Source organism: Anastrepha ludens, chromosome 5 (assembly GCF_028408465.1).
Source record: "Anastrepha ludens isolate Willacy chromosome 5, idAnaLude1.1, whole genome shotgun sequence".
Lineage (NCBI taxonomy): Eukaryota > Metazoa > Arthropoda > Insecta > Diptera > Tephritidae > Anastrepha > Anastrepha ludens.
Window position 1 is genome coordinate 30,546,625 of NC_071501.1, and position 72,089 is coordinate 30,618,713.

A 72,089-nucleotide genomic window follows, 5' to 3' on the forward strand; every position below is an offset into this window, starting at 1 on the left:
CATATTTGTTTGCGGTGCGCTACTATGTGTGTACATACACATACAAACATACATGCCTATGTGTACATATGACACATTTATATCACCTCTACTTTATTCGTACTTGAAGTATTTTATTTTATAATATTTCACCTTTTTTAGTTTTATTAATTTGACAACCAACAGCTTTTAGTGTTTTCCTTTTTATTTTTGTAAAATATGTACGAGTATATAGGCCCTTCGTATTGGTATGTGGTGTGACAGCACCATTTTCAGCACCCCACGGCGGCCGCCTAACCAATTTCGTTTGAGAATCATAAAATTTTCATAAACTTGGCTGCCCATTTCGCGGTCGAGCGGTGCACGCACGCGCTCACTTATATTTGCTATGAATTTTAATGAGTAGCACAAAGCCACAGACAAGCTAGTCAACAGACCTCCACTTCACCGCTATTCCTGCAGTCTTCTTGCTTTATTCATTGCATAAAAATAAGCATGATTCCCAACAGTACTTTTGTTGACTATCAGCGCCAGTGGCAGCGGCAGCGCGTTGTTGTCGCTGAGTGGCTGTAAAATACTGTACGCAAATATTCAATCAAAATTTTATGTTATTACCAATAAGTATGTGGTAAAAATTTATAAAAAACAAAAACAAATTAAACTTATTTATGTGTAAAAATTTACTACTCATACATACATACATACATATGTTTGCCTCGATTACGAGCGAACGTAGGTGGCTCTCTGGCCGATCTAATGGGTGCATAAATGAATGAATGAATGAAGTGCCTGCGAGTGTACGCCACTCGTCTACGTCTACGTGTTGGTGTTATAATCAAATCACTGTCATTGTCTCGCCATAAAAGCTGCTCATTCAAATTTACTCATCACTACTGTTTGCCGTAAAACGTTTAAATATGTTTTTACCGGCAACGATACTGTTTAAGAGCGCGATTTAATAATTTTTAATTGTTATTAATTTTTCTACTCCAGTCTTGCATATTTGGGAAAATAAGCAATTGCGGTGGCGCAAAAGTAACCTTGCGATATTTTTTGGCTGTAATTAAAAAAAATGAAAAACTTTGATTATTCTTGTGGATTGTTTTTATTTGGTCTTTTAATTTTTTTTACATCAAGTCGAGAATATGATGACATGTAAATGGCCGCCGCCACAGTTGATTGCCATTTGAGCCCTTTTTATGGCATTTTCCATCACTTTGATCAAAACTTCCGGCGATAGGTCCACACATTCTTGACGGATATTGTCTTTAAGAGCTGCAAGAGTCTGAGGCTTGTTGACATAAACCCGCGACTTCAAAAAGCCCCACAAAAAGAAGTCTGGAGCGGTCATAATCAGGCGATCTTGCTGGCCAGTGCAAATCGCCAAAACGGGAGATTAGGCGCCCGGGAAATACATCCTTCAGCATATCGGTTGTGGCACGTGCAGTGTGTGCCGTTGTACCGTCCTGTTGGAACCACATGTTTTCCAATCCCAATTCATCAAGTTGCGGCAAAAAGAACTCGTTGATCATTGCTCTGTAGCGCTCACCATTCACAGTAGCCGTTTGGCCCCCGACGTCTTCGAAGAAAAAAGGTCCGATGACTCCTCCAGCGAAAACAGCACACCATACAGTGACTTTGAGCGGGTGTAATGGCTCCTCGTGGGTTACACGCGGATTTTCAGTGCCCCAGAAGCGTATATTTTGCTTATTTACGTACCCGCTAAGATAGAAATGGGCCTCATCACTCATGATTATTTTTGATGAAAAATCATCTTCCCCTTGGTGGTGATTAAGGATGACTTGAGCGTTAGACGCGATTGGCAGTCAGCAGCTAACAGCTGATGCACCGTCTGGACTTTGTACGGCAACATCTTTAAATCTTGTACGAAAATTCGCTGTAAAGACCGTCGACTGATACCCATTTGCGTGGCACGTCGTCTGGTCGATGTCGATGGCGCTTCCATGCCATCCTCGGCTACAGCAGCAATATTCTCTGCAGAACGGCTACTCCGTTGTCTGCCACGCCTGGCAGCATCTCGTGTTGTGCCAGTCTCTTCGAGGCGAGCAGCTAAACGTCGCAGTGTTTCACCAGTAGGCGTTGGACGGCGAGGAAATCTGCGACGAAATTCACGTTGTGCCAAAGTCACCGACCGATTATTGGTCAAATAAATAGTCAGCAATATTCTGCGTTCTGGAGCAGCGTAGCGTAACATTGTTTATTAACGTGTATTTCGCATGTGTTTACTACACAAATGTGAAAACAGAACTGACATTAGGGGCCAATCGCAAAATTTATAGCATTTTCTGATAGGAGGATAACTTTAGCGCCACCTGTTAAAAAAAATTAGATTTGTTGGAACTTCACTTGCATAATTCTCCTCATATAAAATTCATCTAAAGCTTATCAATTTTTCACTCTTAGGTTAGGTTAACCAGGTTGCTTGTCTAAGACAAGACACTCGGCCCTAATGTCCATTGTGGTACCTGTATTTGATTTCCATCAACTAACTAAGTTACCTAATTTGAAAATTTCCCAGACCCACAAAGAAATAATCGTCAATCAATTTCGTCTTCATCTCCACAACTAACGCAGCAGTCATTGTAAGGTACATCCATTCCACTGGCTAGGATAGCATTAGTGCAGTGACACGTTATAACACCAGTGAGACGCTGGTAGTTGATCTGTTCCAGGCGTTTCGTGCTTTTGAGATTCAGTTTTGGCCAGAGCGCTTTGGAAATCCCACAGTTAATAGTCAGCGATCACCTTCTATTGGTTTCCGCGATTAGGCTCAAGTCAATCGCAGTGTACAGTTCGTTTAGAGGAATGCCTATGCCCTCTACGACTCGCTGAAGGTCAAGTTCAGAGCCTGTCTTTGCACACCCATCCGCTCTTTCATTTCCCTCTACCCCAGAGTAGCCGTGATTCCAATAAAATGAAGAGTTTTGTTGTTTTATAAGCGAGCGCGAGCTCCTGCATTCTTTAACACATCTTGAATTGAAGGCCAGTGGCTTGACCGCTACTTGATTGTCAACCAAAATGGTAAGGTTTGCCGGAGGTAAGTCCATCAGTCTCATCATTTTTGCTGCTCTGTTTATAACGTAGATCTTGGCTTGGAAAACGCTACACCGGTCTGGGCGTCTAAAGGAACAATTTAAGGATAATTGTTACAAGTGCACTCCCGATCCAGTGGCATTGTTCATCTTTGAGCCGTCAGTATAAATACCATCCACCATACCACCATCATCTGTTAGGACTCGGGTCTGCAAATACTTTTTGTCGGGTATTCTTATTTTATAGTCTTTTTTCAGATCTATCTTAAGAACCAGACAGTTTGTTTTCGATGTGTATTGCAAGTGTTCTACAGAGAGTAGCCCCTGTGTGTTCCTTGTGTGTGACCATGTGTGTTTTCTTTCAGCATATCTGCTATCCCTTTAACATGTGTATCAATGGATGGAATATGTGGGATCAATTCCAGCACCGCCTGAGTCGTCGATCGAAGCGCACCTTTTATGGGATTCTTTAGGTAGGATTGTGTCCGCACCGCCACCCACCACTCGAAAGCTCCATAAGTCGAAACGGGTCTGATGATCGTATTGTACGTCCAGTGGATTGATAGGATTGATAGGTTGCATTTTATACCTACTGTCAAGTCTGAATAAAACAGCCGCCCCACTGGGATGAGACGCAGACTGAGAGTTGCTCATTATGAGACACACGCTTCTGGATTTACCAACGTTGGAAATCTACCTGGAAGTTGCTCAGGAAGTGAGGTAAAGCTTCTAATTTAAAACACGGACGGACTTGTACTACTGTGGGCAAAAAGTAAGGTGAGTTTATTTGTCAAACAAACGAAATTTCGGCTGCGGAAACGTTTAGCATGTTGCAGAAGGCATTTGGTGATTCGACCATGTCGCAGAAAAATGTTTATAAGTGGTACAAAGACTTCAAAGAGGGTCGAGAACGTGTTGATGACTTGGAGCGCTCCGGACGACCATCGACGTCAACAGATGACCAACACGTCAATAAAGTGAAGGAGTTAGTGCTCAAAAATCGTCGATTGACTGTTAAAGACCTTACTGATATGATCGGAATATCAGAAGGATCTGTGAAAACCATTTTGAAAGACCATTTGGGCCTACGAAAAGTCAAATCTCGTTTGGTACCGAAAACTCTCAATTTCTTGGAAAAAAGTCGTTTATGCTTACGACCCTGAAACAACCGACCAATCAAGCGAATATCGTGCTAAAGGCGAGGCCAGACCGAAAAGAGCACGTCAAAGTCGTTCACAAATAAAGGTCATGATGACATTTTTTTTCGATTTTCGTGGTGTGGTGCACTATGAACTCCTTCCACCTGGCCAAACTGTTAATAAGGAATATTATTTGAGCGTTATGCGTCGTTTACGTGAAGCAATTCGTCTAAAAAGACCAGAATTATGGGCTAACAACTCTTGGTTTTTGCATCACGATAATGCACCGTCTCACACTGCACTCGTTCTTCGTGACCATTTCGCCAAAAATTCCACGCATATCGTTCCGCAACCACCGTATTCGCCTGATTTGGCTCCGTGTGACTTCTGGCTATTCCCAAAACTCAAGAGACCACTCCGGGGAACGCGTTTCGGGTCGATTGAGGAGATAAAAGCTGAATCGAAGAAGGTGCTGATGGCTATACCGGAAATGGAATATTTGGCATGTTTCAGCGATTGGAAAAATCGTTGGCATAAGTGTATTTCATCGGGGATGAAATTGATTTACAAGAATAAATAAAGATTTTTCATTTTACAACCAAATTCACCGTTTTGTCTTATATCCCCAGGTTGTCCACTGCAACAGAGGTGACCTTTGTGGAGTACCTAAACTCTCTGTTAGCACCACACAGCCTTTCACAGATGCACGCAAGCCCATTTGTAGAAAAATGTATATAAACTACTTCAGCTGCTTCGATTACTTCTTCTGAAAATATCCATTGCGAACGAAGGGCACTCCACAGAGAGAGGTAGGTCCTCTCCCTCATACTCGGAAGGCATACTGTAAGTATTCTACCCATAAATTTGTAAGATCCTTGCTTCAATGGCACTGTTTCTGCGGACTGCATTGCATTAACAGCATCAATAAATGACCTCCGAGTTGTGTGCAAACTGTTCTCTACATTGTGGATAGCTGCTCTAGAGAGGGTGTACCATAAACAATCGATTGACTTACGATTAAAAAAAAAACTTTCACAAAAAATTTAAATTTTTGAACATCTATTCTTTGGCAACGAAGTTTTTATCAACTTCTAATCAAACTGCTTCACAAGCTGGGGATTTTCGATGCCAAAAGGAAAACTTCGAAAGAAGCTCTGGAGCTGGAGACAGAATTAGAAACCGACTGGAATAAACTTCGGAACATGGACGTTGATTTTAAAGACTATGTGACATGTGATGAACGCCTCACGACTATTGCAATGACCAAAGCAGCTATCAACGCACCACGAACCTACGTTGAAAAATGGGAGCCTCGATGGCCGAATGAGTTGGTGCGTGACAAGACAACGTCGGTTTGAATTTCGGTAAAAGCTCAAAATTAAGAAAAAGTTTTTTCTAATAGCGGTCGCCCATCGGCAGGCAATGCCAAACCTCCTCATAAAAAAATCTGTCGGAGTCGGCTTGAAACTGTAGGTCCCTCCATTTATGGAACAACATCAAGACGCACACCACAAATAGGAGGAGGAGCTCGGCCAAACACCCAAAGAGGGTGTATGCGCCAATTATGTATATGTATATATATATATATATATATATATATCGAGGCTCAGTTTGCAATCATGTATGCAGTCTGAACTTGAAAAAAAATTCTTTATCAAAGTTTGTATCTCGAAATTTCGGCAGCCGATGGCAAACCTTCGGGTGTATTTCTGCCGTGAAAAAGATCCCCAAAAAACACCGCTCGGAGTCGGCTTATAACGGCAGGTCCTTCCATTTGTGGAACAACATCAAGACGCTCACCACAAAGAGAAGAAGGAACTCGGCCAAATACCTAACAGAAGTGTACGCGCCAATAATTTATTTCTATTTTTATCTCAAAACTACTATAAATTCTAAAACACGTAACTCGAAATTTTTAGCATATCTCTTAAAATTCGAGTTATCGAATTTCCACTGTATGCATATAAACCTCTTTTGATAAAATTACATTTTTTTAAGCAAAAAATATTTTTTAATAAAATTCATCTAAATGCCCTTTATCATCTGGCAAAGCACGTACGAAATAAATTGAAAAGTAAATCTGAGTTTCGTCCTGAAAATACTTTATACAAAATATATTACTATACACCCTCACATATACAAATTGATGTATGCAAATTGAATATTAATATAAAAGCAATTTTATTGGGCAAGGGCTGAAGAGAAAGCGGATTAAAAATGCCATCTAAAAATCCTCTCCCTCAGCTGCAGCCAAATAATTGCGATGGAGCTGCTGATCTCCAGAGTATACGACTGACGAGCTTAACCACAAAACTCGATTTTAAATGGACGTAAGGATACCGCAAGGCTATTTTATTTACAGTTAGTTATATCGAATCGGATGTATGTATATATTTACACACACACATGCATACATACACATGCATATTGATTTTACTTAGTTGGCAGTTTTTAACAATTTGCCACATTTTATCAGCAAGAAAATGCAAGTAATTTGTGCATCAGCAGAAAAGCAGGTGGCAACATGCAACACTACAAGACGATGTTGCAATACACTTTTGCAGCAAATGTTATCTGCAACTTAGGTGTATACGTATGTGTGACAGCTGGATGTGTGCGTGTGCAGATGCTAATTTTGTGAACTTTGTAAGGTTGTTGATATGTAACGACATTTGAAAGGGTAGACTGACGAAGGTTTGCCTAATCGGAAAGGTCGGTAAAATTTCCAAAAGCAATTACTAATGGCGGCCGCCGTAACCGAATGGGTTGGTGCGAGACTCCCATTCGGAATTCAGAGAGAGAACGTCGGTTCGAATCTCTGTAAAAGATTGAAATTAAGAAAAAGTGTTTTCTAATAGCGGCCGCCCCTCGGCAGGCAATAGAAAACCTCCGAGTGTATTTCTGCCATGAAAAAGCTCCTCATAAGAAAATATCTGCTGTTCGGAGTCGGCTTGAAACTGCAGTAGCCGCCATTTGTGGAACAACATCAAGACGCAAACCACAAATAGGAGGGGGCCAAACACCCAAAGAGGGTGCACGCGCCAATTATGTATTTATATATGTCTATCTAAAGGTCAGGACAAAATTTCTATGTGAGCTGTATGATAATTTTTACTAAAAATGGTGTTTAAAAAAATCGTCCAAATCCGTAAATCAGTCCAGAAATGGTTGACCAATTAATGATTACAGAGCACAGTGGGTCTGATACTCTTGCTTTCTCTTGCGTTCTCTTCAATTTACACTACATTTTTGGGAGATGGGAACTTTCTTAGCAGAGAACCCACAAAGAGTTCGACATAAGAAGGCTGGGTTAGGTTAGGTTATGATGGTTGCCACTCCCCTAGAAGATGTAGAGGAGCCCTTTCACGCCTGCAGGCCCATTGTGATAAAATTAATATGAACTGAAGTTCTCTCTCTAATTCCCTATGAAGTGCAATCACCTCGGCTCTCGAATAAACGACAAAGGATGCCGATTCCAAGTCTGCTAGACATCCACAAAAGTATGTAAGTTTGCTAGGAGGAGTTAGAAAAAGTAAGATATGGCTGTCTATATCCCGTTCTGCTTAGAGCGGCGCAATGGCAGAAGAAGTGTTCAAAGCTTTCCACCTCCTCTTCGTTTCTGCAGTTGCGACAAAAGCCATTTGAGGAAAACCTCACCTGACCGTAATGGGATGATGCTACCAACCATCGCCCTAGTGGAAGGACATTGTATATTATTTTGATGAGAGGCCTAGTTCTGCGCTTATTTCTGTCGGGCCAAACCTGTCTAGTTATCTCGTAAATGGACTCAATGGTCCAATTACTATTGGCTTGCGCGATGTAGACCGGTCTGATCCAGAGCTAGCTTGAGGATAAAGAATAGGCAATGTGTGAATAATCTGTAGACCAAATTATCAAGCAGATATAAGCAATTTCTTTTTATGGAAATGCCTGAAAAAAGTGAACTTTGTACGACTAAAGAGTGATAATCCAAGTTTTAAGTGAGGAAAGGAAGTCTTCGGTTGAGATTGCTAATTTGGTGGGATGTTCGCGGTGCGCAGTCGAATGTGTTTTTTAGCGATTTGCAGAGACAAAATCCTACCATAATAAACCAAAGGGTGGAAGAAAATGCCTCACTAGTGTACGGAGAGACCGAAAACGTATACGCGAGTCTCTCAATGATCGTAAAAAATCCTCTTCTGCCCTTGCAGCTGCCCTGTCGAATGAAATTGGAACACCCATTAGTGCTTGAAGAGCTAGAAGCATTCTTCTGGAACAGTTATGAAAGGTTGCAAAGCCCGAAAGAAGATGTGGCTTTCAGAAAAAAATCAGAAAAAGCGTTTAGAATGGGCTATCCGATACCCACATTTTACGAAGGAAGTTGGTTGAAAATTCAATAGTCTGGTGAATCGAGCTTCGAGAAAAGTTTCGTTTACATCATTTTAAAACAACCATAGCTTCTTAACCTAGTCCGATTTCGAAGAAATAACAGAAATCTGATAAAACTATTGTACATTAAACTGGGTCCAATTTTCACTTATAATATGCCTTCGAGAGTTTTTTCTGTATGAATTTTAGCAAAACAGAGTAAAAACAAACATTTAATGAATTTTAAAGTACTCGAGATTGATGAAACGAAAGAGATGTCTTAGGTAGGTAAGGCTCTAGGTAACTGACCCAATTTTGTGAAAACGACTTCGGAGCCCAAAAGCAAAGCGCATCTCAGAACAAAAATAATAACATCTTACTTCTGACAAATCTGATCGGATAACAAATAACTAAGTTATAAAAAAACGCCGCATATTTCAGTGGATGGGCCTGATAGTCTATAACTGAAAAGCTGTCCGTAAAAAGTAATAACTTCCCAGCCTATGGGGAATGCATGGGCGTATTGACTAGTTGGAGGACCCAACACTTGCCAATCCACAAACGGGATTGATTATTCTTTCACGAGGTTCAACAAGACTGTGAAGGTTATAATGCTAACTAATAGTTTGATCTTCGGTTGCTAAGTAGAGCACAATTTGATTAATATCAAAAAGAAGCAAATATAATTTCTTTACATATTTTTACTTATTGCAGCTTGTTTGGATCTCGATGAAGTTTCGCGGTTTTTCAGTGCATGGAATGGTGCCTCTTTTTCGAATTAGAAGTAAAAAATGACGATTTACCAAATGTCATTATTCTTTCCAATCTGTTTGATTTGATTTTTTTTTTGTGCTTACTACCAGCAAACTTCAGCCAAACGCAGCATTTCAGAAGAATATTCGACATGAATGAAACAGTTTTCAGCGCAAATCTTGCGGAAAGTCATGAAAAATGTGATCAAATGGGTACAGATGTGTAGGAATACTGGCGGCAGCCACTTGACGGATATCATTTTTTCCACTTAGCAAGCGAGCAACTTCAACCCTCAAGAGACCTTGGCAGGCCGAGAGAGGCTGCAGATGAACAAAACTGATGTTACCTGTCTTGCCCGACCGACTGTCGCTGATCCTCCTGTCATTAAGCAGACGGGACTGTAGGTATCTCGTTGGCCACTTTCTATGGGCGAAGCAAATGGAAAAGGTAAGCATCTCAGGCAGTGCTCTCTGTCCAGCATGTGGAGATGAGGGTGAGACGGCGAACCACTTCCTGTGCGTCTGCCGGGCCTTCGCTCGGATCAGGTTTGTGGTCTTTGGCACTGATGTGTTAAGAAGCGACCCCCTTGGCTCCTTGGTACCACAAGACCTAGTCAGATTTTTTTTTTCGGAGGTCGGGTAGATTTAAAGAAAATTAAAAAGGGAACCCGAGTGCAGTACAGTGGACTTATGTGTGTCTGAGTGCTGTACTTGCTAGTACGTCCCGAGAAAGGCAAAACAACCACACAAAAAAATTGATTCGTCAAAATTTGAAATGCAATTTTTAGTTTTTTTTTTGTTCAAGAGGAAAGTTTCAAATAAATTCTTCTCAGACAAGACAAAAAGGACTTCTTTGAGAAATTCACAATTTTTAAGGAATGTTCGAATTTTAAGTACTTTTGTTTTTGAAAAATCTATGCTGTTCCTAGGAATAACATAAAAGATTCGTTTTTAATTATTAAAAAAATAAGTTAACAAATAAATAAAAAAATGTAAGTCAACCTAATTAAGGAAAAAAAAACAATTTTAATAATATAGAAATTTTATATTTTTCTTAAAATTTTGTATAAATAATTTTCTCTACTAAGACCAATACCTTTCGGAATAAAAATTCTTAAAAACAACATTTCTTTAAAGTTTCAATTTTATATTTTCAATAGCGAATATCTTCCAAAAAAAAATTCTAAATTAGCATAGCTATTTAGCACCCCAAGTACTAAAAACCACAAAGTTTAAGAAAAATCTGTGGTCCACTAGTTCCCGCTCCTACGGAACTGTCCTACTACAAGCGAGAAAATAGTCCAAATATAAGGATTAAACCAAACATTTCTGTCTACAACAAAACTGTGGGCGAAAAGTAAGGTGAATTGGGTTGTAAAATGAAAAATCTTTATTTATTCTTGTAAATCAATTTCAGCCCCTTCAAAATAATCCTCTCTCGATGAAATACACTTATGCCAACGATTTTTCCAATCCCCGAAACATGCCAAATAGTCCATTTCCGGTATAGCCATCAGCACCTTCTTCGATTCAGCTTTTATCTCCTCAATCGACTCGAAACGCGTTCCCCGGAGTGGTCTCTTGAGTTTTGGGAATAGCCAGAAGTCACACGGAGCCAAATCAGGCGAATACGGTGGTTGCGGAACGATATGCGTGGAATTTTTGGCGAAATGGTCACGAAGAACGAGTGCAGTGTGAGACGGTGCATTATCGTGATGCAAAAACCAAGAGTTGTTGGTCCGTAATTCTGGTCTTTTTAGACGAATTGCTTCACGTAAACGACGCATAACGCTCAAATAATATTCCTTATTAACAGTTTGGCCAGGTGGAAGGAATTCATAGTGCACCACACCACGAAAATCGAAAAAAACTGTCATCATGACCTTTATTTTTGAACGACTTTGACGTGCTCTTTTAGGTCTGGCCTCGCCTTTAGTACGATATTCGCTTGATTGGTCGGTTGTTTCAGGGTCGTAAGCATAAATCCAAGTCCCATCTCCCGTAATGATACATTTGAGCTTGTCCTGATAGTCTGAGAGCATTGTTTCGCACACATCAACGCGACGACTTTTTTCCATAAAATTGAGAGTTTTCGGTACCAAACGAGATTTGACTTTTCGTAGGCCCAACTGGTCTTTCAAAATGGTTTTCACAGATCCTTCTGATATTCCGATCATATCAGTAAGGTCTTTAACAGTCAACCGACGATTTTTGAGCACTAACTCCTTTACTTTATTGGCGTGTTGGTCATCTATTGACGTCGATGGTCGTCCGGAGCGCTCCAAGTCATCAACACGTTCTCGACCCTCTTTGAAGTCTTTGTACCACTTATAAACATTTTTCTGCAACATAGTCGAATCACCAAATGCCTTCTGCAACATGCTAAACGTTTCCGCAGCCGAAATTTCATTCCGTAAACAAAATTTTATGGTACTTCTCTGCTCAATCAAATCAGACATTGCAAAAATCGAAAAATGCACTCTTGGTCGTTATAACGGTAAACACAAGCGTAAATATATTACTGATAATGACATTCACTTGAAAGTTGGCCCAGATGTTATTAACAGTGCTGCCAACCCATGAAAAAAATAACTAGAGTGAAATTTTAATCCCGCGAAGTTTGACAAATAAATTCACCTTACTTTTTGCCCACAGAGTTATTCGGACTCTTCACAAATAAGTTTAAAAACGTGCATATAACATTTATTAACAGGTTCTCGCTTATCAAACCTATCATTTTTTGTCGAAAACATTCAATTTAGTAGCAGCTAAGCTGACTAACTAAGTTTTTCTCTGTTTGTTTGATCAGCTTTGTAGAATATTTGTGAGTCCCTCCGCGAGTGTTGTTGCACTCAAGTCAATTTGTCTTACTACGCATTTTTATTGTTTTCTCCATCTCTTATCTCTTTCTCTCCAACTCTATTGCAAATTGTCAGTGCAGGCAAAATTCGTTGCTGTTCTCTCCTCTTTACTTTTGTATAGGTGAAATTGTTTTTTTGATTGTGTGCAGCAAATGCATGTTGCATGTCAAATTTTTTTTTTCTTTTCTTTTACATTTGTTTTGTTTTTGTACTCTAAATGCCGCAAATATGTAAATGCAAACATTTCCTCCGAAGCTACCGAAGGCTGGCGGGTGAAAAAGTATTTAGAGTTAAAAATTGTAAGTTCGAAGGAAAGTACGTCACAAGAGTGTGTGTGTATGTGTAAGTGTTAGTGTGTCTCAGCCCGTGTTTAGGTGAAGATAAAATACGAAAATTGACAAATAAGTTTTGCTATGACATTTAATCAACTTACATCCGCTCCGTTGGCGATGATTTTCTCTACCTCAATGCGGAATGAAATTTATTTACAAATTGTTGTTATGTAGCAAAATAAATTGAAGTTGAATGTATGACCGATGGATTTGTAACAGACACACATGCAGGCATACACTTGCACGTAACCCTGCAGGGAAGGACACTAGTAACGTACTGGTTCACTTCTTGTCAATTTAGAGCCAATTAGGTTGGGTTCACTTGGCTGTTCTACAATATTGTCACATGAACCGGAATACTCGAACTGGTCCCTAGTGTTACCTAGAAAGTGTACTTGGAGGTGTAGATTTCAGTTCCCAGTCGCGATTTACACTTTCGTCGTAGGCTTTAAAGGCTCGCGGCCTCTCTGATTCGTAATATCCCTCAATGAGGTAATTAACACTGAACGAATGTAGCTGGAGATATTCCTCAACATTAGCTTAGATATAAGCCGGTTAAGCATCGCTCTGTGCCAACCTGCCAATTCTTTTTTGTCACGTGAGATGGTATAACACACTGCCCCATTATTACCTGAATCACAAATCTACAGCCTATCTTTTTTTAAATTATATATGAGGTGTAAAAGCAATCATCAGTGTGGGGCTTGAATGCCACCAAAAGCACCTCAAGACCGACGGTTCATCCTACAGGGATACCGATATTTGGTAATTACGTCTGTAGGCCGTCGTGAGCAATCGTCAGTTACATTCATCTGCTATTCGGCTTGCAACATTTTATCAATGCTGCAGTTGTTCTTGCTGCTGCGTACGTCTAGCAACATTTCCTCGCCTCCTATCAATGTTGCCAAGTTCCACGATAAGTTGTCTTGCAAAAGCTTGCACCGCCCTCCAGTTCTCATCCGAATCAAGCATTTGTGGGCCTATATTATTGGGTGGGAGAAACACAGCAGTTTTGTTTACTAGGTCATTGCGCTCCTTAGCGAACCTGCTGTAATAAGAGCCCACATGCTCGGCGGTCTCCTCTTCATCCAAGCATTCTGGACAGCCAAGTCTAGGCGATGCAGACATTTTTGAAAGTATCCGTCTCCGCTTAAAAGCCGCGTCAGGAAAAAAATCTACCCTTGGGACAGTTAACTGAAAGTTGGTTGTTTTTATGTTGTATGCCCAGGGCTTGAATTTGACGGAAGTTAATCCATTTCATGAGATATTTGTCTTCAACATTGTTGCCATTATTAGTTCAGTTTTAAAATAGCAAAGTGGAGCGAACGTGTGCCATGTTGGCTGATGATACGTCAGCATTGGTTTTGGCCAGTATGTGATCCTGCTCATTCAGTTCAACTCGTATTGCTCTGTGGCTAGGCACTCATTCGTTAGTGGTTCCTCTCTTAATCATCTGTCATGAAATCATATATGATGAAACAGTTTGTCTCTCATCGTCGTGTTTGACTGTCATCCAAGGATCGCGGCTGACCCCTAATGTTTTTATGCGTACCTTGGACAGTAGAAAAGTACGTGCGTCTTCAAACTTCTCTGGGCAGGTAGCGCAGTGCGGTGAAATGGAAAGACCTAACCTATGTAGATAATACTGGAAGCAGCCGTGTCCTCGCAGCATCTGAGAGAGGAAGTAATCCACTTCTCCGTGTCTTCATCGTAACCACGTGGCAAGGTTAGGGATGAGTTCCTGTGTCCAGTGGGCTTAAGAAAAAAGATCCCATCTTCGCAGGCATTCGTTAAGTGACGCAATTCGCTATTCCAACTTTCGGTCCCTTGGGGGCTTGACACCCTGCCTTGGATAGCGACGATGTAGTTCACGTGCTTGGATATCAAGTGGAGTTTTCCCCGCAATCACGCAAATTACATCATCCGATACTGTCCGGTAAACACCGACTACTCGCAAAGCACTCACCCTATAAACCTGCCTGGCCTCTCGTATGTGTGTTTCTCGGTCTTGGGACCAAATGAGAGCGGCATATAACAGGGTGGCGTCTGTTACAGTAGCTAGGAGCCTGCTCCTTGTGCCTTAGACTCTCCGAATGCTCCGCAGCAACCGTGTTCGGCATTTGTAACTATGGCTCTTTTCGTATTGACTTTCACCGCGTGCTCTCTGAAGGTCATGCGCGAGTCAATTATTGCCCCTAAGTACTGTATAGTCAGCTTAGACTGGATGTTGAGATCTCCGACACTTACCGTCAAACTGTCCTTCTTCTTCCTTTTACTCAACAGCACTGCTTCTGTTTTTTGCGCTGCTAACTGGAGTTTGGCATTGCATAACCAGTTTCAGGTGAGTTCCCCCCCCTAAGTACTGTATAGTCAGCTTAGACTGGATGTTGAGATCTCCGACACTTACCGTCAAACTGTCCTTCTTCTTCCTTTTACTCAACAGCACTGCTTCTGTTTTTTGCGCTGCTAACTGGAGTTTGGCATTGCATAACCAGTTTCAGGTGAGTTCCACATCAATAACATGTTTCCCTGTTACAACCAGCGCAATATCGTCTGTGTATTCCACCAGTGACGCATTCAGGGGCAGCTCCATTTTGAGGATGCCTTCGTACATTGAGTTCTACAAAGTACGGCCAAGAACCGAGCCTTGCGGTAGAGGGCTAAGGTTGTGGTTCACTACTATTCCAGTACATAGTGCGCCAACTGTAGATAGACTTTCCTGCTTCCTGGTATACGTTGTTAACCTACCTTCGTTCGCCTTACTAACTAGGAAACCATATACCTCATAGATCTTACTCCAGCGGTGTAGATCAAATGTAAACGTCAATGGAATAAGCTCCGCCTTTTCCTACAGAATTATAAGGCATTGGAGGCTTTCTTTACCTTTTTCCGTACATTCGATCCCCATATCAGCTTACTGTCTAGACAACACAGAGTCCCCGCGACGTGAACAACACGTCACTGCTTTCAACCGCAAATTTGAAGTGATGAAGGAACAACGTCAGCCTAAAGATCAAACAAAGGATAACTCTTGCAAACAATTGAGAAGTATAGCCCTCTCTTGGAAAACGAAAACAAACCTGTCCAAATGCCTAATCATTCCTGTTCTTTTATATAGCGCAAAATTTTGCACGAAGATTGATGAGAGAGCACTGGGAGGGTTTGAGAAAAAAATTCTCCGAAAAATCTTTGGTCCTCTTCGCGTAGGCATAAGAGGCGTAGAATGAGATGCAATCCGATGGAACAGCGAGCTTTATGAGCTATACCGAGATGTGGACATAGTGAAGGTACATCGGCTGTGTTGGCTTGGCCATGTCTCGGGTATGAACGAAAGTGCTCCGGCATGGCAGTCCTTCGAGAGGAAACCTACTGGTGATGACGAGGAAGAGGGAGGCTTAATATACGTTGGGTAGATCAAGTGAGGTATAACCTGGCAGCACTTGGTGTCACCAACTGGCGACAGCAAGCAGCGACCCGCAGCAACATTTCAGATTCGGCCAAAACCGACATACGGTTGTAGTGCCATCTAAGTAAGTAAGTAAGTAAGAATGATAGAATACAAGATTTGGTTATCCGAAGAAAAATTGTGAGAGCTTCTTTGGCTACTACATCAGAAGTGAACTCACAGAGAGAATCGCGACATTTCATACGTATTCTTACGCGCTTCCAATCAGTCGTTGCTCAGGTGGCAACGAAGTAAGATGGACACTAGTCACGTTGATTTTTCCGCAAGTGACCAACACAATCTCAGTTTTTCCCAGCCTGACTTGTAAACAAACTACCGTCATCTCCGTTACAACGTCAGCAAATCAGCTGATTCCAAAAAAAAGTTTGGTGAAAGTCGATTAGCAATTGCATTCTGTGTATCATGGCTCTCAACGAATCTTAAATTACTCATATTTGTACCGGAATAAAATCCATATTCTAGCTCACCCACCCGCCGTAGTTACAATAGCCGATGGAGCAAAGTATTCGTATACCATTCACAAGGTCGCGACTTCGATTCTTGGCAGCGAAGGGGTTGGCAGTTGATGAATTTGTATTGCCTTTGCACCAGAAATTTCTTTCACCATTTGCTTCAATTCTTCCCTGCAGGGCATTTCCAATGTTGAAATTGTGTTCGTCTGTGAAAGTATATTTGTATTTGTATTTGAATTTACAGTAAATAAATACAAATATTGTAGACCGCAGCTGACAGTGGAATTTGTTTAATTTGCTCACATCTGTCTCTACGTATTTATGTCTGTCTATCCAGCTACTCGATTGGGTTCATTGTCTGACGCTAGATGGAAGGCTCGAAGAAAAGTGCAAGAAGCCCATACAGCAATTATTGATTGAATGAAGTAGCAACTATTTGATGTGACTGACCACAGTTTATGTTGCACTTCCTCGTATGGCTGTGCCTAATTGCATCTGCATAAATATACCCAGTAGTAAAAATTGAAATAGTGAGAAAAATTTACAAATATATATGAATACTGCATTATGAAAATAGAAATGCACTGTTTAACTTTATCGGAACTGTTAATATAGGGGTAAGAAAAATGTTGAAGACATCTATTACTAGGCATTAAGGACTATCCATGGAATGCCGTAGGTTTTATGTGCTGTCGCACTTTGGCAGAAAATTGGTATGGAATAAACAAGAAGCTCTAGGAGTCATTTAGTATGTAGCCTGTTCCTTTGTAATGTTTGATTTTTTTGCCAAAGTTAAGACTTTTCCACTTATTTCGAAGTCAGATTTACAGAAATAGGGAGGTGGATCATTCAAACGTACGATCGCAAAAAGATTGGTTTCCACGATAGTCGGTTCTATGTAACCGGACTGACTCGGACTTATGTTCGGCCAAGGACAGTCGCTTCAGCAGCATTCCTGTATATGTTTGGGGAATGTTTATCCTGCTACAACAACAACATCGCAAAAAGAGTCATCTGCTAACACCATAATTCACCAGCACCACCACCGACTGCCTATTACCAAGCCTTCACTTCATTAACGATTGCTCTATGGTATGCTCATCTAGAGCAGATTAGGTAAGGAGATTAATGTTAAGGGATTTTAATGTGAAAATCTACGCCGACGGGTCCTAGATGGACTGTGACATCGGGTCGGGTTTCCCTCTACCAAAAATCCCTCCAACTAATATATCTAAACCGGAATTACGGCAATCCAACCAAAATTGTTAGCAATCAAGGGAGCCTGCGCTACCATCTCCGAGGTCATGTAAGTTAGCTATCTGCATGGATAATCAGCCTGCTTTAAATGTCGTACACTCAAGCAACATAACCTCTAAATTTGTAATGAAATGTATAGCGCAACTCAACTCACTCAGTAAATCTTTCAATATCACTGCAGTATGGGCTGCATGCCACAGAAATATCGAATATATCGTGAAGGCGGGATGAACTTTATCCATCCTTAAACTCGATCGAAGCGAAATCAGTCGGATTAAGGTGAAACTAGAATCTCACTATTACAGCGCTACAACTAGACGCTGGAAGTGACTACCACCGCCTGCATGTCCAGGAAGACGCAGCGTCACTATAACGTATGAAAAATTAAACAACTGCTGGAATCCAGACAACTCAACATTTCAAGACTAACCGGCATTTTCACAGGACAGTGAAAGGTACGCGAGCACACAGCGCGATTAAACATATCACACAATACTATACGCCGCAGTTGCTGAGAGGCTAGGAAAGCCTGTTCACAATCTTTCCAATTATCTGGGCTTAGCAAGACCGAGATTACGAGCTCTTAGCGAACCATTCCTTTCCATTTCCATTCGAAAATTCAAGCTTGGAGTGGTTATCTCTTTTTCGAAGTGATCGATAAGAACGAACTATCTGTAAGAAATTACACTGTTAGAAGCTTAAACATCAGAACAACAGAGGATTGTGGTATTAAAACGGCTAAATGTGTCATATGCCAATTCACGAAACACAGTCACTCAAAGAATAGCAACAGCAGTTCTATTTGCCCGACGCGTCCTCAGAACTCCAAAATTCTGTATCGAAGCCCAATAGGGAAAGCCAAGGAAAGTTAAGTTATCTACCTCACACGCAGTACAGATTAAAAGCTACGCGTGACAATCGGTTAGCTCAGTGTTTGGTGCACAATGTGGGCGTCAGACGTCAAATGCTAGAATTTTTTTCATTAAGTGGTCCACGCTTAACATGAAATGGCGAGCTTTCTAGTATACTTCTGAAATTATTGCGTCTAAAGCGTCAGTATATTTGTCTCATCAAAAGTGAGTTGCGAACAAAGAGCTGATATCAAATTTAATTTCAAAATCGGTGAAAGGTTTACCGAAACATTTCCATTGATGAAAAAAATGTATGGCTACGACTGTCTATCTCTTGCCAGAGCTCGTGAGTGATTTACACGTTTCAGAGATGGTTGTGAGGACATAAATGACAATGAACACATGGGCCGCCCAAAGTAATCCCCGAAAACTCCATCGAAATTGTTGGTAAATTTATCAAAAATGAACCGAAATCATCGTTGACATTCAAGAAATCGGAGTTGAATATTTACAAAACATCGATTTATGGTATTTTACTTGTTCACAGAGTTTCATTCCACACAAGTTAACCGAAGATCAAAAATTGCTGAGAATTCAACATTCGAAAGACCTCATTAAAGAGGCAAGAAAAGACGAGATCTTCCTTTACAACCTGGTGATGAAACGTAGAGTTTCCAACATGAACCTGAAACAAAGCATCAAAGTGCCGAATGGAAGGCCCAGATGAGGCACCGCCCAAAAAATCGCGTTTGGAGAAGTCAAAAATCAAGTCGATGCTCACTGGTTTGTACGATTCCCAGGGAATTGTCCACAAGGAGTTCGTGCCAATCGGCCAAATCATCAACGCTATGTTCCAACTTGGCGTTTTGAAGCATTTGTGGCATCGCATTCATCGAATTCGCCCTAAATACCGCGAACAAGAAAGTTGGCGCTTATTGCAAGATAATGCACCGTCTCAACGATCTACTCTTGTGACTGATTTTTTGACTAGAAATCTTATTTTAACCATCAATAACTCACCGTATTCGCCTGATATGGAACCCTGTGACTTCTACCTATGCGGAAAATTGCATTTGGCCATGAAATGCAAATGTTTTGTGTTCGTAGAGGCCATCCAAAAGGCTTGTACCGATATCCTAAAGGACATTCCGGTCAATTACCTAAAGCACTCTTTCCCAGAGGGGACTATTTTGAAAAAAAATAAACTCGATGTTATCAGAACAAAGCTCCTGTCGTTTCTATTTCAGTTTAGACTTGTTTATTTTGGGCTTCGCCTTGTATTCCATGCTTTCCTGGGATGAGTTGGGAATTTGAATTATTAAAACCCTTCGTTAAGGAATTGCTTGGTTTTAGGTTCTGTAGGTCGACAATCATTATCAGTTTCTCCAAGCCGGTGCTTGAGATATCAAGGGAGCTATCATGTAACCCTTTGTAGCCTTATACTTAGAAACATTGTTGTTTCTTTAATAATTACTTATAATGGGAGCGTATAAGATATCAATTAAGACGTAACCGCTTTTTCGAAAGAATCATCAGGTCTCTGCCTCTCGTGCGACTGGTGTGAAGGTCGAAACTAAGATTTTGCTGTAACTTAATTTACATGGTTGAAAAATCATAATTACCACATCACGTACATCATTAGCCTCGACAAACGTCTTTTCTGTCTTTACTAAACCACCGGTTGTAAAGTAGGGATTTCCCGAAGGCGAACTTTTTAGCCTGAGTGTTTTAGGAGCCACCAAATCTCTTGGTGCTCCTTGGCTCGACCTATTCAAATTTCAAAAAGTTTTTAAACTACCAGGTAGAAAAAGTATGATCAAAAATAACAACAGGATTAAGTATCTCCTTTATCATCAAACAAACAGCCAGTTCACTTTGTTCTCAGCATCCACGCCACTGTTGGCAGCTATAATTTTGACACCTTCCCTTAACTGCAAAGAAGTTCATATTCCAAATAAAAGCTATTGAATTATGAGTATCCCAAAAATATTCATCTGAAGTGAGATTTCCCGACAGGACACTTGTAGGCATACAAGTGTTGCTCATTTGGAGGAGCAATTACGGTTTACAATTCAACTACTAAATACTCGACATTTACTCACTCACTAAATACTCTTCAACTGCTAGCCAACACCAAGCCATATATAAATTTTACTGTCAATACTAGACTGGTTTCTTTTGTTGTTGTTGCTGCTGTCATTTGTAATTGTTATTTGTTGCATATGCACGAATTGCATTTTGTTATCAATTATTGCAATTGAGTGAACCGGAAGTGCTAATATTTAAAAGAGATTTTCTATAAACATTCCAATATACATCTGTCTGTAGATACAATGTATATATATATGGGCATACATGTTAAAATACATACATATATTTATATTAGTTACTACATCTGTCCATTTCAGTCCACAAATTAACACACAAATAAATGGCATTAAAATAGTGCGTAGCCTAAACATTCAAGATTTTGCTGACTCCCATTAAATTCTTGTATTTACATACACACATACAATCAAATGCATGTATCTACGTATGCACGGCTAAATATGTAAAATGCAATGTGGCTACAGTGAAGGGCAAACATCAGACCTCGAGCTTTCTGAAAAAGAACCTAGGCAGTTCGGAAAGAAAGCTGCAAGAAGCAGCGATTATTATTATTATTTATTAGATATTTCAAAATGCTTATATCTAAATATAGAGGAGTACTAGCTGCCAGGGCTTACGACTCGTTCTTTAAGTGTATAATACCTGTGTTGATTTAGTTCTAATTATGGAGTTTAAATAATCTTTATTGACTTACATTGTTTCAGAAAGTTATATATTTTGTGAATGTTTTCAGAAGAAGTGCGGAGGGTTTAATGTCGCCAAATATTTTGATCCTGTGGCTTCGGAGATTAGGGCATTCATCTAGTAAGTGGTCGAGCGTGGAAAGTGATCCACACCAAGGAGATGTGTTTTTGGGTTTCCATGTGAGGATGTGTTCGTGTGTCAAGAGGATGTGCCCAATACGTAACCGTATAAAGGTAGTGGTTTGGCTCCGAGTGTTATTATTTGGAAAGTGGGGCTTTTGTCCTGATGGGTTAACTTTGCTGTACCAGGATGAAAATTCTTTCCAATTTTTATCTTTCTCACTTTGAATATATGCTGCAACGGTCCTAATCGAATCGAGTTTTTCAAATGTTGCAAAAGTAAGGCAGGATTGGAGATGGTTTTGTTTGTAAGTCGCATCTGCTGCCTCGTTACCTGGGATCCCAGCATGACCCGGGACCCATAATAAGTTGATCTTTTTATGATGAGTATTTAGTGCTATTTTAATATTTTCAATTAGACTACTGGAGGTGTTTACGCTTTGGAGTCCACTCAAGCATGATAAACTGTCTGTGCATATTACGAAATTCCCCTTTTGTTTTGTCGCATATTCAATAGCAATTTTGATTGCCAGTGCTTCGGCTGTGAAGACTGAGGTTCCACTGAAAAGCCAACCACCTGATGCGATTAACCCTGTGTTGGAAACTACGGCGAATGTGGCAACATTATTGGTTTTGGATCCATCTGTGTAGATGAAGCTCCAGTTGTCTTGAGTATACTTTTCAAATTGTTCGCGAAATAGAGCTCTGTGAGCTTCAGGACTAGTTGCGGCCTTTTTATACTGATGTAGGCAAACGTTTATGGCTGATTTATTAAAGATCCACCAAGGATGATATGATGGTTTGTTACAAGTTTTCGGAGGCAGAATATCCAATTTTTTGGAGAATGCTGCGCAGTGCCTTAAGGCGGATATTTGTTTATACAGCCGCTTGTGGGTTAAAATGTTTTTAAAACAATTAAATAGTACATAATTAGTTGTATTCATTAGGCGGGGGACCAATTTCAGCGTGGTTTCCTTTACCCTTTCTTCAAGCAGCGATTAATAACATCGCTGGCCATGAAATTACCTCAACTACCCAGCTGAAATGGTGAATAGATTTTCAGAGGTGTGCTATTTTCTCTCTTTTTCGGCTCTCAGTGAATTTGAAAGAATCAAGTAATGGGCTGACGTAACTTGAGGTGTGTTTACAAAAAAAACTGAGATTGTGTTGGTGTTATACGAAAATAATCAGCCAATAGCACTTAGCGTTTGAGCAACGACTGATTGGACGAGTGTTTGAATATATGGAAAATGATCGTGCAGAATTCGGCTGCCGAATCCCCAAGTGACGTGACGGCCAAAGATCCATTTACAATTTTCTTTTTCACCACAGTTAAAGAGCAAACCTGATAAATCTAGGTATTATCCTTGACTCATACCTCGATATTAATTTTACCATGCAGCGAATCCATGTCAAGGGATCCGAGTAGTTTGGACATTTTTCTGAAAATTTCTTTATTTGTAGACTTGAGCAGAATAATAAGTAAAAGTAATTTTGAAAAAATAATATAATAATTTTGAAGTTTATAATACTTTTATACCAAGGGCAATCCATGGGTAGGTTTTGGATTTGTTGGAAATTGTTGGATGTTTGGTATAGAATTTTAAAAGTTTATTATTTTCTGTTCTTTATACATTTTAAATGTTTTAGAAAAAAATGTGGTACTAAAAAATTTTTTTTCGAAAAACTTATTTTTTTGTTCATCTCTCACTTTAAACTTGCACTTTGTTGAACCAAAATTCAATGGACGACAGAACTGCATTCCCAGAAAAATTTAATGAAATTGATGAAATTTTTAAAATATTTGTACAAAGTTTGAAAGTTGGCGTTAAATCGTTTTTGTTGTAGAGGATACTATATTAAAAAAACTATAAGGGTGTGTTTATAAATTTAAAAAAGGGTATATATTAGAAAAAAAAACATGGGAAGACGTATACATTTTTTTTCACAGGCGCTATGAGTGCGACATAGTCTCTAGATCTTGAAATCCGGAAGCAAGCAAAGAAGGCGGCGTACAGACTCAAGTCAAACGGAGTCTGGGGAAACGCAGAAAATACTGGTCAATGCCAGATTTGCCGCAGATCGGAGTGGTGCATCTTGTTCTCGATGCCAGCGCATAATCGAGTGCCTTACGTTAGCTTCGGTAGGAAGTATAGCGTTTTGATCCCAGATAGAGATCAATGGTTAAGTCCCGAGAACTCTTCAACGGGATTTCAGCAAACTTTCTACACCGACGAATCCAAAACCAACAATGGTAGCTGATCTGGATGGTACTTAGACGAAGACTAAGTACTTCAACACTACCGTGCAAATGGCTACGGTATTCTTAACGGAAGTCTATGCCATCTTAAATGCAGCATACTGGCTAATTGAGAAAAAGTGGCGGGGTAGTAGTATTGTAATTTGCAGTAACAGTCAAGCTGCCCTGAGAACCCTTGCCAACCCACGCTGCCCTTCGAAATGAGTCGGTGAATGTAAGACAATACTGAACAGTGTTGCAAAACTCAACAATGTAAATCTTATTTAGGTGCCTGATCACTGCGGTATTACAGATAACGAGTTGGTTGATAAACTGGCTAATGAAGGCTCTGAAAGTACACCACTGGGCCCTGAACCCTTCCTAGGGGTCAATTCTGCATCAGTTCAACTATAGATTGACCACTTTATGAGGTTTTCCCATAAAAGACGTTGGCCTGGGTTGGGACCCTTCAGAGTAGCTAAGTGCTTCGTGAAAGAACCTAACAGGAAATTAGCGATTTTTCTTCTAAAACTTTCTGTGGTCAGCATATGGTTAAGATGGGAATCATTGATGACCCAATATTTCCTGTCATGAAAATGAAGACACATCAAAGCGTTATCTCTGTAGCTGTCCGGCGTTCTCTAGAATCAGACTTACGCTGTTGGTGTGCGATGTTCTGAGTATGGATAAAGTTCTTACTCTTCCCCTTCCGGATCTCTTAAGATTCATCAATGAATCCAAATGAAACAAATTTCTTCGTCTTAACATCCATACTGCATCTATCCCGTCTCTCTATTCCTTCCACTGTAATCTATCCGGGTGTAGTCAGTGGTCTTCCTAACTGAGTGTTTGGCCTTGTCCAACCTCCCACAAATCTAATTTAATGTATAAGTTGTGGTAAGGGCGAGTAGGCTTTGTAATAAAACAAAAAATTCATTGAAAGATAGACATGTGACTTTTTTACAAGTACTTATTAGCCGAACTAAATTACTCTAATTCGTAGCTAGATTTATTTAATAATTTTTTTGATGCTAATATACATTTTCCCACCTTAGTGTATTTAAATAAATATATATAAATTTGAATACACTACTTTCCTTCATCATCTCAATCAATCAATCTGCTAAGTGGCTGCCAACTGTCTGATGGCTACTTAATTTAGTACGAAATAAATGCATTTGTTTGTCAGTTGTTTGCAAAACTGCCCTCTGCTTTCCACTAGCATTTCAGTTGAATTGTTAGAATTGTAGTTTATTTTGCAAATGTAAGTTGAAGTTTGAATAGAGTTATTCGAGGTCAATAACATCTGTAGGTAGTGTATTTCAATATATATAATGGTATTTCCTTTTTTGTCTTTCTTGCCAAGTTTCCAGAAGATGTTCCAATAACTTCTTTGGTATAGAAAATGTGTTTAGGATAGGATGAAGAGTTAGTTTGTCGTCACTACATTTAATTTAGGAATGGATGGATACCCATTGTGATGAGATATAAGTATCATAGTTAGCTCCATTACAGAATCATCCACCGTTCGTGATAAATTTCCCTTCAAAACCAATATCCGTCTTTTAATTTAGTGCAATCAAAAATGGCGTTCCTAGATGCCGAAGGCTGCTTTTATGCAGCGAGGGGTAGCTGCAAGGGATATATGAAGCTTAGGCCGGGTCGATTTGTGGGGAGGCAAAAAAATCGCCCATTGCTCTGTGAAAATCATATTCTAGGGATCAAAATAAGAAACTTTGCCGAAGGAACCATATCTCTAAAACGAATTCTGATGTCCCCCAATTTGGGTCGAACTTTTTAGTTTCTTTTCTCATGTAAAGGCCAAAAATGGTGATATTTTGATATACATTTGGACTCGATTGGAGCACTCTAAATGGGTCAAAGTGGGATTTTTCGTTCGAGGTACGTTCGTTTTAGAGGTATGGTTCCTTCGGCAAAGTTTCTTATTTTGATCCCTAGAATACGATTTTCACAGAGCAATGAGCGATTTGTTTGCCTCCCCACAAATCGACCCGACCTAATACAGATACATCGAGCGTTTTATTGATTGAGCACTTAATATCTCGGAAACTAAAAATAGTAAAAAGAAATTGTTGACTCAAATTCGACTTCCGTGACTTAATCTAACTTTAATGTGCAAATTCTATAAAAAACCCGGATGAAAGCAGGTTCCTGGGCCGCTATGGACTAAATGCTCAGGCATTAAACTAATAAGTGCTAGTTCCAACTTAGACATTGGCTTCACTCGTTGAGGTTCCCTAGGCAAAGGAACTTACGCGCGAATGACTAACGCACGCACGTCTTCTAACTGTATTTGCGTACACAAACGAGTTCATACTTTGTCGTTATTACTTCAATGCAATGGGGAGAACGTTTTTTTTTCTGTTCGCTGCTACTGCTAATAACATCGCTTTAACTGTTGGTGTTGTTGCTGTTATTGTTGTTGCAGTCATTATCATTACGCTCATTAAAAATTCCCACAATATGCGCGTGTAATGAGAAAAATTACGGTCAGCAACACAGTGCCTTCCCCGCCTACTATCACTCTCACTCACACACACACATACACACTCCACAAATAAAAGTAAATCCCCACTGAAACGAGCCGCGAGGCCTCATCAACACGTTTTAGGTATTTCAGTTGTTGATTCTTACGCTGTATGCGTGTATGTGTGAGTGTGTGTTTGAGGAGAGTTGTGCATCGGTTAAATGTTGGGGTGCGCAATGATGACAAATGCGAAGGACACATTGAATGAAAGGGCGATGTTGTAGCCAACCTTAGTGCCGACGGGCTACGTTAATATTTGGCTTGGTGAGGAATAAAGGAGAGTGGGGTTCTAGATATTCTCTGGATGTGGGTTCTATGTTTTTTAGCAACCACAAATTGAAAGTGAAATCGTGAGTGCTGCAAAGTACTTTGGCTGCTTTGTGTGCCAAGAGAAAATTTTTCACTTGGCTTGACAGCATTTCTTAGTAGGCTTTAAAGTAGTTGACACGATAATCAACCTAAACACACACACACACACGCAAGCAAATGCTAACAAAGTTTAAATAAAATGTTGTAAAATATAACTGCAAACATTTTAATGTTGCCGAGCAAAAACCTCAAAATGTCTATTTGAGGCGAAGGACATGGAGCCAGTTAAAATAAGCGTAAATGTGTGATTGTTGGTGCGCTTGTCTCCCTATTAGTTCGCACGTACTTACTGTGCATACTTGCAAACGTGAATGTGTATGGGTGTGTTTTAATTAAATTTCAGCCGCTGCTCAGTTATGCTCACTCAGTGCCATTTATCGCATTTTCAAGCGCAAATGGAAGTGGGAGCTCATAAAAACTGGCTGAGAGCAAACATAGGTGCTAATGAAATCCATCACTGCGTCCCGGCGGCTCTTCTGCTTTGGTCCACTTTCACAGCTTTTGCTAGCGACACTTTGGCAAATTCAGGCGCATTATTTTGCATCTGATATCTTGCGCCTTCAATGTAAATAATCATTCGAGTGCACAGGATGGCGAATAATGAAAATATGTTTATTCTTAAGATGAGGTCTTACTAATTATACTTTCGCACCAGGAAAGTATCCATAATAATTAGACTTAAGAAGGAAAAATTATAATGCATACTAATGGATTTATACATCGGTGATTAAGACACCTTTGGGGAGAAAGTTTAAATAAGAAAAATGTTTTTAACACATTTTGCGCCGTTCCGCAGGTTTATGTAGGATATCTAATACATTCTGGAGTGCCAAGTCATACGAAAACTTTATTGTTTTTCAAAATATTCTCCATGAAGATCTATACACTTTTGCGTGCGTTTGAACCAATTGTCGAAGCTCTTTTGCCACTCTGAATGAGGTACTTCCAAAACATGCATTCTGAATACCGCAACCGCCTCTTCAGGTGTCGAAAAACGTTGACCTCTCAGTTTGTTTTTTACGTACGGGCATAAAAAGAAGTCATTCGGTGCCAAGTCAGGACTATACGGCGGATGACCCATTAATTCGATGTTTTGGGTGCTCGAAAATGCAGTTGTTTGAGCCGATGTGTGAGAGCTCGCATTGTCCTGGTGAAGAGTGATCCGTCTTTGGCGATTGGTTTTCCTAATTTCTTGGAAGACAACTGACAAACAAATGGTTGTGTACCACTCAGAATTTACTGTTCTGCGTTGTTCTAGTGATACGGTTGCGACATGTCCAGTTTTTCCGAAAAAACAGGCGACCATTTGCTTGGAAGTGCTTCGTGCGCGAACAACTTTTGTTGGATTTGGCTCATCTTGCAACACCCATACAGTCGACTGCTGTTTACTTTCGGGCTCATACGCGTGAATCCATGATTCATCACCTGTCACGATGTCATAGACGTGTTTCGAAGCCCCGCGATCGTATTTTTTGAGCATTCCCTTCGATCAATCGACACGAGCCTTTTTTTGAGCGATTGACAAATTGTGTGGGATCCAACTCGAACAAATTTTTTTGACAGTCAAATGTTTATGCAATATTGAATGTATGCTGGTCCCACTAATGCCTAAGATTGTCTCAATCTCACGATAGGTCACATGATGATCTTGCAATATCAGTTCGCGCACAGCATCAATGGTTTTCGGAACAACAACTGATTTTGGACGACCTTCACGAAGTTCGTCTTGGAGTGAACTACGACCACCATTAAATTCACCATACCATCGATAAACACTGGTCCTTGATGAAGCTTCATCGCCAAAAAATGAATTAAGTTCATCCATGCAATGTTTCTGAGTTAATCCACGTCGAAAGTTGTAAGAAATAGTCGCACGAAAATGTTCACGATTTAATTCCATTTTTGGACCGAGATGAATTTTTTAAGTTACTGTAAACAACCAAATAGCGCTGGTATTTCAAAACGTTAGGTGATTAAGGTTACTGGGTGCTCCTTTCGTTGACAGCCTGGGGCAGTACGCCAACCTAAATACCCTCAGTCTTCTCCATTACATCAGCAGCTCTGGTTGTCTGTAGATATCTGCCCGTTAGAACGGTGAAATAGTATCACAGCGGCACTTTAGTGCTGCGGAGCGGCAGACTGGTACTTCCACCATTTTACTTACCTACCTACTTATGCTCACATCATTTTCTATGTGCTCTTTAGGAAATTTAGTGCCGAGTCTTTGCTAATTCATCTGTCCTACAGTTCCTTTCAATAGAATTGCGAGAAACCCATTTCACATTTGTGCGAAATGTACCATCTTGTTAAGAGTTGTGGACACTTTATAGCTACCTTAAGGAATTCTTGACTGTTTCGTAAGGGATTTTATGCTTACGAACGAAATCCCTAGCCTTCTTCATGCCCTGTACTTTTTGCCCTTCCGAGTGCGTTTCTGCTATGAAAAATATGTATTCTGATAAAAAATGAGCTGCAGCTGGAAAGCTGCACTCATATTTAAGAACTTCCATTTGTGGGAAAACAGCAAGAGACACTTCACAAACAGGAGAAGGAGCTCAATCAATATAATAAACCACTCTAAAAGCCTCCTTGAAACGATGGGTAAGCTTCTGAAATGGTTCATATATAATGGAATACTACCGTACACTGATTGCGAGGCGGAACTATCCCCGCACCAATATGATTTCCGAAAGTAAAGGTCCACTGTGGTGACAATACAAAAGGTAGTCTCAATTGCCCCAGACGCGATCGCAGACCAAAGATGGAGCGGCGGTGATAAACCATACTGTGCACTTGTATCCTTGGGTGTAGAAAATGCCTTTAACTCGGCAGACTGAGGGCACCTTCCACCAGCACAATATATTTACAATATTGTCAGAAGCTATCTGAGTAATCGAATGTTGGAATAAATAAGTAAGAGGTTACAGCAGGTGTGCTGTTGGAATCAGTTCTAAGCCCTCGCGCAGTGGAATATTATGTACGATGAAGTTTTCGCCTCCTATTCCCAACAGATGTACATACAGGGTGAAGTGCAAAATAAACAAGACTGGCGTCTTAAAAAGGTTTTTGAGGGTGCCATCTTTTTAATGAGTTAGTGCGTTGAAGTTACAACCCTAGCTGACTTCCGGTGAAAGCTTGGTGACTTGCGGTTCAGCGGAAGCGAAGTTATGGCGTCTAAGGTGTCAGTCTGTCTGTATCATTGGTACAAAAATGAGTTACGAACAAAGAGCTATATCAAATTTTGTTTTCAAATCGGTAAAACGTTTACCGAAACATTTGAATTGATGAAAAAGGTTGATGGTGATGATCGTCTATCTCGTGCCAAAGTCCATGAATGGGCTATACATTTCAGAGATGGTTGTGAGGACATAAATGACAGTGAGCCTACAGGCCGCCAAAAATTATTAATCACCGAAAAGTCCCTCGAAATTTTTCGTAAATTTATCAAAAATGAACCGAAATCATAGTTGGAATTCATGGAATTGGAGTTGAATATCACCAAAACATCGAGTTATCGCATATTAACTGATCATTTGAGCTAACGAAAGGTCTGTGCACGTTTCATTCCGCACAAGTTAACCGAGGATCAAAAATTGCTGAGAATTCAACATTCAAAAGACCTCATTAAAGAGACAAGAAAAGACGAGATCTTCCTTTACAACCTGGTGATGAAACGTAGAGTTTCCAACATGAACCTGAAACTAAGCGTCAAAGTGCCGAATGGAAGGCCCGAGACGAGCCACCACCACTCGCATTTGGAGAAGTCAAAAATTAAGTCGATACTCATTTGTTACAGGGAATTGTCCACGAGGAGTTCGTGCCTACAGGCCCAATTTTCTATCTTGGCATTTTGAAGCGTTTGTTGCATAGCATTCGTCGAATTCGCCCTGAGTAGCGTGAAGAAGGAAGCTGGACGCTTATTGCATGATAATGCACCATCTCATCGATCCACGCTTGTGACTGATAAATTGCATTTTAGCCATCTATAACTCACCGTAATCGCCTGATATGACTCTCTGTGAGTTCTACCTATTCAGAATATTGAATTTTGCTATGAAAAGTAAACATTTTGCATCCGTAGAGGCCATCCAAAGGTTGGTACTGACATCCTTGGTGGTTAAAATACATAAAAGACCATACAAGACCTTGTACAGAATTTGCGCACTGAGATAAGCAAGTGAGAAGCGCCCATACAACTACCTCAGATGAAGCTGCAATGGTGATCGCAGGCATGATTCCCGTCGATTTATTGGCGGAGGAACGAAAAGAGAAGGCTACATTCTTACTAACATGGCAGGAGCCCCAAACATCGTAAGATGGTAAATCGAAGCTATGGCGCGCTTACACAATTCCTGAGAGATCATGGTTTATACCAGAAGTAAATACATTCAATAGGCCATGAAGAAGAAGATGCAGGGCATTAGCACAGTACACGTGGGATGAGATTTTGTCAGCAATCAGCAACATGCATTAAAGCACGCAGTCATTTACGAATGTATGTGAAGAGCAACTGACTAAAGGTTAGTCCTAATGACATTCACGGTAGGAGGTTTGGTTCGGGTTAAAGTCCCACACAGTCAAGGTTAAAGCTTTCGATTCTTTCCCCCCGTAAACAGAAAAAAACACACTATAGAATGGTAGGAGTGCAGAATACGTCTATGTCCATATATCTGCTCTTTTCAAAGTCATTTCCCTGCCCTAAAGACACTCTGAGAAGGTGCTTCTTTGGTAAATAAACCTATCGGTGGGTTAAAAGTGTTCATTGCCTCTGTTGATCATGTTTTTCTTATCAGCTGAACCAACAGTTGCCAGCTTTCATTGTTAAAAAGGCATAGTACATCAGCTTGCCACAAAACCAAGGAACGCACATCAAGGAATTATGGGACAGATCATCGCAGCATACAACCAGACCACGAGCTCCAATTGCAAGCCATGTTTCTTATGGGGCATTTTCTTGCTAGAGTAGAGAGCTATATATATAATATTACGAAGGTCTCAGAAGGTCCTTTGGACTCCTCGCCCTTCAATTTGAAAACACGTAGCTGTGTTTACCGGTCACTGGATGATCGGGACACATGCGGAAAAGCTAGGGTTATCATTTAACCCCCCTTGCAGTAGCTGTGGGGACTTTTTCAGACATAGAGACTGTAGATAACTTTCTCTGTAAATGTCCGGGCTTGGCAGCTAGAGGACTAAGGTCAGTGGGTGCTCCTTTCTTCGACAGCCTGGCGCAGTGCGCCAACCTAAATCCAATCAATCTCCTCCATTCTATCAACATCTCTGGCTAGCTATAGATATCTGCCTGTTGGAGGGTTCATAATGGTATCAAAACGGCGCTTTAGTGCTACTTGAGGAGTGCCCGACCGGCACCTCACCTACCCACCTACCTAGAGAGCTCAAAGCTTTCAACTCATATTTCAGTAATGGATTTCAAACGTAAAAGTCTGATTGGATTGTATTTGGCTGGAAATCACAATCAGCGATTTTTCGTGAGCTCGAGCACCTTAAAGTAAAACAACTTTTTATTTATCGCACCATTTCTCCTTAGAATGACACTGGTAGCATCTCGAAACGTCATGGAGGTGGTCATCAAACGACTGCAACGTCACGTGAAATGGTTCAAAAAGTGAAGAGGTGACTAGAGCAAAATCCCCGACGAAGTGCCAATCAAATGGCGAAAGAACTGAAAATATCTGACCATAGCATCCACCGCATTCTGAAAAATGATCTCAAAGTCAAGCCTTACAAGAACCAAAAGGTGCATGAACTCACACCAAAGCAGCAACAAGTCAGACTTGAGGGAGCGAAGGAGTTGCTTCGCTTGGTCGAAAGCGGGCAGTTTCCGAACATTGTGTTTTTTGACAAGAAAATTGTTCAAATTGAGCAATTCGTAAAGTCCGAAAACGATAGCGCTTATTTACCGACCGTTCATAAGAGAATTTGAGACATCGATTGCTCACCAGGAGGCAGCACCCGCCACAGGTAATGATTTGAACCGCTGTAACCGTTGATGGGCGTTCTCCAATCGTTTTCATCGAGCCGGGCGTCACGGTCATATCGAGCCTGGCGTCAAGGTTAATACGAAATATTATCGGGAAAGTATTCTGGAGTTCTCGAGTATCAGGAAAGTATTCTTTGAAGTCGTGGGCAGAAAAACATTTCGGTAGCAGACCATGGACGTTTCAACAGGATTCGACACCATCTCACAAAGCTCCGGTGAACCAAGAATGGCTAAAAAACAACGTTTCGAACTTTTTTACGTCCACAAAATGGCTCTCAAATTAACCGGTCGTGAGTCCGATGGGCTATTCTCTTTGGGTCATTTTAGAGAGCAATGACCAAACTAAAAGACTCACCAGTCTCGCGATGCTGGCGCTAGTTGGATTCTGGAAGAATCACCACTTTAACCAACCAACCAACCAACCTCGCGATGCCGAAAAAATCCATTATCTGCGAGTGGGCCAAAATACCTGCAAGTCACATTCGGGCTGCTGGCGATTCGTTCCTGGATCGTCTCACGGCCATAGTCAAGACAAGAGGTGGTCATATCGAACAAAAGTAAATTGATTCCTAACTTTGTATTATTTCACACATTTTTTACTTTGAATTGAATTAAAGTAATTTTCCAAACTAAATTTATGGCCTTTTTAATTGGAGAAGGAGGTTTGAAGTTAGAAATTTTCCTACTCTTGGTGAGAAGGTCTCTGTACGAAGGAAGGTAGTTTGGTTAGAGTGTTTATGTTAAGGTCACAGTTTATCAACCATTAACTCAGCTCCTTTTCTATTCTTTTTAGAGTCCGACTAATCACATTAGCGCAAAATCTTTATGCCATAACTGCGACATACATCGTCCACCACTAACTACCTTTATTTAGATATTCTGCTTATATTTTTCCCTTCTTATGTGCAAAAGTGCACCATTCTCAGTCTTCCCAATTCACGCAAATCCCTTTAGAGCAACCATTCTGTGCAATTACGAATTTGCATATCCTCAGATCTCTTTCAAAAAGCCACTTTCATGGCGCCCACTCTAAAAGGACTTCTATTGAAATCTATCAATGAGAAATAATAATGACATTGGCGATAATAGTTTCAAATCGGATGATGTGTTAATTGACCACATCGGCGACGGCAGTACTTAGTTGCACACATCCATAGCAAACACGCACATGCCAATGCACGAGTATAAGCATAAAGCAAATACAACAATAAAAAAAATAACAAATCTAACAAAAAGCAACAGGATGAGTTTTGCTGCACTAATCAACTCAACAAACTACCGACAAGCCCTGACACATGAATGGAGGAGCAGGCCAAATACACATACATACATACGTGAACTGACACATACATACATACACTTGTATTGATGGGATCGCCACTCAACTCATTACTATACATCTTGTACGCTTGAATGTGGCACTCAGTATGCAGCAATGATTTCAAAGCAAATCGATACGTCGCTGACTGTTGACATGTTACAAGTTGCATGTTGCACATACCAACCGAGATGACTAGTAGGAAATATTCCCGGCATAGCGTTTATTATGGCATTTAGCTGGCCACATTTCTTGCTAGTCGTCAAATTACAGAATCAGTGCTTCGATTTCACGCCTGCACTCGACTGCTGACTGCCCCAAGCAAAACTGCCTATTTGGCTACTCTCAGTCGGCCAGTTTAGTTCGGCACAACTCTGGTCAGCCAGCCAAGGCAGCCAGGCAGGCAGGCCAGCCAGTGCTTGTCAGTTCATTTTGCTTCATTTGTACGATCGTCGGCATGTCAGTCAGTTGCCAGTCGCCAGTCAGGACTAGCCAACAACTAACATACAGCAACAACCAGACCAGCAGTAGCAACAGTAAATCCCTGCAAACTCAATTAGAAATTCCATTTTTGGCTTTTAGCATACGTTGCGTTAGCAATTATTGATTCTCTTTTTTGTGCCTTTGCGTTGTGATTTTTAATCCTAGGCTTGTGAGTGTGTTTGTGTGTGTGTGTTGGAGCGATTTGGTTGTATTGGCAGTATGCACGTGCGGCACATACTTACATGAAAAGCTCGTTTACATGAGGCTACTCGTATATGCGCGCGGCATTAGTGCAATGGGATGATGTTAGGAGCTTGTTGCTCTTTTTTTTGTTTTGCTTCTATTTTAATGTGAATTGTTTAGTGCACTGAAATAAATTTTTAAGCCAGCACAAATTTATATACTTGGTATTCTACTTCCAACTTCTCTCTTTCGATATGAGTACTTAAATAGGGACTCAGGCATCAAGACCACCCAGTAGCCGGTAGAAGTCAGTGGGTGTTGATTCTGGCTGTCTTATAAAAAGTAATGTGGTGAATAAAATAAAACATATTGGGTTGGAGAATAACTTCCTAGAGAGAACAAAAAGAGTACAGAAGACTTTTATTTGAACAAAAAACAATAATCATATCAAAAAGTTAACCAATTTTATATTGGTCGTTGCTGTTTACAGCCTCTTCCCACTTCTCGATCAATTTGTTGAAGCCGTTCCGTCAAAAATCGCCTGGTCTGTGCCAAAGAAAATGTTGAGGCAGTCCTCTTTGTTGAGACGGACCTCTTCGTTATCGAAGGTAACGTCCTTCGCCCTACACATGGTTTGATAAGGAGCAGAAAAGATAGTAATCGGTCGGTGCACGGCCCGGAGAATACGATGAATACTGAAGGACCTCTCATTCGAGCTCTTGGAGTGCGGCTTTGACGATTTGTATAACACGGGGCCTGGCATTGTTGTGTAGAAGTATGGTTTGACCATGTCGATCAGGTCTTATGAGTCGAACAGCCTCATTCGCGCGGTGTAACTGGGCAATATAAAGCTCCTTGTTGACCATGGCATCTTTTCGATCATCTCCTAGTGCACAATGTCCTCCCAGTCCCACCAAATACATTTCACGATCTTCTTTGGATGAATATCCGGCTTGACCCTCGGCATTGGCGTATCTCCTGGAGCCACTCACTCCTTTCTTTTTCTTTGCTTCATATTGATGTATAGGCAGCATTTCTCATCTCCCGTGACGATTCGGTACAAAAACCTCTGTTTATCACCGCGTGTTGTTCGATGGTGGGCGAGATGTTAAGAAGCAATTTGAAGGCAGCTTTTTTTGTTTTTTTCATTCAGCTCATGAGGCACCCAGGCTCCCAATTTTTCCGTAAATTCCATTGAATGAAGGTGATTGAGAATCGTTTTATGATCGCAACACCTGATTTGGTGACCGTTCTTCTTCAAAAGTAATTTGAAACGTTCTTCATAGAATTCAGAAAGCCTTCAAACCTAGTACAAAGTTAAATAAGAACCACTTACGCGATTTGGCCGAGTATAACAAAGCGCGCCAGTCGTTTCTTTCTTGTGCTAACCGACGCCAGTTGGAAACGCCAAGTAAAGGCAAGCTCTTCTCTACCTGATCTTTTCAACGCAGGTATTCCAGGTATTCCTCTTCCTCTGCTACCAGCATCTGCTACCGCATCGAAAACTTTCAGAGCCGGACCGTTTGTATCCATTCGGACGACAGGACCCAGCCAACGAAGCCGTTGGAGCTGGTCGCTCCGCTGCGTTATGTCTATGTCGTCGTAAAGCTCATTCATCTTGTTTTCTCTCGTTCTCCAACGATACTCGCCGTTACTAACGTCCAACGTTCCAAAAACCTTCCACACAATTTTTCTCTCAAACAGTCTTAGGGACGTCTAAACTTGTGCGCCATACGTTAGGACGGGCATGATCAGAGCCTTATAAAGTTTAGTTTTGTTCGTCGAGAGAGGACTTTACTATTCAATTGCCTATTTAGTCCAAAGTATTTTAAAGGTCACTGGGTTCCCTTTCTTCGACAGCCTGAGGCAGTGCGCCAAAATCCCATCAGTCTTCTCCATTACATCAAAGCCCTGGTTGTTTATAGATATCTGAATTTTGGAGGTCTCAAAATGGTATCAAAACGGCGCTTCAGTGCTACTTGAACCAGATGCCAGACTTTGGACCTTTTCATGCAGAAATACTCCGAGGCTCGCCGTTACCTTTCGAAGAGCGATCGCTAGGTTAGATTAGGTTGAAACGGTTGTTCACTGTGAGATACAATCAAACTCATAGCACAGTGTGCACCCTAGTGAGGAACTTGTCCTTATCTCTCCTAAACCCTGATTTCCACAGTACTGAGATCTTCCAATTCATTAAAGGATTATCTACATAAAATAGTAAATCTACGTCTTGATACAGCAGAACACTGGCACAGAACGAGCTAGATCGTCTCTTCATCTTTCTCATCTAGAGAGATTCTGCAGAAGTCATGTGTTTGCCCACCCATCCTCTGAGGGTGTCTGCCTATTAAGCAGTGCCCCGTTATAACTAAAATCAGAAACAATTACAGTCGAAGATTGGGCATGAATTACATATACAACGTAAAGGTAGAACTGGTGGTAATTTCTGAATGGACGTAAAATAACTTTTGTAGAAACCAATCGAAGAAGATTTGGCGTTTCAAGTGATCACGGGGCCTCACTTTTATAACCATTTGATCTTATTAAGGGTTTGTAATAAGATCTTTTACGCATAATTTACTACTATCAGAACTAAGAGACTCCTAATTCTTAAGCCAACGATTGGGTTTGGTGAATGAGGACAAAAGAAGTACCTCCTATCATTAAACCAACAGTGGGCGCACTCGCGAATCGACATCCGTTGAGAGTTGTGATTTTGAGATTGTAAAAGACTTCGTTTATTTAGGAACCAGCATTAACACCGACATTGTTAGCCTGGGAATCCAACGTGGAAAGTCTCTTGACAACAAGTGCTACTTTGGACTAAGTCGGCAACTGAGTAATAAAGTCCTCTCTCGACGAACAAAACTAACACTCTACAAGACTCTCATCATGCCCGTCCTAACGTATGGCGCAGAAGCTTGGACGATAACAACAACAACGATGAAGCGACGCTTGGAGTGTTTGAGAGAAAGATTCTGCGCAAAGTTTTTGGACGCTTGCACGTTGGCAACGGCGAGTATCGTGGGCGATAAAAAAATGAGCTGTATGAGCTTTACGACGACATAGACATAGCGCAGCGAATAAAGATCCAGCGGCTACGTTGGGTGGGTCATGTCGTCCGAATTGAAACAAACGCTCTGGCTCTGAAACTATTCGCTGCGGTAACAGCTGGTGGTAGCAGAAAAAGATGAGATGCAGAAGGACCTGGCTTCACTTGATGTTTCCAACTGGCGTCGGTTTGCACGAGAAAGAAGCGACTGGTACACTTTGTTAAACTCGACCAAAATCGTGTAAGCAATTATCGCGCCTATTAAGAAGAAGTTTCTAAGAGATTTGCACATTGCCAGATCATAAAAAATTGTAAGACTACACAATGTACTCTCTCCAAACGGACAGCACTCTTAACCGGACACTTCTCTGTACTTACAACAAATCCTTAAGAATTTTTTGAAATTGTTTTCTCATCAGCGGACAATTTTATCAGTCCGCTAGGTGTCCGCTTGACCTTTTGAATACAAAGTGATTAAGTCGCCATAAAGGCACCCTTTATAAATGGCATTCGTTTGCCCTGAAATGTGACACATTCGTAAACGGTGAGTGATATGAATGAAGTGAATGCCACTGTAATGTTAGACATTGGCCGCGAACGTCGAAGGCAATGACGTTGAACTGTAACATTGAAAAGTTACCGTCTGTGAGTGATGTGAACGTTTTTGCCTTTTTGCTTTTTGTTGTTATTGTAGCTGTTATTGTCGAACTACTTTAGGTATTTGCTGCAGTGACATCGATTACCAAAGCACCCGTTTTCCATACGATTATCACCCATAACATTAGCCCACTCGGCACGGTGATGCCAACCACTAAATGTGGTTACGACTAACTGAATTCCGGATTCATGCGCTTGCAATATTTTTTGAGCTGCTGTTGATGGCCGAGACGTGGGCGCCAATGCAGAGTGCACTTTATAGTACCCAGTGTTGATCAGTGATTTCATTGATTTATAGCGAATGGGCGTTTGAGAGTGCGTGCAGTCAGCGTTACTCAATGAGAGTAGTGAGTTTGAAGGTGCGGGTGTGCGTGTGTGTGTGTGTGTGGTCTGGCTGGTAGGTAGGCAAAAGTGCATGCGTGCGTAGTATCGCTTGCGTGCGAATTTTGTTTGTGCGTGCGTCTGTATGATACTTTGCATGCTAAGCCCTTTCCTGATGTCAATTAAAAATTCCATTTGAATGGCGAAAAATCGGATTTTGTAGGCTCCACATGGTGCACTGGTGTCGGAGTAGTGGTGGTAGAGCAAAAATTAAAATAAACCACCAAACAGTTGAGCTGCAATTGCAACTGCACACTTTGGTGGCAGCTTGCCGTGCCCACTCCTACTATACAGGGAAGTGACTATGAGAAGTGTATCGAAATCGATTTGCGCCCCATCGCTGCCACAAATGAGCTCAGCTGCAGCAATGAAATTGCGTCGTGCGTGCGTTGGAGCTGCTACCATTTCAATAATTCGCTCCTACTCCATGTCGTTTACTTATTGAATTTTCTCCTTTGGTTGTGTGAGTAGGCTCATTGCATGTTGTCGTGATTTCTGGTGTTACAGTTGCAAATGAGTTGTTGCTTGTTTGTGAATATGGATGTATTCCTCCTTTGTGCTGGGGTATATTCCATTTCAATAGGCCAACTGCGTGACTGCAGGTGCTTTTCCGTAGCTCATCGGTTATGAGTTGGAAGGTTGTGAATTCGACCTAAGCTTTTCAACTGGAAAAAATCAGTGGTTTTTGGTAATTTTTTTCATTATTTCGTTAATATCTCCAAGGGCGTTTTTTCAGTGTATGTCTTACATTAAAGGTGCATTTATTATGCTATTAGAGGCCGCTCGTGAAACCCCTGGTTCGATATACCTGAATATGTTCGGGTTAGTTGATATGGAAATAAAATTGTGCTTAGGTTGAAAGTGAAGAAGTGAAGTTTGCTCCCTCAGTTGGCAGTGTCACCCATACGAGCGTTTAAAAAAAAACGTTTCCTTATTCCAAATAGATTATATATTAGATTAATATGATAAGATGCTCCTTTGCTTAACACTTATTTTATAATAGAAAAATATTCATTATTCTTACGCGTTAAATTTGAATCAAAAAAGTGGTGCCCAAAGTGCTCTTTTTAAAGCGTATTTCCAGTGCAGTTATTAAAGAAATAATTATTACAGTAAGTGGTTGGTGAAATGGTTGAAGTACCACTCTGGTACTCCCCAAGTAGCACAAAAGCGCCATTTTAGTAGTAATTGCTTGCTTTTTTTGTATTGTATTGTACCTTAAAAAAAATTATTTACGTATAGAAAAAATTTTACCGAAGAAACACTATTTAAAAAAAAATGTCTTAAAAAAATCCAGTTTAAAAAATGTTTCTTTCTTATTTATTCATTATTTTTGCCAACTTGATACAAAAAATTTCACCAAAAAACGGCTATTTTTTTAATTAAAAAAAAACAAATTTAGAAAAATTAGTTTTTCTTATTTATTTACTCATTTTCCCAACTTGATAAAAAAAAAATTACCGAAAAAAGGTTATTTTTTTTTAAATTTCTTAAAAAAATGATATTTAAAAAATGTGTCTTTTTTATTTATTTATTCGTTTTGCCAACTTGATAAAAGAATTTTTACCGAAGCAACAATTAAAAAAAAAATTTCTTAAAAAAATTAAGTTTAAAAAATTTGTATTTCTTATTTATTTATTCGTTTTGCCAACTTGAAAAAAAACTTTTTTAATTTCTTAAAAAAATTAAGTTTAAAAAAATTTGTCTTTCGTATTTATTTATTCGTTTTGCCAAAGTGATAAAAAAAATTTTACCGAAAAAGGGCTATTTTTTATAAATTTCTTAAAAAAATTAAGGTAAACAAATTTGTTCTTTCTTATTATTAAATTTACCTGAAAAAGGCTAGTTTTTATAAATTTCTTAAAAAAATTAAGGTAAAAAAATTTTTCTTCCTTATTATTAAATTTACCCTGAAAAAGGCTAGTTTTTATAAATTTCTTAAAAAAATTAAGTTTAAAAAAATTTGTCTTTCGTATCTATTTATTCGTTTTGCCAAAGTGATAAAAAAATTTTTACCGAAAAAAGGCTATTTTTTATAAATTTCTTAAAAAAATTAAGGTAAACAAATTTGTTCTTTCTTATTATTAAATTTACCCTGAAAAAGGCTAGTTTTTATAAATTTCTTAAAAAAATTAAGTTTAAAAAAATTTGTCTTTCGTATTTATTTATTCGTTTTGCCAAAGTGATAAAAAAAATTTTACCGAAAAAGGGCTATTTTTTACACCTTTCTTAAAAAAATTAAAAAAAATTTGTCTTTCTTATTTATTTATTCATTTTGCCAACGCGATAAAAAAATTTGTACCGAAAAAAGGCTATTTTTTATAAATTTCTTAAACAAATTAAGTTTAAAAAAATTTTTCTTTCTTTTTTATTTATTCGTTTTGCCAAAGTGATAAAAAAAATTTTTACCGAAAAGAGGCTATTTTTTATAAATTTCTTAAAAAACTTAAGTTTATAAAAAGAGAACTTGAACATTGCTCCATTTACGGCATTGTAGTTAGTGATTTTACTTTACGCTGTGTCACTGCAAAGTTGGTCCAAAAGGACCTGAATTTCATATAAAAAAAGGACCGCCTTGATATCCCCAAAAACATGATTTCTAAGTTTAAGTCCGACCCAACATTCATCAAACGCATCTGTACTAGAAGCCATCCAGACATCAGGTGAGTAAAAGGAGAGATCCTAATGAACCAGGATGAAAGAAATCATGTAATTTTCAGTCAAAAAGAAAGCGATGCTCAGGGTTTTTAAGGACGGTATTGTACACCACGAATTTTTGCCAGTAGTTTTTGCCAGACAGTTAATGTGAACTATTATTTGGGCATTATGAGGCATCTACGTGAAGTAATTCACCAAAAAGGAACTGATTTGTGGGAAATAAACTCGTGGATTTTGCACCACGCACAGTGGTCAAGTAGCCCGACGTTTTGGTCAAAAAACAATAAGTCAAAGAGAAATAGTACGATTTTGATGAAATTTTTACATATAGGGTTTTTTGGGTCGCTGATTCTGAACATGAAATCAGAATTTCAAAATTCAAAATGGCGGACCCAAAATGGCGGACATTTTTCGCGAAAAGTGTTCAGATTTTACTAAAATTCACATTGCCGAGGTTTTTGGGGTTGCTGATTGTGAATATGAGATCAGAATTTCAAAATTCAAAATGGCGGACCCAAAATGGCGGACAGTTTTTGCGAAAAGTTTTCAGATTTTACTGAAGTTCACATTACCAAGGTTTTTGGAGTCTTTGACAGTAGACGTACGATTTTCAAAAGAATATGCCACATTAAAAGGGGGGAAAATATGTCGTGAAAAAAATACGCTTGAACTGAAAGTGACGTATCATACATTTATTTATGAAATGAACTTAAATTTTAATAGGAAAAACATACATTTATTCATATCTCCTCGTCATTGTTCATATCAAGGATGCTGTCTGAAAACTTCATTATTGTATATAAATTAATATAAATATATTTATATTAATGTCAATTTATGTAAACTATTCACCGTTACGCTCGTTGAATCGTCCAACAAGCTTTTATTATTCTCCAGGAAACGATTTTTCGTACTGCGAGCATCTTTCCATTTCTTTTTCAAAACAGAAATAACTTTTATCAAAGCCATTTTTGATTTTTCTTCGATAACATATGAAGGTGTTGCGTCGTCCATTAGTTTATTACAGATAATTTGTATCAAATTATCAAATTTTTCTGACAGAAAAACATCATGGATGGCATCGAATATTTTCCTCCTTGTCCATGAAAAAAATTTTCTCTTGAATCCTATTAAAAAAAAAAATTACTTTAAAATTATAATTTAATTACCATTTAAAAATACTTATTACATTAATTATTTTATTATTATTATTATATGATTTTTTAATATTATCAAAACATGATTTTTATCACTCTTTTGCATTTATTAATAATTATTTATTGTTTTAATAACAATATTCACTATAGAAATTGAGATAAAAGTAGAAATAAACACTCTGCATATATTACATTCATTTCTAACATTTCCCAGGCATACACACAAATAAAACCAGTTTCGATCGCCCCCCCGCGGCTCAAATGCCTCAACACGCGCTTCAAGCTCGGCAGCGACCTGCTGCAAAGAAAGCGTATTTTTGACGAGCGGGGATAGCGCGGGAGCAAGATCTAAACGGATTCGAAATCTGTATACTTTTCTGCACTAGGAAACGTAAATATCTCCGTGGCAATTCGTGGCAATAAAAATAATTATCTACGAGAAGAAGTGCAATTCAAAAAAAAAAAGGGAAAAAAAGGCTTGTATTGCGTCATTAATATTACCTCTAAAAATAAAACAATATGGTTACAGTAAAGTATTTTCGGAATGTAAATACCTTTCCGAACAACATCCATTTTAGTTTGCCCTTTTTCGTTGAAAAATGGTGAATCTGCAACTATTTTTGTGTGGCGCTCGAAAACGTGCACGCGTACTGTCTCGCGCGAGTCCCGACAAATGGCACTTTTGAGCGTTCACCACGGAACATCTGTTCAATGTAAACAACTGTCCCTTTGGATTTTAATGCTCCAGTGTCATCTGTTGACGAATATATGAAGCTTTACCTCAAACGGTAACTTTCGATTTTGGGATTTTTGGCCAAAACGTCGGGCTACTTGACCACTGTGCCACGGTAGAACGCCGTCGCACAGTGCATCATTGCCCGCGAATTGTTGACCACAAACGAAACGCATACCATCCACCAGCCGAATCGAATCACCTAATATGGCTCCCTGCAATTTTTTCTGTTTGATCGAGTCGAAAACCCACTGCGCGTTTTAACAGCCAAAAAGAAGTAATGTAAAAATCTAAGACTGATAGACTGATGGCAATATCGAAAAAAGAGTTCCACAAATGTTTCGAAAGCTGCATCAAATGCTGGTATAAGTGCATTGCAGTTGATGTGGTGTACTTTGAAAGCTGATATTGTAGCCGTTTGAGGAATAAACTTGTATTTCGAATTTTCTAAATATATTCCGGGAGCTTTCTGATAAAGATGGTATTGTTTTCTGTTTTTCAACAGAGTAAGATGGCAGACGCAACACTAAGCCGAGAGCAGGACAGAAGAGCCTCAATACCAGACTCACCTCAAAGCCAAAAATGCCCTAAGTATAAATCTATATATTTCGCTACAAAAAAAAAGTTTACGAATTGACAAAATAACCTGTGGGTCTATTAATAGGCATATTGATATCGCCATCGGGAGCACATACAAATTTTCGGCTTCGTTCATGGTGCTCCAGGTGGTGAGCAGTCAAGATTTTGATGTTGTTTCATGTTTTTTATTTCATACTAGCTGTACTAAAATCGGTTGAACGGGGCAAAAGTTGGAACTCTGCAGCGCCACCTGGAGGCGAGCGGCATCAATGAGCATATTCTATAAACCTTTTCCGTGGAAAAATACATATATATGCCAATTTTTATAATAATCGGTCTAGTAGTTTTTGAGTTCATCGATGACATACATTCATTTTTATAAAAAGATTGAAAACAAAAAAAAAAAAAACAAATACGACTATAGCATAAGTTTGGCAGCCGGGGAGTAAAAAAAATTGATATTTTTCTTTGTTATTCAACACTGAGTAGAAAGCGAGTTCCCGCTAAGATAACTCGCCTCATCAGAGCCCTTTATGAGAACTCCCAACTGGCAGTGCTTCATAGCGGAAACATCAGTGACTAATTTCTGCCAACGCAGGCGTAAGCCAAAGTTGTCCCCTGTCGCCTCTTCTCTTCGCCATCGTCCTAGACGACGTTATGAACCAATTGACCCTGCACAAAAGAGAAATCGTTGGAGTTTCACAAGACATCTTGAGGACCTCGACTCCCCCGGTCACATCTGCCAGCTCTCTCACAAACTCACTGGCACGCAAGCGAAGGCGAACAGACCAGTCACGCTGGCACGCACTGTCGAACTAGAGGTCAACATCGCCAAGACGAAGGCTATGAGAGTCAACCACAATAAAGCAAGACCTATATGTACTAGTTGACGGGTGCTCGGTGGAATTTATCGAAATCTTCAGCTACCTCGGCTGCCCTATCCTGACAGACGGCGGAACAGATGAAGATGTCAGCTGCAGGCTAAACAAAGTAAGGCGCACTAAACTGCGAATATTCTTTAATGTACTATCAGACAGCCCAGCTGCCCTACGAGCCTTAGATGCATTCCAAACAACATTAAGGAGTGTCTTACGTTGTCGCCAATCTCTAAATGAGATGGCCAAGCAATATCGTATATTCTTATGATGGGTTCCAGGCCACAGAGATATACCACTGGAACTGTAGGGCAGACCAATTTGCAAGAGAAGGTACCTGTATGCCGCACATAAGTAATTTTATGGAGATACCGCTCGCAACTTGTAAGTTTCTCATTAAGGACGCACTAATTAGCTCTGCAAATCAAAGACGGATTGGCGTTAACACCTGCAAAATTGCTAGGCAAACATGGCCAATGCTAAACTTACGTCTGTCCAAGAGTATTATAAAACTGAGTAGACTTCAAATCAGGACCTTAGTAGGGGCCCTTACAAGAGATTGTCTCATAGGAAATCATCCAAAGAGATTAGGCGTTTACACGCATGATTTCTGTCGTAGCTGCAGAAATGAGGAGGAATTGGAAACAATTCAGCACCTTTTTTGCACATGCCCAGCTCTAGCCAGAAGCAGGAAACGATTTTTAAAATTCTACTTCTTAACGAATATAGATCATCTTTACACTTTAGGTATCAACAACCTTTTACGCTTTGACAAAAGCTCAGGATGGTTCAATATGGAGAGGGAAATGTAGCCCAGCCCCCGCGGCTCACAATGGACCCATTTCGTGGTCTAAGTGGCATCGTTATCTCTATGTGCGATGTGGCTACCAAACCTAACCTAACCTTCTTCAATGTAATTAAGGTTTTCTTTGAAACGACTGTTCCAATGATCCCCCAAATGTTCGATGCGATTAATGTCAGGCGTTTGGGGAGGTGTTTTCAAGGTATGGGGAGAATTATACTTGTACAAGACCCACAATCAAAAAATTTCTGCTACGGGCTTGGGGTCATTATCATGTTGAATAGGTAAATACTTGAGTTTGGTGGGACGAAAAATATAGGGTTTTCCAATCAGAGGTGTTATTTTGATATTCAAAGAAAAATGCAATTTTTTTATATAAATGATCGGATGTTTATTTCATTATAAAGAGGAAGGTATGCCGTTAATAGTGGAAAATAACATCAGTCAAATGACCATCACGACCACGCTTACAGGACAATATCCTTTTCATGAAATTTTCCATAACCGAATTGCAAAGTGACTCCCCTATGTCCTCGATAGCCTCACGAATTCCATCTTTGAGGTCTTGAATCGATCCTGGGATGTTGACGTAGACCTTTCTTTCACGTGGCCCTTAAAAGAAAAAGTCACAAGGTGTTAAATCACAAGATCTCGGTGGCCAATTGTGATTACCTCTTCGAAAGATAACACGGTCCGAAAACTTTTCCCGTAAAAGTTCAATGATTTCGCTGTTTGTGTGGCATGTAGCGCCGTTTTGTTGAAAATAAACGTTGTGCAGATCAATACCATCCAATTTCGGCCATAAAAAATCATTAATCATCTCTCGATAGCGCAACCCATTCACCAGTAACACCTATTATTGGAAAACCCTTTATTTATTAGGAGGATAAAACCCAAAATAACTGACCCAACTATGAATGTAATAGTAACAAATTGCTTTTGAAAATCAGACATCACATAACCAAGTCATAATAAAAAAAAACTCAGCTTTCGAAGAATCAATAAAGGAATTTGTTCATGGCAGTGAAACCCTCTCAAGAGAAGCTTTAATTGCAGGGTTGGACTTTTACAACTATGTTTTTTTGTATGGCGACTGAGCTTTTAGAATACAAATTAGTATTTAAAACTTATTTGAATAGTTCGTGTTGTAAATTTTCCCATTGCTAACACAGAATTTGCACAATAACTAAATTGTACCTGTAAAAAATCGTTAAGCGCATTGCGTGGAATTTGCCATAAACGCATTCATGTACGTATGTTTTTATTTTATATACATAGACTGGTAGGCACGTATGTACGTTTAGTGCATCCGTGTAAATTAGTGCACGACTGAGTTCTTGTTGTTGTGCGCTGGCACCGGAAACGGATACAAATGCGCCACCGTGCGTTCTAATGAAGCTTTGGTGCACGCACAAACAAGCCAGAATGCACGCATACCACCTTGATCAAAAAGTTCCCGGAATATATTCAGAAAATTCGAAAATTTAAGTTTATTGCACAAAAGTGATATTATCGCACTCACAGTAATCCACATCAACTGCAACGCTTGATCCAGCTCTCGAAAAATTTCTATAATTTTATATTCGGTAAAGCCATCAGAGCAGTCTTCGATTTTTCCATTACTTCCTTTCGACTGTTTCGGCTGTTAAAACGCGTTCCTCGTATTGGTTTTTTGACTGGTTCAAAAAGGAAAAAACAAATCGCATATCACGTGAACTCAATGGCTTTTGGTTGGTATGCGTTTCGTTCTTGGCAAAAAATTCACGGATTGTGATCGCACTGTGGGACGGTGCGTTATTTCTTTGCAAAATGCCGGAGTTGTTTCGCCACAAATCCTTTCCTTTTGAAGGAATTGCTTCACGTGATCGTTTCATACCGTCCAAATAGTGGCCCTTATTAACTGTCTGACCTTCTAGCAAAAATGGTGGTAATCCATTCATCCACAAAAATCTTGCGCATCGCTTTCTTTTTCGATTCGAAACTACGTAGTTTTTAAGGTCTTGGTTTATTCGCAGCTCTCCACTCACTTGCCTGATGTCTGGATTGCGTGTCGTACTTATGAACCCACGTCTCGTCTCAAGTAATGATGCGTTTGATGAATGTTGGGTGTTGGGTGTTAGTCGGAATCAGCCTTGGATATCAAGTCTTTGGCGATATCTACACGGTCCCTTGTTTACATGAAATTCGGACCGTTTGGGATCAACCAAATCATTACCTTCAATGTCCTGAATGGATCCACAAGCAATGCTCAAGTTCTCCGCCAGCTTCCTAAGGGTTAGTTTGCGATTATTGATCAAATTTTCTTTCACTTCATTGATGTTTTCATCAGTTTTCGGTATCCGCGATGCACTCACGATCTCTTCTGAAGCATTCATGCCACTAGTAAACGGCTGTTTTCTTCAGAGTGAAACAGTTTCCCAACACTTGTAGGTTTTCTTAACATTAGATCCCTTTTTAACGCAAAATTTAATACAAACTCGTTTTTGCTGGTTGATTGGTTGGTTAGAGTGGTGATTCATCCAGAATCCAACCAGCGCTTCCGCACCATTTTGTTGCCATATCCTCATTACCAACTTGTTTAACGGTTATTTACAGCATGACTATATCCCGTCTATGCGGTTAAGGAACTTTATTAGGCTGTTGACGTCTAAGCCAGACAGTTGCTCGAGACTCTCGAACAGCGGTTTGCCCCGGGTTAACATTCTGTCCTTCTATAGGGCAGGGCATTCGCAGAGGATATGGAAGATTGTTTCCTTTTTCTCCGGTTGTTTACACCTATGACAGTTGTGTTGTGTTGTGAGGGATGCCCATTTTGGCGGCTTGTTCTGCGATAGACCAGAAGCAAGTTATGACTGCCGTTAGTCTATAGGCGTTCCGTCGTTTCATGTTTATCAATGTCGACGATTGCTTGAGGTTGTAGGTGGGCCATAGCGTCGTTGTTGCATATTCGAATCCGTTTTTAAGACGTCGCAACTTCTACAGGGTTGCCCAAATTCGACGGACACATCTGGCAACTCTGTTATTTTGACAGAGACGTCAGATCGCTTAATGACATACCGCGTTGGAAGCGTCAGTCCAAGCAGATTTTTATCATGTAACAGTACACGCCACGCGAGCGCTCCCAAATTGTTGAAATTTACATTCAACAAAACAAGTCAACTGTGAAAACTCAAAAATTAAATAATGTGAAAAGTGCGAATTCTAAGAACACCATTAAACGTTTGTACGAAAGGTTTTCGACTGGTGATGCTCTTTCTAATCCAAAGAGGCCAAATCAAAACCGGCCAAGGCGATCGGATGAGAATATTGCTCTTGTACAGTGTTGAGACGTCGCCAACGACATCCCAAAATCGCCGTTCTCAGCAGTTGGGCATTGCTCGGACCCCTTTACAACGAATTTTCCGTATTGATTTGCATTTATTCCCGTATAAGATTCAATTGACGCAAAGATTGTTGCCTGCGGACAAGCCTCGTCGATTGGAATGGGCCCAAAGAGTCATCGAAATCCGTCGGGTTCGTCGAATATTATATGTGTCAAGCAATGGCGATACTATTTTGGCAGGATCGTTAATCACAGCTGTGGCAATCTATCAAAGAGCAACCTAACAGAATTCAAATCAGTTGACTTAGATCGTCAATTGGCGGTTGTTCCGTGAACTTTTTGAGCCAGGTCATATGCCTCACGCATAAAAACATATTTACACTAGTGCATATTCACGTAAAGACTCTGCAGACACGTCAACGTATGCAAATTTGCGTGAGCTGGGACAAATACAACGCTGCGCTGAATACAACGCTGTTGGCAGTTGCGCTTGTACAGGCCATTTACAACTCCGTTTGCAATTTATATATGAGTGTGTGTGTGTGTGCGTGATATACATGTATGAATGTGGCTCAGAACGGTGCTTTTCTGCGCTCGCCATGGGAAAAGTTTATTGTTTAGTTGTTGCTGTTACTTAACCACATTTACGTCACGCAATGAGTTTTGCATGCTTTGCTTTTCCTTTTGTTATTGCCGTTACGCTTGTTTAGTCAAAAATCACTGTTCACTGAAATGGACTTGTTTTGGGTGTCTCGATGCTATCCAATTCAAACTAGTTTCGCATATTTATTTGTATACCTTCGATTCCTCAAAGTCGGAAATCGACTACAGTTGCTTATTTCATCTTCCCTTTCCCTTTTTTCCACCTATGAAATTGACAACCGTGGCCATAAGAAACAACAACACAAATTCGCGTGTGGAAATTTTATATATAATGAGGCATGTCTTAGGGTTAAGTGTTACCCTTGGTTCAATTAGCCGGGCTGCCCTTAAAACCAGTTCAGATGATGATCAGAGTAGTCTACAAAAGATGATCTCAATGCGATCCTTACGCATTTTTAAAACAACCCCTTTATTTGGCGAATCAGTCTCCATTGCGAGAGTTCAGCTAAACTGTCCAGGTCTTCAACGGAATGGTCCAGGTCCACTTAAGTACATTATTATTAGTACATCCTTAACTTAATCCATCTCCATAATTATTTTGAAGTACGTCCTTAATTTCGTTTCATGAAACCGACTGACAATTTATTTCTATTAATTACATAGCTCTTCTGTTTACATAGCTCTTTTGTTCATCATAAGCTTGTAGCAAGGGATGAACCCTGTCTACTAGATTTAAAAATATCTGAAGGTCCCTATTGTCGCCGTTGAATCCAACTAGTTGCTATTGGCGAAGTCCTGAAAATATTAAATAAAAGTGGGGTTAAGGTAGTAGCATACGCCGATGACTTGATCCTAATTGTAGCCGGACCGTTTCGCTCAATCATGGCTGAGATTTGGAAAGGTCACCGCCTGTACTCAGTCGCTGGGCTGCCAGTTGTGGCCTCCGTGTCAACTCCGACAAAAAATAAAAACCTTCACACTTTAGACTTCCCAAATTAAACAACCAAATTCTCCCGCTTTCATCGGAAGTTAGGTATCTTGGAGTGATACTTGACTCCAAACTAAATTGGAGGACTCAAGCCACAGGTCGACAATGTATCATACAACGTATTGGTTATTGGAAGCTCTTCGTATTGGTTTGATGGGAAGCTCTTCGGAAGGGCTATAATACCACTTAACTGCATGTGTCGGCATCACCGGAGCGTGCAAAACTTGCCACAGGGCTGCCCTGAATGTTCACTTACTTCCCATCGGCTTTTACGTTATTTCCATCGCTGCTCAGAGTGCAATCACGTTAAATGAGGTTGTCCTCTGGAGGCAGACTCTCAAGAGACATGTGCAATTTTTGGGCAGTTAGCACCGTATTTTTCTGAACTTTGCTTAGATCTCTTTATCCGCGAACTGAACTTTGAAATTCGTGTTGCAATTTTTTCAAGAAAGCAGGATTAGAACGAGGCGGAGATCTGTATCCATGCTGGTACTTTTGCCTTTCCGAACGGCTCCAAGATGGAATCGTGAGTCAGAGCAGAGGTTTTCTCTAAATCAGCCATGGAGAACACTTTGGAACGCGCGGGCGAGGTAGGTAATAAAATTGTATCCAATATTCAAGCTGCGATCAATGCTCTGGCGACGCCATGATGCAGAACCAAACTAGGGACATAGAGGAAAACGAAATTGCTGATGAGCTTTCCAGGAAGGGGCCTGACTTGACTTCAGGGACCTCTTATCTGGTCATCGGCACCCCCCTGAGAGTATTTAAAGGGGAGCTGCACAACTCTTTTATCTGAAAAGCACAGAAAAGATGAAGATCCATTTCTTCGTGTGCTATTTCGAAAACCCATTGGTCCAAGTACAATAGACGCAGAACAGAAAGTCCTGGGGACTCCACGCCATTCAATTTCGAAACTCGTAGCTGTGTTTGCCGGCCACTGGACAATCGGCACATAAGCGGAAAAGCTAGGGTTACCACTTAACCCCCATTGCAGAAGTTGTAGGGACCTTTCAAACCTTTCCACTTTCTCTGTAAATGTCCGGGCTTGACAGCTAGACAATTAAGGTCACGCAAATGATTTGCTAAGATATGATCGAAAAAAATATTGTTTTAGAAAATAAAAATGTTGTAGAAAAATATATGAAAACATACTGAAGTCTGCCAGACCATAATAGGTACTCACATATTTTTTGGGGAAAAAGAAATCCATTATTTTCTCAGTAGATGGCCGTAGTGATCGATATCTCGTAAAGTATCGATAAAAAATTTTTAAGTTTAAGCTCGGGCAATTTCGGTTTCGTTGATTCCGTCCAAGCATTTCCGATGTTGAAAATGCACTTCGCACAGGCAGGCTCGTCGTCGAAAATCTCGACAAAATCATAGAGATATCGAAGTTGACTTGCATGTCAGTAGTCACGACATCACCCAGGAATCATTTATTAGGCATGTTGCTTTCCTATGGTCAAGCACTAAATTCAGATCTCTTCTGTCAACAACTGTAAGCTAGAGATTGAGCAGAAACGTCCAGAATTGGCCAACAGCAGAGGTATTGTGCTCCAACAGAGCAACACAAGGCCACACACATCTGTAGTGAACCGCTAAAAACATGGGAAGTTTTAATGCATCCGTTTAGTCTGGACCTGGCAGCAAGCAATTACCTTTTTCTCTCATTGCAAAACTTCCTCAGTGATAAGAAATTAACATTCAGAGAAGATTGGGAAAATCGAATTACCAGAAATTTTCGCCAATAAGGACCAAGACTTCCATGAGAAAGACATTGTGAGACTATCTTTAAAATGGCAACAAATTATACAACAAAGCAGTGCACATTTAACCCAAATCAGACAATCCTAAACATTTTAAATAATGTTTTGAATTTTACGCGAAAATAATGGATTTCCTTAAGCCCAAACTAATATTTTGGCTTAAAATGGACTTTTTTTTAATAAATTTGTTTTTTGCTTCAATTTCAATTGATGCATTGTCTGGATTGTTCAGAGGAGGAAATGAAATATATTTTAAATCCGATAACCATAATCCTTCAAAAATGTTGATTTATGCTCAGTGGTTCTACACAGAATTGGGTGCCTTCGCAAGGGCTAAATAAAACACAGGAGCGTTGCCTGGGCGCCAGTGCCTTTTTGTGGCTTCCAAATAAGATATTAAAAATACACAAAAATATATACGAAATAGTCGTAGACACATACAGCTTTGTCAACACACGCAGCAACTGCTTTCCCATGCATTTCGCATGTGTGGCATGTGCAACCAAAATGTTACATTTGCGCGCAAACATGCAGGCAGTCGGATGGCCGGTAGACAGCAGCAACATAAGCAACAAATCAAAGAGTAACATTTTCCGGAAATTGAAAACTGTTTGCATAAATAAAAAAATACAAAAAACACCAACAAAGAACAAATATTCATCGAAATTGAAATTGAAAAAACAAAATTGTTCTTCCCTTAAACCTACAAATAATTTGTCATGCAACGCAAATGGAGGTGAACAAACACACACAAATTTTGCTGATAACGATAAGCGGAGTAACAACGAAATCAGCTTACACAAAGGTAAACAGAAAATAGCGCGATCGATCGATAAGTAAAGCGAATGCAAGCGATAATCGGCACACGCACATAAATACTCACAGAGGCCGCCGGCCATCCATCAGCCATACAGTCAATCAGTCACTTGATCGTTGAACGCTGGCCATTGAATGGTTTCGTTGAAGTGATCATTATATCCGCTTGCCGGTACTACTACATACACACACATTCAAGTGCGCTCACTCATTCATTCATCATCGGCGTAATGCGCCCGCGGCTGTTTGCATTGCGCATGCGCAGCAAACGACAAAGCCAGTTCAGGCACATGGAAGGGCGTCGCGTCGCCAATCGCAAGTGCGCTTGCAGCCGGTCGTTGTGCGCGCAGCTTGTTTACATTTACTCATAACTTTATCGGCAATTGCATATTGATTTTTTTATAATTTTTTCTGTTTTTTGATTTTGTTCATTGCTTTATTGCTTTTTTTTAATTTTTTTTTTGTATTTTGTTCATTGCTTTATTGCTTTTTTTTAATTTTTTTTTTTTTATTTTGTTCATTGCTTCACAATGTTTACTTGTGTTTTTTATATGTAGTTTATTTTCTTATTTTGCTTTCCTTTCAACATTCTTACCAATCATAAGTAAACATTGAAATGCTAGGAAAATTTCAATTTACGAAAAAAATGTATTATTTGTGTGAATGTGTGTGCGCTCTTGTATTTACAGCAGACATTTGTTGCACTTATCTATTGCATCGTTGGTGTTTATGAGGACTTAGACAAGCAGTCAGGCAGTCAAGAAGCAGTCCGTCCAGAAGTCAATCACCTACTCACAATCGATTCGTGTAGTTCTTGTGGTAAGTACTTTGAGGGATTGGTGTCAACGTTTGAAGTGCTGACGTGACAACTTCGAGGTCACCGACGTTTATGATAAGATTCTCCGATGTAAGCAGAGATAAGTCTTACCGGGAATATTGGCTATTTTCAATTCGTAGTTTCGAAGTAAATAAATGGATGGGCAGCTTAGTTCTTTTTATGATTTGAAATACAACACAACAAACAGGCTGTACCAGTGAATTGCTGACGACAATTCATTTTTTACTCTTTGGCACTTCATTCCCAAATTTGAATTGAATTTGGAAAAAAATATTGAATATTGAATCTTGAGTATTAGATAAATGTTAAATATTGAAAAGCCCCACATTATATATGTGGGCAAAAAGTAAGGTGAATTTGGTTGTAAAATGAAAAATCTTTATTTATTCTTGCAAATCAATTTCATCCCCTTCAAAATAATCCCCTCTCGGTAAAATACACTTATGCCAACGATTTTTCCAATCCCCGAAACATGCCAAATAGTCCATTTCTGGTATAGCCATCAGCACCTTCTTCGATTCAGCTTTTATCTCCTCAATCGACTCGAAACGCGTTCCCCGGAGTGGTCTTTTGAGTTTTGGGAATAGCCAGAAGTCACACGGAGCCAAATCAGGCGAATACGGTGGTTGCGGAACGATATGCGTGGAATTTTTGGCAAAATGGTCACGAAGAACGAGTGCAGTGTGAGACGGTGCATTATCGTGATGCAAAAACCAAGAGTTGTTGACCCATAATTCTGGTCTTTTTAGACGAATTGCTTCACGTAAACGAAGCATAACGCTCAAATAATATTCCTTATTAACAGTTTGGCCAGGTGGAAGGAGTTCATAGTGCACCACACCACGAAAATCGAAAAAAACTGTTATCATGACCTTTATTTTGGAACGACTTTGACGTGCTCTTTTCGGTCTGGCCTCGCCTTTAGCACGATATTCGCTAGATTGGTAGGTGGTTTTAGGGTCGTAAGTATAAATCCAAGTCTCATCTCCCGTAATGATGCATTTGAGCTAGTCCTGATAGTCTGAAAGCCTTGTTTCACACACATCAACGCGACGACTTTTTTCCAAGAAATTGAGAGTTTTCGGTACCAAACGAGATTTGACTTTTCGTAGGCCCAAATGGTTTTCACAGATCCTTCTGATATTCCGATCATATCAGTAAGGTCTTTAACAGTTAACCGACGATTTTTGAGCACTAATTCCTTCACTTTATTGACATGTTGGTCATCTGTTGACGTCGATGGTCGTCCGGAGCGCTCCAAGTCATCAACACGTTCTCGACCCTCTTTGAAGTCTTTGTACCACTTATAAACATTTTTCTGCGACATGGTCGAATCACCAAATGCCTTCTGCAACATGCTAAACGTTTCCGCAGCCGAAATTTCATTCCGCAAACAAAATTTGATAGCACTTCTCTGCTCAATCTAATCAGATATTATAAAAATCGAAAAATGCACTCTTGGTCGTTTGGTAAACACAAGCGTAAATATAATATATTTGACTGATAATGACATTCACATGAAAGTTGGCCCAGATGTTATTAACAGTGCTGCCAACTCAAGAAAAAGATAACTAGAGCGAAATTTTAATCCCGCGAAGTTTGACAAATAAATTCACCTTACTTTTTGCCCACAGATACCAGCGCCCATTTTAGTCAAATATAATTTAGACGGGCTCTTAATTTTTGGAATCAAAAAAACGCATATACAGCAAGAGTTATAGCTTGTACGAGGCAATTCAATAAGTACCTGTGTTAGAAATGACGACAACATTTTTTTCAAATTTTTTTTTTTATTTTTCACCATAGTGCCCTTTTAGAGAGATGCATCTCTCCCAACGCCCCGGCCACTTTTTAACCACACCAAAAAATAGGATTAGTCGAACTCTCCCAAATCACATCTGTCTCGGCGATAACTTTCTCGTTTGAACTAAATTTTTTTCCCGCGAGCCATTTCTTCATGTTAGGGAACAAGAAAAGGTCGCAGGGAGCCTGATCGGGTGAATACCGGGGTACGGCAGTTTGACGGCGACAACTCCGGATGCAAGTGCTGGTGCCTTATCCTGGAGAAACAGCAACTGCTTTTTCGAGAAATGTGGCCGGTTCTCCTTCCAATTTTTGTGAAAGCGTTCTAATAACTCACTGTATTATTGTCCAGTGATCGTTCTTCCTTTTTCTAAAACATCCATGAGGATGACGCCCTGCGCATACCAAAAAATCGTTGCCATGAACTTTCCGGCCGATGGGACTGTCTTCGCTTTCTTTGGCGCAGATTCACCGCGATAAGTCCATTGATTTGATACTTCGGTAAAAAATAATCATTTATTATCTGTCAGCCAGTATTATTATCAAAAGCTTAGTCATAAGTCATAGTATTTTCATATCCACCACTGGCTTTTGATCCCAAATTTGTGCTGTTATTGTGTAAAATTAAATTTTCATTTCCATTTTCAATGAATTTCCAATTGTTTCATTATTTCGTACTTCCATTTCCCAATCACAATTAGCTCCCTCAATTTGCTGTGCGAGTAATCGACTGCGCTCTTTCTCTTCCATGTTTCATAATTTTTGTTGTTAGCAACTGCAGTAACAACATACGAAACTTCGCCCAACCAACACCCTCTATATCGCTGATACCAACATCAATATTACTAATAGCAATAGCACAACATTACTCTTAAAACAACAACAGCAACACCACAACGGTTAAAGCAGTCGCTGAAGTTGCTGCGAACACCATCGCCATCGCCACCACCACTACCACAGTCGGCTGCAGTTTTAATGAGAATGCGCCCCATGCTAGGCCACAAATTAATTATGCGCTCATTAAAGTTTCGAGTGTAAACAAAACTAAAAACTAGCATAACAACAACAACAACGCCAACATAAGTAATAATAAGCAGTGTATTAAACATAACAAAAACAAAATAATAGGACTATGAATAAGTTCGTTTCGGTTTTACAACAGATGGCCATTGGGTGCCGTATGAATTGAAGCCAAGAGACGTTGAACGCCGTTTTATGGCATGCGAACAACTGCTTCAACGGCACAAAAGAAAGGGTTTTTTGCATCGAATTGTGACTGGCGATGAAAAGTGGGTCCATTACGACAATCCAAAACGTCGGGCAACGTATGGATACCCTGGCCATGCTTCAACATCGACGTCGGCGCAGAATATTCATGGCCTGAAGGTTATGCTGTGTATCTGGTGGGACCAGCTGGGTGTTGTGTATCGTGAGCTACTGAAACCGAATGAAACGATTACGGGGGATGTCTATCGACGACAATTGATGCGTTTGAGCCGAGCACTGCGAGAAAAACGGCCGCAATACGCCGATAGACACGACAAAGTTATTTTGCAACATGACAATGCTCGGCCACATGTTGCACAAGTGGTCAAAACATACTTAGAAACGCTCAAATGGGATGTCCTACCCCACCCGCTGTATAGTCCAGGCCTTGCGCCATCCGATTACTATCTCTTCCGATCGATGCAACATGGCCTGGCTGACCAGCACTTCCGTAATTACGATGAAGTCAAAAAATGGATCGATTCGTGGATTGCGGCAAAACCGACCGAATTTTTCACAAAGGGAATCCGTGAATTGCCAGAAAGATGGGAAAAAGTAGTAGTAAGCGATGGACAATATTTTGAATATTAAATTTGTAACCATTTTACGTCAATAAAGTTTCAAATTTCGAAAAAAAACCGCACGAACTTATTCATAGTCCTATTAATAAACAAAAGTTTAAACGCACTGCCGACAGCATTACTACAACAACTACATGGAGTAATAATAGAGCAGTAACAATGGAGGGATTGCTGCATGCGCCTCAGTGTGATAGATAATTGTTGCACAACGAAAACAAAAGTTATCGATTATGTTGGATTTTTATGCTTGAATTTCGAAAGTGGCCAAATCTTCATGATGTGAAATGTAAAAAATTTCAATAGACGGAAATTTAATTCACCCGTAATTCATGTTAAAAATATGATTGTGGATTGTAAATATAAAAGTCACTTCTGGAAAACATGAAAAGTTTCAATTGAAAATAAAAAAATTTAACTTAGTAAATTTCTGATCAGTGCAAGAGTGACTTTAAACTGTTTATTATTTTAATTTCAGCTGATGATCCCAAAGATTGCATTTATGTGAATGCTTATTTTCCATATATTATATTTATAGTACCTTGATTTTTTTTCCAATGCTAGCATTAAATATCCCAATAAGTGTGAAAAGAGTGAAATTTTAATAGTACATAATTATAGTGGACTCTATTAGCTTTTAGAATTCAATATAAGGGAAATATTAATAAACAATTCAAGAATATTTTTCAATAAATTTATCTTATTTGAAAAAGTAAGTCTTGTTCTTACAGAAGGTTCAAAATTTCTTTCAAACTACCTCCACAGCTGGCTATCTCCACTCTGTGAACGCAAATTTCCAATACCTTTTCGCGAGTCTCGGCTTTTATATCATCAATTGTAAATTAGATTTAATGTTTCAACAACTCAATCGACCTTCTGTCGCTCAACTGGTCATCTTTTGAAAACGCGCTTGAATAAATTTCGATCCGACAGATGCGAGCAGCTTCTTCGGTGGCACGCAGCCGATGGCCATGAAAGTATTATTTTCGCAGATGAGAATATTTTTAATGTTGAAGAATTTTTTAATAAGCAAAACAACAAAATCTTTCCTACAACTTCTAAAGACGCAAAAAAATTTGAGGGTTCAGCCACCATTCAGCCTCCGTAAGGCGTTACATCTCTGCATTTCTTCGAAAAAAAGGGTCAAGACCGTGGCAAAAGTGTTCCAGAAGAGTGTCTTAGTAGATGTATTGAAGCATTTGAGCAGTAATCTCTTCAATGGAGACCGTCGGATCTTCCAGCAAGATTTCGTTCGAGCCCATAAAGCAAAAACCACCCAGCAGTGGCTAAAAACCAATATTCCTGGGTTCATAGCCGCAGAAGATTGGACGTGTGGAAGTGCAGTTTTGAATTCATTAGACTACAGTTTGGGGTTTGTGGTGGGAGAACAATGCCTGTCGAAGACCTCACAGAAATTTGGAGAGTCGCAAGCAATCTTTGGTTCGAGCAGCGGCGTTAATATCCATGGAAACCGTGCGTGCTGGAAGAGCTGAATCATTGGAAAGCTTGTGTAAAGTGAATGATGACAATTTCGAATGAAAATTATTGTTATTTTTTTAATATTTAAATGAATAAATAAAACTAACTTCATCATAAAAAGTATTACAATTTCATATCGTTATTTGTAACAGAACTTATGGCACGACTAAGTACATATAATTGCCGCTTAAACTCTTTTTGCGTGCTTGGCCAAGCTCCTCTTCCTAATTGTTGGTGTGGGTCTTGATGTTGCTCCAGAAATGAAGAGACCTACAGTTTTAAACCGCCTCCGGACGGCACTTCCATAAAAAAGTTTTATGGTAGTTTGCTAGTGCCTGCCGAGGGGTGAACGCCAATAGGCAAAACTTTTTCTATCAATTGGTGTTTCGTACTCGGGTTTTCCAACCTGTGCAATTCTCAATAGCAGTAACGGAACCACCCATTCTGTCACGGCAACCGCCAATGCTACTCCAAAAAAATTCTAATCGAAACAAGTTAGAGCTCTAATTGGCTGCACCGTTTCGGCTGAGTTTTCAATTTTCAAAGTTCTTTATACGACAAAGTGGCCCATTTTACAAATTTCTAACCCTCAACAAAATTTCTGACACATCACGGATGCTATTTTAGCTTCTCCTTCTTCTTCTTGATCGGAGCGTTAACCGCTTACACGATTTTGGCCGAATTTAACAAAGCGCGCCAGTCGTTCCTTTCTCCTGCTAACCGGCTTCAGTTGAAAACACCAAGGGAAGCCAAGTTCTTCTCCACCTGGTCTTTCAAACGCAGTGGAGAACTTCCTCTTCATCTGCTATCACCAGCTGGTACCGCACCATTAGATGCTACTTTCAGAGCTGGAGCGTTTCCTTCCATTCGGACGACATGACCACACGTTGGCTGAGTTGGCCGCTGTTTCTTTACTCGCTGCCCTATGTCTATGTCGTTGTAAGCTCATCGTTCCATTGCCTGCGAAATTCGCCGTTGCCAACTTGCAAAGGTCCAAAAATCTTGCGCAGAATCTTTCTCTCAAGCACTCCAAGCATAGTTTCATCGGATGTTGTCATCGTCCACGCTTCTGCGCTATACGTGGCGGGACGGGCATGATTAGAGTCTTGTAGAGTGTTAGTTTTGTTCGTCGAGAGAGGACTTTACTTCTCAATTGCCTACTTAGTCCAAAGTAGCACTTTTTGGGTAGAGAGACTCTGCGTTGGATTTCAAGGCTGACATTATTATCGGTATTGATGCTGATTCCTAACTAAACGAAGTCTCCTACAGCCTCGAAATCATAACTCTCAACAGGGTGGGGTGCCGTGGGTGCTGTGGGTGCCGATACGCGAGTGCACCAACAGTTTGTTCGATAACAAGAGGTACTTCGCTTTGTCCTCCTTCCCCGCCAGATCCATTCGCTTTGCTTCTTTATACATTTTGGAGAAAGCAGAACTAACAATGCGGTTGTTAAGGCTGATGATGTGAATATCATCGCCGTACGCTAACAATTGTACGCTCTTATCAAAACTTGTGCCTAAATTATGCGGCTCGCACGATCTTTTCCAGTATCAGGTTAAAGAAATCACACGACAGTGAGTCACCCTATCTGAAACCTCGTTTGGTATCGAATGGCGGGGAGAGGTCTATGTGAATGCTGACTGCACAACTGGTATTGAGCAAGGTCATCTTGCATAGCCTTCTTAGTTTTGCGGGGATACCAAATTCAGACATCGCGGCATACAGGAAACTCCTTTTCGTACTGTCGAATGCAGCTTTGAAATCGACAAAAGTATGATGTGTATCGATTCTCCTGTCACGGGTATTTTCCACGACTTGGCGTACTATAAATATCTGGTCGATGGCGGACTTTCCAGATCTACAGCCAGACTGATAAGGTCCAGTCAGTTGGTTGATGGTGGGCTTAACCTTTCACACAATACGCTCGCTAGAACCTTATAGGCGATATTTAGAAGACCAAACCCGCGATAATTAGCACAGATTGCAGAATCGCCCTTCTTATGGATTTTTCCTAATACACCTAATTCAATACACAATCGGCAGGCATGCTTTCACCCGACCATATTTTGCATAGAAGCCGATGCATGCGCCTTACCAGCTCCTCACCGCTGCGTTTGAATAGCTCAGCTGGCAGTACGACAGTATGCTCTATACATCCGTCACCAGAAAGTCAATGCCAGCAGACGAATTTAATAACAAATGGTGTAACTTAGTAAATTTTAAATTATTTTGTAAGCCTGCTAAGAATTTCAGGCACGTTTGCTGGGCGAAGGGAAAGAATAAGTGTTTAAGCTTCCTCGTTCAATTGAAAACCAATCATTCGCTCATAAATCGATGCACCAGGTGCTAAATATACTTGCTTTAGAATTTGAAAATTCCTAAACCCAACTAAAATGCCTTCAAATATATTCTACTCCAACCAATTTCGTACCATTCATAAAGCCATTCAATTCACCACAAAACACAAAGCGTACAAAGAGTTCCATTAAAAAGTTATTGTCAAATTCATGCGAAAAATTTCGCTTTCAATTCACCGACGCACGCTCAACTGCTCAGCGAACACGCTTAGTCCATTTAACAATGACGACGACGCTCCCGCCATGTCGTCCCACCAAGCGATGTAAGCTCATAAATATTCGGTGTTGGTAGGTACTACAACTCGTTTACGCACGCCTATGGAGTTACTATGCACGTACATATGTGTGTGTATGTAGGTGGGTAGGTAGGGGCTCATACTTAAAAATTTGCACTCCCTCGCCTGAATTCGAAATTAATGATTTCATAAAGCGTGGCTACAATCTATCTACATACACACACATGCACACGCACATACATAGAATGAGGGGAAGGCAATACTCGTAGTCTACGCTGAGAGGCAGAGAGTATGCACAGAGTGCTGATAGTTAGAGGATATGAATGTGGGTATGTACGAATCGTCTGTCGCTGACAGCAAAGGAAAGTAGTAACTGACATTGGCATTGCCGTGAGATTCGCTGCGAGTAGAAGTACCACAAAAAGAAAAAAGAAAAAAGAAAACACAAAAAATGAAAATTTTTATGTAATAAATTCTTTAACTTCAAAAAAATACTTTACTTTTTTGCAACATATTTTTATGCGAATCCTTACACAACGCACGTGCTCGCTGTGCCGACATGAACGGGTGCTTGTGTGTGTGTGAAAATATGTTTGCAAGAACGGTTATGTGATTGCCTGGCTGCTCGTCGTCATTGTCAACCTCAAGCCATTGAGTGCTATCGCTCATGTGAAGGCGGCAAATATACGTTTGCGATTGTACCTACAGTTGCGCTCATGAAAATTGTAGTAGAATAGTCCCGGAGAATTAAAGCAGATTTGCGCTTTAAAAGATTTTTACTTTGGAGGTATGAAGATTTTGCCTAAGAAGGTTTTTAATAAAATTTTCTGGAAAAAATTTTTCTAAAACACTTTAATTCTCTAACAGCATCGAAAATTGGTTTTTTGAGAGGTTTCTTGAAGTAAAGGTCAAATCGACACTTTTAAATGGAAGCGTATGGGTTAAAATGTTCTCCGAACAACTTTGTTGTGACATTATAATGTCCATGTCGTATAATTAGCGGCCGCCATAGCCGAATGGGTTGGTGCGGGACTACCATTCGGCATTCAGAGAGAACGTAGATTCGAATCTCGGTGAAAGCCAAAAATGAAATGAAAAAAATTATTGTAACAGCGGCAGCCCCTCGGCATTCAATGGCAAACCTCCGAGTCTATTTCTGCCATGAAAAAACTCCCCATACAAAAAATATTTGCCGTTCGTAGTCGGCTTAAAACTGTAAGACCTCCATTTGTGGAGCAACATAAAGACGCACTCTGCAAATAGAAGGAGGAGCTTGGCCAAATACCCAAAAAGGGTACACACGATAATTATATTCATTTCACTCACACATGTCCTTCAACCAATTTTCCACTTTTTTGAAGAAAACTTAGGCCGATACCTCGAGAAGCTTTAGTAAAAATGGAAAAAAAGTCGACTTTTGCAAACCCATCGAGAGTTTTATTACCGGGCTGGTTTCAGTTGCCATAAAATTGTCGCACGGTGTTATTGTTATTGTTATGTGGATATTCTGGCTGGTTCGATGTTGGATGGGAGGGTTAGTGCAGGAGTATTCTACGAGAAACTCCCCATTATATACAGATTCCGACTGTCAGACTACTGTAGCGTTCTCCAAGCGGAGGTAGCCGCAATCGAAGAAACAGTGGATTGGTTGCTGTCTTCTATAACTAATAAAAAAAGAGGTAAACATTTACTCCGACATCCAAGCGGCAATTGGGACCCTGGACACTTTTTTCTGGACCACATCCGAACACATCGATATTAGGCTCATTTGGGTCACAGTGCCATAGCGAGAAACTGCTGAGCGGATGAGCTAGCTGAGCAGGGGACCATCGGGAGGACTTGTGAGTCAAATGACTCACAAACTGTGATCGTCGTCTTCTTGATTGCACATAACTGCTTATGTGTTTTTTTTTTTGTCGAGTTTAACAAAGCGCGCAAGCGGTTTCCTTCTCACGCTTACCGGTGCCAGTTGGACACACGAAGTGAAACTAAGTCTTTCTCCAACTGATCTTCACAACGCAAAAAAGGATTTCCTCTTCCTCTGCTACCACCATCTGGTACCGCATCGAATACTTTCAGAGCCAGGGCGTATCCATTCGGATGACATTAGCTAGCCAGCGAAGCCGCTGAATCTTTATTAGCTGCACTATGTCTATTTCGTCATAAAGCTCATGATACTCGCCGTCGCCGTCAGGTCCAAAAATCTTCCAATCCAAGTGACGCATCATCGGATATTGTTTTCGTCCAAACTTCTGCGCCATACGATAGCACCTGTGGTCTGCTCCTGGAAAATTTTGTTTGACGTACACTCAACGTGTCCTGGGGTAGTGCGCAAACGTGCAAAGTGGCGAAATTCTTCTGAGCGAATTTTCAAGACGCAGCTCTCTAATTTTGCGGGTATCTTTACAGGACAATGTCTGTTAGGTGTCCAGGCGGGGAGACTTGAGATTGATTCAAGTCCTCTCTGCATAAGCTGTCTGGAGGTTGAGGTAGAATCATCTCAGCCTCTTCTCGTCAGCTGTGCTGCTCTCCACGAGTTAAAATTCAAATATCTCGTCGCTTATTTTTAGTAAGCGGTTTGGATATCACACACCTAGAGAATTTCATCAGTAGCTTGAAGCTGCTTACGCATTTGGCATTAGTCATCTTCCGGTCGTCATCCTTCCCTAGCCAAAAGCTGCTCATTCCTTTTTCCCCACTGTTCTGTTCGTTCCCCTTTGTTTTCCTCTCTATGGCATATCCAAAGTCGAATTGAATTTCGCAGTGAGCTCTTGCAAGGGCAGCCATTTAACCCAATTCATTACCCTCCACTTTTTTCGGCTTCGATTCTAAAGTAAGTGTAATCTTTGTCAGGGGGGCTAGGAGCTCTAAATATCAGCTGACTACTTAAAACTTTAATATTAAGATATGCGTGTGCCAGACAAAGATAGATATATAATCGCAATGTTTTGTACTCTTTTCTGCGTAGACAAAAAACATACCTTTTTATAGGGTTGAGTGCAACACTGCGCAATAATTTGATTTAGTGCTTAACTGTTAAACTGGCCTTAAGTTCACAAAATCAAAATACGAAATCAAAAAATTAAAAAACAATGAAGAGAATAGCATCAAGAAAATAATTGTTTTTGGGTCTTCGTTTTGCACATATTATCCTACTTTTTTTCTCACAAAAGAGTTCTTATGAAGTTGCTAGAGAGAGCGTTTAAAAAACAAGAAGGTGCACTTTTCCCCTGTATTTCTTTTATCGAAGATGATTTCAGAGAAATCGTCTACCTGTGTTTTTATATGAATATACAGAGTCCGACACTCGAAGTCTACCAATTAAAAAGGACATACATTTAGTTTGGAAAATTACTTTTATTCAATTCAAAGCAAAAAATGGGTGAAAATAATACAAATTTAGGAATCAATTTACTTTTGCTCGATATGACCACCTTTTGCCTTTACTATGGCCTTGAGACGGTCCAGAAACGAATCGCAAGCTGCCCGAATGTACTTGCAGGTATTTTGGCCCACTCGCAGACAATGGCGTTTTTCAGCGCCTCGAGACTGGTGAATCTTTTAGTGCGGACTTTGCTCTCCAAAATGGCCCAAAGACAATAATCCGTCGAACTCGCGTCTGGTGAATTGGAAAGTCATTGTGTGGACGTTATGAAGTTCGGAACTTTGTTTCTAAGCCATTCTTTGTTCACTCCAGCTTTGTGAGGCGGTGCCAAGTCCTGTTGAAACGTCCATGGTCTGCCACTGGAATGTTTGTCTGCCCACGGCTTCGAAGCAACCTCCAGGATATTTTCACGATAATATCTCGCCTGACTTGATGAGAACGATTGTAGAGCGCCCATCTGCAGTTACAGTGGCCCAAACGATTACCTGTGGCGAGTACTGCTTCCTGATGGCCAATCGATGACTCAAATTCTCTTATGAACGGTCAGTCAAATAAACCCTGAGTTTTGGAACTTGACGAATTGCTCAATTTCAAAAATTTTCTCGTCAGAAAACACAATGTTCAGAAATTGACTGCTTTCGGTCAAGCGAAGCAACTCCTTCCACCTCTCAAGTCTGACTTGTTGCTGCTTTGGTGTGAGATCATGCGCCTTTTGGATCTTGTAAGGCTTGACTTTGAGATAATTTTTCAGCATGCGGCGGATGCTGCGTTCAGATATTTTCAGTTCTTTCGCCATTTGATTGGCACTTCATCGGGGCTTTCGCTCAAGTCGCTTCTTCACTCTTTGAACCATTTCACGTGACGTTGCAGTCTTTTGACGAGCACCACCATGACGTTTCGCGATACTACCAGTATCATTGTAACGAGTAATGGTGCCATAAACAAAAAGTTGATTTACTTTAAGGTGCTCGAGATCACGAAAATCGCTGGTTGTGATTATCGAGCCAAATATAATGCAATCAGACTTTCACGTTTGAAATGGATTACTGATTTTCTTTTTTCACGTTTACTCTCGGCGAAATGGGGTCTGTAATTTTTGTCCGTGATTTGTTTTACAGGCAAAGCTTCGAGTGAAAAAACCTCCTCGTATGACCTATTTAGTTAGGTCTTAACTTGAGTCGCTTTCCGAAATGGTCCAAAAGAGGCAAGAACTCGGCACGTATTAGTGCGAAAAGTTCACCCGACTGAGCTCAAGGTGATCCTGAACTAGTCCCGAATTTACTCCGAATTAATTTCGAAACGGTCTTGCATTTTTATCGAATTTTCCTGGGCTGGTCCCGAGTAGGCCAAAAGGTCTGGTTCTTTTCGTATAAGCAAAATTAAATTAAACTCATTATGGACCAAATTAAGCTATTTTTATTACAATTGTTTTTTTTTTCTTACCGAACGTAAGGGTCACCTTTCTACATGCTTCGTTTTACCTTCAGCACTGGCCTTCAGAGGCAAGCAAAAGCCTTTTTCTTTAATGGAAAATAAAATCCACTGCCTAATTATTATTTATTGAAAGAAAAATAGAATTTACGATCTGTGTATTAGAAGCAATTTTTTTGCGATAAAACTCATTACTGTTACGGTCCCTAGTTAGGACCCATCGACACTACTATTTTCATGAGCGCATCTGTACTTCTACTTATGCAGGTATGCATGGGCGAGTATCTTTTCTTACTGTAAGATTTTTTTCGCTAAATATTCGTTGCACGTACGCACATATCAATTGTTGCTGTGCTGCCACATTCAACAGTTTCTTGAGGCGCAACTCAAATTCGTTTATGCATCTGTTTAATTCACTTTCCATGCTAGCAATTTCACTTAGTGAATCTTCCCCCACCGCACACACTCAACTGCACACGTGTCTATGTATATGTATGCATGTGTGTATGTATGTGTGGGTACGTACCAATGCATGTGCATAAAATATGGGAGTCCGTGTCTTGTAGAGTATCTTGTAGATTGTAGACGAAATTAAGTTGATAAGATGTCGATATGGAAGACTGTTGCTGTGCGTTCCTCCTTTTAACCTGATACCCAAGAGCCGCAACAAAACCACTACCGCCACCAGCAACAATACTAGGCTGTGTCAACTTTATTTTGCTTCTATTTTTTTTTTTCTCATTTGACTAATATAATTTATGTTAAGCCATCGACGCCACCGTCGCATACTCAACGCATGGCCTTTGAAAGGGAATCTTAATATTTTCTAGTATGCAAAAAATGAATAAAAATTTTAAAGTGAAAAAAAGCCCACAAAAAAAATATGAAAAATTGAGCCAAAGCAAAATTTTGTCATCGCCTTCTTAAAATGCGTATCAGGCTTTCAACAAATGCGCGCAATTCGCTTTATTTTTTCTTCCTGAGCACTGATAGCATTGGGTAGTGGTAAAGTACCCAGCAGGAAAATTTATTGATTTGCGGTAAATTTAGAGATAGAGACTAATGAATCTATTCCTAGCACGTAAGAAAAAAATGTTGCCGGCAGCTATTGGTAGCACGTTTCGGCACGGCAGCTACACCTTCGCTGCTCTACACGTTTTTTGGTTACGAATACAAGGTGCAATGAACATTTTTGGTAATACAATTTTCTGCTAAAAAATGTGTGGTAACATGCAGAGTATACTTCTGGTCTCTAACCCCATACTCCTTTCCTTACAACCCCTTCCAAAGTATCAAGGAAGCATTACCGCGTACGTGATTTTGGCCGAGTTTAACAAAGCGCGCCAGTCGTTGGACACACCGAGTGAAGCTAAGGCCTTATCGACTTGATCTTTCCAACGTAGAGGAGTACTTCTTCCCCTTCTACCACCAGCCGGTACCGTATTAAATACTTTCAGAGCCGGGGCGCTTGTATCCATTCGGATGACATGACCCAGCCAACCAAGCCGTTGGATCTTTATTCGCTGCACTATGCCTTCTCATACAGCCCATTGTTCCATCACCTACGATACTCGCCGTCGCCAAAGGGCAAAGGTCCAAAAATCTTCCGCAGAAACTTTCTCTGAAACACTCTAAGAGGTCGCAGTGTCATCGATCATCGGACATTGGCATCGTCCAAGTCTCTGAGCCATATGAGAGTGCATGGGCATGTTGAGAGTCTTATAGAGTATTAGTTTCTCTCAAGCCTTAAAATGTTGAAGGGCTCTAATGGTCTTCTTGTATGATACATGACGTGATATATCAATTAGAGCCGAGGCTAAAAAAAGTCGATCACCGCATCTCTCCTTGACAAAGTTATGTCACACTATTAAAACCTGATCAGTCGGTTGACGTTGACTTTCAGTGTTGCGCCCTGTACGATTGACAAATGGATTACAAAAACTTACTTAGTTATTCCAGCACGTAGCGAATAATTCTTTGCCATATTTCTCTAAGTCTTCCTCCATTGTTAAAGTAAATATGCGCGTTTGTTTCCGTCTTTCCCAAGTGACTACTCTGAGGTCAATTTGTTCAATTCCTCCTTAAACTATTTACATTCTCCAATAGAGTTATATTACTCAAGTCACCTGAAACCCGAAAAGTCTCTGATTTGACACGCCATAGAACTTCCGGTGTACATTTCCTTAAGGATGCTGAGTCCAGACATTCGCACAAACAATGTTGCACGGATGCCTTCCTATCACTCAAGTGACAGCTGATGCAGGTTCTGTTATAAGGTAGACTTTTTCTTTCAACATCCTTTCCCAGGAGTCGGTGCCCCTTAATAGTTGCTACGATTCTAAATAAGTTTGCCCTCAGTCTATTCAACCTACCTATTAATTAATATCTTCCATCCAAAGCTGCCTTCCTATTTTACACAGATGCCTTATCATCTTCCCGTGGTAGTCCAAGATAACACAATTGAATTTTTCCTTGGATAAGATGGAGAGAGCAATTTAGTTCTAAAACAACGGATTCATCTCATGTACATCTCATTTACTTCGAGATCTTCCTAAGATCGCGAACCCAACTAAAGCAGTGCGCGTTATTCCCATCTGCATTTATTTACAGTTCGGATTTTTACGTGGGAATGATATTGCCTGATTATTAGAATATATAGCTGCCTTATTTCTACTAAGATCTTGCGTGCTTCGCAAATACTTTAACACTTTCGCTTGGAGGATACCCACTTATTTAGTTTGCCAGCCGTAATGACTAAGTCATATCAAATTTTTCGAACAGAGAAAAAATACCTACCCAAATGCGAAGGTCGTTTGAAAAGTCCGAGCAATGTTTGAGAGACGGCACTACTGGCTTGTATCGAGGCTATGTTTAGTTAGTAACATCCATTGAAAGAACACACCAAGTTTCAGCCAAATCGGTCCATTTCTTTATGTGGGTATTCCTTTGCATCGAGGAAGTCTGGTTTTCAAAAAATGGACGAAAAATAAATTCGTGCGGTGAAAAAACATTACTTTATGAACAGCAAAACGCCTGAAGAAGCTAAACAGAGGCTCAATAAACATTTTGGTGACTCTGCATCTTCAAGAACAGTTTGTAAGTTGGTTTCAAAATTTTGGGAGTTGCTATATGGCCGAAAGTGGACGAGCCGTTGAGGTTACTACTCCAGAAATTATTGATAAAATTTAGAATATCGTAACACCTCTTATTGGAAAACCCTTTAATTTCATGGCATTTATTTTTTGAATATCACATCCGACAAGTTTTGTGATCCACTCCATCAGCCCCATTTTTTACTGATTTTTTCCAATAGGTCTGAAGAACAATTCTTGTACCAGTTGTATTTTATTGTAAGCTAAGACCCTTACGTAAAAGTTTCCATGCTGTAGAAGGACAAAGGCCGGCAAGTTGAGAACAACGACGAGTTGACATTTCGACGTCTTCTTCAGCACTTCGCTTTGTGAACTTCAAGAACAGATTTATTTATTTACAATATTTTTTTTTTTTTCAAAATAAATTTCCGTAATTAGGAAGCATTGTTTGGCGTTAAACGATTCATGATGACTTGCCAAGCCTTAGGTTAGGTTAGATTAGGTTGAAGCGGTTGTCTACTCTGGGACAAACTCAGGCTCATAGCTCACTGTGAGGCCGCGTGAGCCACTTGTCCTCATCTCTCCTAAAACCAGCCTGTACTTTGCACAAATTTTAGAAGAGTGAAGGTGTGTGAGTTTGCAAGTGCTGTGGGCATCTCGAAAGATGGGGTAAATAATATTTGGCCTCAACATTTGGACATAACAAAGGTATCCCCAAGATGGATGCTGCAATCGATCACCAAAAACGAAATCGTGTGAAGCATTACAAGTATGATTTGCAGTTGTTCCAGAAGAATCTGCACGATTTTAAGCATCGTTTCGTCGCAGTGGATGAAACACGGATAGATCACCACACTCCTGAAACCAGTCCCGAAAACAGTCTACACAATGAATTAACATGGGGAAATCCGCTCAAAAAAACGCGTAGACCGATCCTTAAGCCGAGAGAGATTATGGCAAGTGAATTTTGGAATTTTCAAGGAATACTCCTCATCGACTATCTGGAAAAGTGCCAAACTGTTACCACTGACCATGCGAAAACCGAGCTGCATGAAAAACGGTCCCGACCGGCCCACGAAAAAGACCTTTTCCTTCACGACAACGCATCAGCACACGCCTCAGTAGTTGTGCTCGCAAAATGAATGAAAATAGGGTTCCAAATCGTTACCCTATATTCCTGCCTTGCCTCCCTCAAACTACTAAATATTTGTTCCCCAATTTGAGGAAATAGATTTTATACAAACGTGGAGATGATTGCCGAAATGAATGTGCATTTTCCAGACTTGAAGCGCAGATCATTTAGCGCTACGCATGGTGTAAAGCAGATCGCCTCCGCGTGGTACACCCTGGATTGCGGTAAATGATCTGCGCCTTAATGGTCTTCCTTCTTTGGAAAACTGAACGGTGACGATTAGGACTAATTGTCTTCCATTACATTTTTGACTTCTGGCCCCTGTGCCGGTAGTCGCGGCTTTCTGCCACCTGAGTATGTTGAGGCAGAAATGACTGGTGGGCTAATGATGTGACTACCCCCGTCCTGCTAAAACCCTGGCAGGCTTTGGAGTACGTTCCAAACCCGTAGCCATTGGGTTGGCGGGGTACGTGCGGTTGAGACGACTCCTATCTTTGTGTTCGGTCTGGCTCTGAGCGCATACTCCATAAGTGCATGCGTCTACCCTGACATGGCCTCCCTGCTACGGCACAGACAACCATGGGACCACTTATGAACGACTACACACTACGGGTTTGGATAGCGGCTTCGAGTGGGGACCCACTCAGTAAAATAATGAACAACAAAAACACAACAAGCAAAACAATAACTCTGCAGAAAACTTCAGCCGGAATTCGGAACCGAGTTCAAAAACCACCTCTCAGGACAGGAGAAGCGAAATCGCCTCCTGGGAAATTTTTGATCCGGGGCTAGTGAAGGTAACGCGTCGGAATTGACACGCTAGGTAGTGACTAAGGGAGACACTGAGAGAAAGTCGGAACCGACTTTCAGAATGAATCCGGCGGTTAAAGGTGGAAAACTGTTTCATATCAATATAAAATTAAAAATATAATAAAATTAAAATTTATGTAACTTTAAATAAAATTGTTTTTAATTTTTTTTAATTTCTTAAATTTTCTTTAATTTCAAAACATTTTATAATTTTTTTTTAATTTCTTAATACGTCGTCTAAAGCCATCAATTTTCAATATCATGGCGGCAAACTAATTTCTTCCAGTCTGATTTTGATTTTGCAAAATAGCACCCGTTCTTGACAAAAATTAGTTTCACATCTTCACACTTTCCTGCAGGGCACTTTTTCTTATATAAATGTATGTACGCAGTCTTGTTTATTCAATTTGTTTATGTATTTTATTGTTGACAGCTGCCAATAGGTTAGTTGATTTAGGTGCGAATGTGACTGAATCAGCTACCTAAAAAAAATTTTACTCAGAGTTAATAAAGACATCTGTTTATTAGCGATAGACGACATTTATTCCTTTTTTATTATTATTTTAACTGCTTATGAAGAATTTTTAAGAAAGTGCGGATAGCGTTGAAGATGTATGCTGGTAATTTGTTGTTGTTATTTAATGAGCTGTTTGCTTACTTCCCCAGAAATAATGTTTTTCTGCTCAGTAAAATTAAAATATTGGATGGGTTAATGCGCTGAATTAACTCTCGTTACTTAAAAGAATCA